Here is a 72,089-nt window from a genome sequence, read left to right on the forward strand (position 1 = left end):
CACTGTGATTCTTCTCATTAATGTTTTATTACCTTTCAGGGCTTTTGTTTAAGCTCACTCCTAAATTTCCCTTCTTTCTTTTAAGTGGAATTGTTCCTTAATCCAGCAACGGTTCATGAAAGAAGATGTCATTTAACTGTTGCAAAAACCAAGGCATTTGTTTCCCTGAAAAAGTGTTTTTGATCTAAGAACAAAGAAGCAAAGTCTGTCTTTTCGTCTTTTTTCTTTGGCCATCATAGCAACTGTAATTAAACCAAACAATGCTTACGTAATCAAAACTACATTATTTTTTCTGGAAGTTTATTTAATAAAATGGTGGAAGTTACAATCATACATTGAGCTGAAGGTCTAGAAAATAATTTAAGAGAGTAATTTCAGTTCTCTCACACTCCTCAATGTGCTTCCTCAGAAAGGCTGGTAGCCTTCTGCCTACACCTCCCAGTGGAGAAGCTTTCTTCACAAAACAATAGGCACTCTGGATAACAAAGCAAAGTCGTTAAAATTTAAAAAATGGTGGGAAGGAGTCAAACCACACAACAGGGTTCATATGGGAGTTTTTTTTGTTAGAGGAAAGAGAAGGGGCAGAAAAGGGGACAAAAAGGGAGTAGAGAGGAGGGCAGAAAGCGGAGCAGAGACTGGCACCTGGGAACAAGAGTGGCGGAGGAGAAAAAGAGGGGTTGGGAAAAGAGAAAGAGATGAGAAGTGGGCAAGACCCACCTCTGAAAAGGGAACACAGCGAACGTGCACAGCCGCTAAGAGCGGCTGCAGCTGAGAACACAAACTGTCAGGACCCCAAAGGCAGAGAGAGCAACAGAGGTGCCTAAATACTAACAAAAGTTCCACTACAAAACAAAGTTTGTTCTCCACCAAAAGCAGCCTATTTATACCAATAAATCTTTACCTCTTTATTTGTTTCTTTGTTTTGAGAAAGGGTTTCTATGTGTAGAGCTTGCTGGCCTTGAACACACTCTGCAGCCCAGGCTGGCCTTGAATTCAGAGATCCACCTGCCTCTGCCTCTTGAGTGCTGGGATTAAAGATGTGTACCACTACTGCCCAGCTACCATAAACTTTTCGTGTAAAATTAGTCCTGTAGATGCTCCGTACTTAAGACACCTGAATTATGCAATGACCAATACACTGCACACCTAATCAGGTTTACCAGTTCCCAGCAAAGCAACAAGCACTTTTAAGTCTTTTCCATAGTTTCTTTCAGTTAACAGATGGTGATTCCAGATTTTATAAGGCACACCTTACCATACCCAGAAATAAACAACAAGAGTCCAGCCAAAGCACACCAACTGCAGAGGACACTATCTCCTGTCCTTTTTGCCAGCTTTCCTCTTCCCAGAGAGTAAGTGCTTGGGCTTCATATCAAACACATGCCTATCTGCTTCCCCTTTCTTCCCCAAGCGGTTCATCTTCTTCTGGGCTTTCTTCATCATAGTCTTGGCTTTCTTCACCATCTACACAGGAGAATACACATTAATGAAAATCACATTTCTATCCTGCATTGCAATTACCTGAGAAATGTTCTAAGGGAACAGACACAAACTATAAAGACCCTGAGTCTTTATGAGTCTCAGTCACCATACTATTTCCAGAAACTCACTGACTATCTGAATACACCGGGGCCTGTTAGATTTAGAAGACTAGAGCATCTGCTCAAACTTCCAGAGTAACACACTGAAACTCAGGAGAATACACTCTGTCACAAAGCCAGCATTAAACCCATGGTTGAGTAGTGCACACTTGTAATTCCTGCTGAAGATGGAAGCTGGAAAAGGAGAACTGTGAGTCTGGTCTCCATTGCAAGCTCCCAGTCAACATGGGAAACACAGCAAAACACTGCCTCAACTAAGCATTCACCTTCTAGACTTTCAGGTGGAGATGGCATGTGACAAAGAAAAATTTAGCCTTTCATTAAGTGGACAGTCTGCCAATTTAATAGGTTTTCTCTTATATTTGAATTTGCAAAATACTAAAATTTGAAAACTGTTTTTTCTCAAAAAGAAATTTCAGTAAAATCTTAAACACCTATATCATACTGACCCAGGCTACCATGAGGGGAAATATTCTAGTATTATAAAGACACACAGGATCACCGGTTAAGGAACCCAGTTTTCTCTGGACCACTTCCTCACAGGGGAAATGGGGGACCCTTCCTCAGGGGTCACATCCTAGTATTTTCCAAACAGCTGGGACCTAAGCTCAGACTGTTTATTCTTTATCCTGTTTCTGTCCATTCTCCAGAGTAAGGATTCCACAATGGATGGCCAGGATCCAACTGCTCCCTGGCCTAAGTTCCTTTCCAAAGGACTCCAGCAACCAGGAGGATGGAAAGAACAGCTAAGTTCTTATCCATAACTCTGCTCCTCCAAACAACTGCCGGTGTTTGCTACAGGCTTTGTAAATAAATACCTGAAGGCTTTCACTTTCTTCTGTCCCACATCAAAGAAACTAACCTTGACATCCCGAAGACCAGAAACGTCGCGTGGAGTTCGAGAGCAACTCCGACTTCTGGCTATAGAAGAAGGTGGAACAGACTCTTCCCGTTTTCTTTTCCTAGCGACACTCCGAGATCTTCTTGCCTGGACTGCATAGTGGGCCTGAAACACACAATCAGCAAACTCGGTAACAACCAAAATTACTCCAACAAGAAGAGAAGACCGTGGGCTTTAAGAACCATTATCACACAAAGGAAAGAATGTGGAATGCTTTTTGAGATGTACTGGCACAGGGTCTGGTTTGAAGCAAAGGGGTAAGGGTCAAACGCAATGCCACACTGCTATTATTGTCCCTCCTGGGGAGGTTTCAGGAATGTTCAGCTTAGCACCCATGCTCTTGGTAAATCAGATGATGCTTCTGAGACATGGCTCTTGCACCTTCCACCTGAGGATGAGCAGGGGATTCACTGTGTGTTAATGTCAATCATGTAAGGTAATGACACTGCTTTGGTTCCACAATTTACACAGTGTACGTCAAGGCTTCTAACTCCCTCCCTCCCCTCACCCCAATAGTCTAGGGAGTAGACATATACACCAGCTAAGTCCATGTACATTATGTGCATGCTGATATTCACATAATAAAAATCACCTAGTGACAGACTTCTCAGAACACGTCCACATTGCTAAGCAGCCCGTGCCTGTATGCAGGGTGTGGTAGCACATGTCTGACTACCAGCACTGGAGAACTAGAGGCAGGGAATACTGAATTTGAAGCTAGGTTGGGCTACATAGCAAGACAATGTCTCAAAACAACAAAAGCACAAATCATATCTGAAACCGCGCTGCCCTCCACGACTTACATTGTCCTTATCATCCATGTCAACTCCAAGACCTCGCATCTCGCTCTCCAAGTCTGCTCGCTGAACCTAAAGTGAGGGGATGATAACCTGTTACTGGTAAAATGTCTGCCTGTACAGGACAGAGAAGGTACTAAGGTTGAGGTAAGACGGACTCAGAGAATCAGACTCTCTCCTCAGAGACAACCAAACAAACATGTCGGCAGCTATCAGCAGTCACTCAACCACATGGAAAGTGTTTTAAAATCAGGGATGTCCACTGTGGCACCTAAAGTGCCAAATTCCATTCCACCCCCTCCTCATTATATTTTAACTTCCCAGAACCTTTTCTCTTTTGGGAACCTGCCACTCACTCCCTTACTCAAACTTTCAGGAAGGCTATGGTCAAAGGGGTTGTCATCAATATGTCATCCAAACAAAAGCAGAGTAGGAGACAATGACATTCCAATAGGAAGCCAAGAAAGCGGAAAGAATTTTGACATCTTCTGATCCATTCACACCTACAGAGTAGTTCTTCCTATCCTCATCAGTATCAGGGACTGATGAACTGCCTTGTGGATTTAGGAATCTTAATCAATAGAGAATTTAAATAATACAAAAATGTCGGCAACAGGCATGGTGGCACACAGTTAAAATCCTGGCACTTATGTACGAGGAATCAGCAAGTTCCTTGGCTACATAGCAAGTTCAAGGTAAGCCTGGACAACATGAAACCCTATTTAGAAATTAAGCTGGGAGTGGTGGCACATGCCTTTAATCCCAGCACTTGGGAGTCAGAGGCAGGTGGATCTCTGTGAGTTCAAAGCTACCCTGGTCTACAAATGAAGTTCCAGGACAACTAGAACTATACAAAGAAACCCTGGGGTGAGAGGTGAGAGAGGTAATGGATAACTAGTATCCTCAAACTTCAACAAGTTTAGTTTTAACTTGCATAACTGCAGCAACGATTCAGTTTGTAACAATTGACCTGGAGTTGCAGTTCATGGAGAAAAGATGCAACAGTCAGAATATCACAGTTCAAAGCAAAGAATATTGTAAGTCAGTATACCTCAGTCCTCAAAGCATGCCACCTGACATCCCCAAATGGTGGCAGCCTGTCTCTAGTGGCGGTTTACGCAGGATCCAGCCTGAGAGCCCAGTCCTGACTTTGCAATGCTCAAAACTGACCTTCTAGTGATGGAACCACAGCCACGTACTGTGGCCGAGCTGCGGAAGTAGGCAGTCAAAGAGAGGGAGGAGGGATAATACGAGCAATGGGATCAAGATCACAACAGAGAAACCTACAGAGACAGCCAATTCGAACTACTGGGGGCTCATAGACTCTGGATCGACAGCTGGAAACCTGCATGGGACCAAACTAGGTCCCCTGCATGTGGGTGCCAGCTGTGTGAATTGTGGGATTCCTGGCAGTGGAACCAGGATTTATCCCTGGTGCATGAACTAGCTTTTTGGAGCCCATTCCCTATGGTGGGATACTTTGCTCAGCTTTGTTGCAGGGAGGAGGGGCATAGTCCTGCCTCAACTTGATGTGCCAGGCAGCTGACTCCCCCAGGCTGTTTCTGAGATGGGGTGGTAGGACAGGAGGGAGGGGGAACTGTGGTTGCTAGATAAAATGAACAAAACAAAACCAAGACTCACCTTCTTAGCAGTTCGGGGCATCCTGGGTCCCTGTGTATTCTTTTCTCTGGACTGTAGAATTTTCAACTTCTTTTTCTCTCTAATTTGTTTTGCCAGCTGTCGGATTTCCATCATTTCCTCATCTTCGCTTTCAGAGTCACTGTCATACTCCCCAGCAGCTGTTCTTAGCTCTTCTTCCTTTTCTAACTCTTCCAATTTCTTTTAAAAAAAAAAAATCATAAAATTTGCAAAGAAAAACTTGCAAAAAAATTAAGTGTAGCAACATTATTTATAGGAATCGTGTTGGGCTCCACTTATACACAGCCAATCTCACAAGAAAGGGGACATATGAAGGCCAGAGACCGCATGGACACTGCATGCCCTATTTTCTATCAATTCTGTTTCATCTTTAAAGATAAAAATGCAGCGACCCATTCCCTCATTCCCCAGCAGATTCACAAAATAAATTTGTACAAACTTGCATTCATCCTTTCAAATGGCATGCTGAACACAGCCATGCTGTTTACAAAAGACAAAATGAAATTGTAAACACGTATGTGGAGCTGGGGATGTAACTATGTGGCAAAGCCCTGGCCTAACAAGCACAAGACCCTGGGTTGACCCCCAGCAACAAACACACACATACAATCAATCAATAATGATAAGATCATGTGTAAACACTGACATGCAGTGAAAAAGCAAGTAAGGTACCAAGGTAGAAAGGTCAGTGATGGGACAACTCTCTGGGGAGAATGTGCCTAAGAAAAGGCAGGACCGCTGAAGGCAAACCCCTTTCAGATCCTACACATAACGGGGATAGTGAAAAAGAATCTGGAAACGAGAGTTCACACACAGGGTCTATATTTTCTTGGGAAAGCAAGGTCAAATGCTGGACTAGCAAAAGGAACTAGCAGGAGGAGGTCTGAGAATACTCAGAAAATGTCTACAACAGTTACAGAGAGAAGGCTGAGCCAGTGACAGCATCTCCGCTCTACAGGACCAATCCAAGCCAAAATGACGCAGCACATTACAAACTAGTGTGAAAGGCCTGGCATCACCAGGATTACACAGGGCAAAGGAAGAAGTGTCATCTAAATGGAAGAGTGATGTCTCCAAGTAATCAGAAACAGGGTGGAAGGATGCCTCAGGGCACAAAACAAAAAGAAGACAAAAGGGTAACGTTGAAGCTGTGTTTGAATCTTCTAGTCATGTTGGGGTGGAGGGTGTAGATGTAATTAAAATGTGATGCAGACCTTCATGATAGCAGGATCGATATAATCAGCAACGTTATGGCCTTCCCAGATCTCCGGTATCTTATCATATTTCTCGGATGAATTCATTAAGTCCCAGTATTCTAACGTTGAAAAAAAAAGTTATGTTTACAACAGTTTCTAGTATCTTCAAGTACTATGCCCCCACAAGGAATACTCTAGATGCCAAGAAAAAACACTTTAGAGGGTAAACAGAAGAACTGTGTCTAACACTGCCTAAGTTACTACTGACAAGATCAACACTGACACACATGTCCTACCTTCAACTACAAAAATAACCCCACCATACGAAACAACAGAAAATAGCACGGAAGATGTTTTACACAGCTCTGTAAATCTGTAACTTCTAATCTTCAAAAATTAAAGCTACAGAGAAACCCTGCCTCAAAAAACTCAAAAATAAATTAATTAATTAATAAAAAACTTATAAGCCAACAAATTCACTGGAAGACTTTCATTCTCTGAACTCCTTTTTTTCTGAAACACTTTTCATACAACTGGCATTTCAAAACACCTTACTTACTCTGAAGATCCAAAATATAATCATCTCCCATTTCCAGCTCAAGATCTCGTTCCTGGAAAAAAAAAAAAAAAAAAAAAAAAACCCAAAAGTTTATTTTAGTTTGTATGCCCCTAAATATTTTGCTATACGTTCTTGCCAATAAACAGCCTGTAGCCCCTTCTGTATCTACGTCAAAGAGGAGGGCTGCTTTTGTCCTCCTGGTGGACATATGTGCGTATGTGTCCTATGCACTTTGTTCACTGTGATGACATCGGCTGAGGAGCTTTATGACATTAAAGAGTGTTAAGGATTCGCCACTCTGTCCTTGAACCTTACAGGACCAAACCCTGAGTCTACTGTACCAAGCCACCTTCATGTGACTAAAGCCCTTAGCTTCTGTTACACAGTTACCCAACACCCAATGCTGCTTTCTCTGCTGCACAGGCAAGTCTTCTGTCACAAGCCATAAAAACCCAGACAAAGAGTTACAGTAACTCACCCTCTTCTTCCTGGGCTCTGCAATCTCCATTCTTTTCCTTCGAGCCACCACCCCTTCTGGGATGAAAGGAGGTCTCTCCTAAGAACACATTATTGATAGTATGTGAAATGCCTTCCAGAATATGACAGAAACTTAAGAGAAACCAAAACTAAAAACAAAGGCAGTCTACAAGGAAAGCACAAAACCACCAAAACAACTGAAACAAAGTCCATTCTTGGGAGTGAGTTTCAGGGACAGAATGGGCCTGAAAGGAGATGGGGCGACCATCAAAACTGATTCCATAGTTCATTTGTCAAAACTAAAAAGTATCCAGAAAATTATATAAGACAGAAGAATAGATCAATGAACAAGAAACAGACATAAACCCAAGTATGTTTAGAATTCAATGGCATTAAATTTACTGATTAGCTGAGTCCAATGATTTCCACATGAAACCAGGCCAAGTTGTAAACCTCCCTCAAAACAAAATAAATTCAGCACACACAAATCTTTGATCCAGAAGAGGAATCAAAGCAAAAAACAAAACCATGAAAACATAGAGGAAAATGATACAGTATTTTAGGAATGAACATGGCCTGTTCTCTGCAGGACTCAAAACCCAACAACTATGAAAGAAGTCAAATGGGTAGCTTTTTTGAGATGTTTACAAAAAATGGGGGGGGGGGGGGGCTGGGGGGGGGGTTTAGCAGTTAAAAACACTTGTTGCTCCCACAGAGCTGAGTTCAGTTCCCAACACTCATGTGACAGTTCCAGCGGATCCACAGACACTAGGGCACACGGTGTACATACTTACAAAGTAGAAAAGACACTCATACACATAACAGAAAAATAAAACCATAAAAAAGTGACAAAGATTTGAAAAAAAAAAACTTTAGAAACTTATATCCTAAAATAGATTTATTTGTAGCAACATATGTGTATAAAGATGTATACTGCTTATAATGTCAATAAAATAAAAATGCAAAAAATATACTTCCATTGGCCCAATTTAAAAGGGGGGGTATAGTTACTTCCAAGCCACTTCTAAGGGATAAACAAGATGGGTTACTAGTAACAGCGTCTGACAGGAAGAAGCAGGGTACACAGAGCTCTTCATTACTTTGGCTCTTTCCTTCATGCACCTGTGACTTTACCATCAGTGAGAAACTGACATCTCTATGTGAAGTCCACTTGTATCCACGTTTAACAATCTGCAACCCCAGGAAAAGACATGTGGAGCCCAATGATCAAGTACAGCAACACAGCCACTGAACCGCAAAGGCCCTGCAAAGGGCCACCTTACCTTATCATCTCTCTTGTTTGGCAGAGCTAAATGCAATCTGTTCAGAACCTCATTCACTTTATTTCCTTTCATTTTCGTTTCTACTCGATGAGCCAAAAGCCTATCACAAGCCTAAGGAAGAGCAAAACCAAGGCAGGGTCACAAGCCATTCTACTCCAGTCCGTCACACAGTACGAGGAAGAACCATGGGCGCCAGTCACTGACAACTGGGCATGAACTCCCTCCACACTGCCCTTCAGCAGGTACCTAAGGCGGGCAGACACATTCTGATAGGAAAAACGCCAACCCTTTCTGGGCTGAAGGCCAACCCAAGACTGAATCCTGAAGCACTCAGTGTCCTTACCCCACTGTTCCTCACAAAAAATAAAATGTCCCCCCATAGGTCTCTAGTAATTTGAACAAATAATGCTATTCAACGAAAATGGAAACAAAACAAAACAAAAAACCCACCAAAATTCTTTTCAGGGTGTAATTCTTTTTTTTTTTTTTCTTTTTTCTTTTTTTGGTTTTTCGAGACAGGGTTTCTCTGCAGCTTTTTTAGAGCCTGTCCTGGAACTAGCTCTTGTAGACCAGGCTGGCCTCGAACTCACAGAGATCCGCCTGCCTCTGCCTCCCGAGTGCTGGGATCAGGGTGTAATTCTTAAAAAGAAAACAGCTTCCCACCATACTGACTTTTCCAAAACAAAAGCACCAACCTCCGTTTTAACCTGGATGACACCTTCCTCAGTCAGGGTACTGGTCTCGATGACAGGGAACCCTTCAGTCTGCAAGTCCGTAAATATTTTCTGGGCATGGGAAAGAAAAGAAGTGATACATGCACCGCTGTCCTCCAGTTTCCCAGACAACAAACTGCACTGCTTCGCAAATGGAAGTGTATTTGCAAACATATTTGTTCAACAGCCATGGTTCGTTTTTAATCTCTGAAGAATAAACAGCTGTAAGCTAATTTTTCCAATATTCTTCTACAACTAAAAATAAATAGATAGATAGATAAGCTCCTCCAGGATCAAAGCTACATAAATCTGAAGTTCTACAGAACACTCTGTAAGCTCGTTCCTCCCATCCACTCCTAGTACAAAAGATTGAACTCAGCTGCGGGCTACCACTGACCGATATCCCCAGCCCCGAGATGTAATTTTCAGGAGGAAAAAAATGCAAGAAACAGAAAGACCAAGCTGGGCAGTGGTGGCGCACACATTTAATCCCAGCACTCAGGAGGCAGAAGCAGGTGCATCTCTGTGAGTTCGAGGCCAACCTGGTCTACAAGAGCTAGTTCCAGGACAGGCTCCAAAGCTACAGAGAAACCCTGTCTGGGGGAGAGGGTGATGGACAACAGAAAGACCAAATTTTGTTGTGTTTTAAAAAGGCAGAGACTTGATTTGTAGCCCAGACTGCCTAGAATACAGTATGCAGTAAAAAGGTGGTCTCTGCCCAGCCTCCATTTGCTGGAACTAATGTATAATCTCTATATGTAGAAAAGATAAAGTTTTCCAAAAGATGTTTTCAATGCTATTTCTTAAAGTTTCTGCCAAAACAGTCCAATAGAACGCCTAAGAAAATATATAAATTGGTTATTTATCTATCATTTTATGGCTAAGACTGTAGAGAAGGGACTTGGTATGTCCTCCATCAAATATGTTTATACCTACAAACACTCCCTAGTTCAGAGGCAGGTGACCAACTCTCAATAGACATTAAACCTTCCCATGAACAAGGTCAACTTCTATTATCAAGGGACTAAAGCACGGTTTCAGAGAAAGCCAGAGTCTGAGCACAAATTCTGTCATTAAGCAACAAATGACCTGGTGTGGTGAGCCTCTCCGTACATGTGATAAATGTCAACTGTCACTATCATATGATAATAACAATGCTGTTGAAGGACTGTAAAACTACAGTGTTAAACAAGTTGTAGATTCTTAACATCCATTTCCCAATTCATGTAGTACCAGCAACTAAAAATGTAGGCATTGCTTACTAGAGAGAGAAGCCAGGGACCAGAAAGATGCCCTAGGGTGATGTCAGTTCTCTATTACACAGCTGGCAAATAACCAGTTATCCAGACACTGCTGTCACCAGACAGACAACCGGGCCTCAGAAGGGCGACTCACTTTCCTACCACACTGCTGGTGAGTAGTGAAGCTGGGCCTGCGCTGACCCCAGAGCCTAAGCACCTGACCAGCCTGTTTCACTTCTCAAGCCTTCCTTTGCTACCCACTCTTCTCCTTCCGCCTTCAGACTGACAATGTGAAATTACTTAAAAGATATAAGGACTGATTTTTGTTTTTAAAGACAAACTGATTCTGACACCAGTGGAAGATAATTAGTAACTTAAAGAATACAGAGCCCTGATAGCTAATCTTACCACTTGAAATGTACAGATGGGAGGATCAAGACTTCAAGGCCATCCTGACTTACATTTAGACCGCATCTTTTTAAATAAATAAATAGCCAAACAAAACAAAAAAATAAACAAACAAACAAAAAAAAAACCACAAAAAAACTGTTGTGTTCTGCCCTAAGTAGACAACTTAAGCCAATTCTTACCATCTATAAAAATCCCCACAGAAGAAAGCAGGAAACAGCATGCTCTCAGGAAACAAAAGGTCCTTCCTACCTCAGGAGCTTTCTACCTTAATTTAATTATAAAAGATATAGCCAGATAGCAATTCTACTCTAGTGCATTGGTTTTCAAAAAACCAGTGTGCACCATACTGCTGCCATATCACAGGAGTTTGGACCAGGGGGTCTGTGTGCCCAAGAATATTAATTTTTGACCAGCCTCTAGGTAAATGAAGATATCTTCTAGTCAGGGGATGGCGAGAACACTGCAACAGTACATGTCTCTCTGAGCATTTATCCTGAAAACTGCCTACTAAAAGGATTCAATCATTTGAAAAATCGTGCCTACCAACACTGCCTGCCTCATGGACAATGCTGGCACACATTGCAGCATGCTCACAGCTCTGAACAGGCCATCTGCTGAGAGCTCACAGAGTCCTGCTCTCTCTCACTCACTTGTCAAACTTATTTAAGCACAGACTGCTCCACAGAACAAAGTAGAATAAAGTAAGCCATATTCACACCATTCTAAAGAGAAACTTCTAGGAAGTACTTCCCTAAACCACCTGACAGCCTAAAGCCTGGAAAAGATAAAAGTACACCTCAAGGCACCTGGCTTCCTCTTGGGTACCAATTTAAAAGCAGTCCTTCCCCAGGTAACCACACTAGCCAATGGTTCAGTGTCGCAACCTCCCAAAACACAAGCGTTTCCACAGACTGAAGACAAAGCAGGAATCAGGGAACTGTTACTTCAGGTTTAATGTCCTGCCACTAAACCACTGAGGACCAGCTTAGTTTCTAGACTAAAAAACTGGTCTAGAAGCACTAAAATTCCTCCTAAATGAACATCTGATTGGTCTTTAAAAAGTGTACATATATATTAATATGCCAAGTGGTTTACCTGATCTTCTTCAGAAAGCTCGGCTATTCTCTTCACATCACATTTGTTTGCCACAACAATAAGAGGCTAGCAAGAAGAAACAAATTATTACTTTCACACTACAGATGTAGCCCCTCCTTGTCCATGCCTTTGCTTTTTGCAACTTCATTTACCCAAGCTGAGACCAACTACTAGTGGAATATAGAAAGTGGAAAATTCTACAAATAAACAACATAAATTTAAATTGTGACCCATCCTAAGCAGTGCAATGAAGCCTCCTGTCTTAGTGCTGCATTTCACCCAGGACACAAATCATCCTTTTGTTTGGCGCATTCACTGTGCATGCTACCAGGCAACCAGCCACTGGGCTTACGTCAGTTATCACATCAACTGTCAGAGTACCGCATGTAGTATCATCTATCATCTCAGATGTCCACAGTGGTCTTCTTAGAACCCATTGATTACAAGTAAGAAGGTACCAGTGTGTAAATTAAAGTATTAGTTACCACACTTACCTTGTTGATAAACAGAGGCCTGATATTCTGGAAGAGTTCTAGTTGCTCCTTCAACCCATGTCCACACTGCTCAGACAAATCCATCACATACAGAACTGCAGCTCGGAGATGGGCCAGGGCTGTGATAGCCTGCATTTCAATGGTGTTCCGATCCTCCAAAGGATGATCCAAAATCCCTGGGGTATCTACGACCTAACAACCAGACTTCATTACTCAAAGTATACTCACTCAAAAATGTCTTGGCTGGTCCCAGAGTCATTCTCTTATATCCAAACCAGTTCTAGCAAACTAGTAAGTAAAATATGACACCAGAAACTGACAATGATAAAATAAACAAAAAAACAAGAAAAGAGTACACAATTCTTTATAAAGCGGAAACAAAATCCAGGAGCCTAGTATGGTGACTCACACCTGTAAGCGTAGCACCAAGGAAGCAAAAATAGGATGCCATGCGTTTAAGGCTAAATGACCTACACAGTGGGCTTAAAGCCAGCCTGGCTAGTGAGACCCTGTCTCAAAAGAACAGATAGAGGGATCTAAAGAAACCTGCAGAGCCCATTAAAGAGATACTGGCTTTGGGAGAAATGAGTCTTTTTTCATACAGCTATCAAAATTCAGAAAAACTAAAAAACGACAACGCTCCCAACTCCCAAGGCTTCTTCATCACTTATAAGTTAGATTTGGTTGTAAACTAGACTATTTCATGCTTTTCAATAGTAAATACCATTTCTAGTGACAGATCTTAAAATAACACAGAGAATATTTTATTCATTAGAGGCATCATTAAGGAAATGAAATCATCCCTGCAGAAGTAAAGCAGAAATCTATACGGCAGCTGCCAGCTTCTTCTCAGTTACATAAATATGATCAGTCATTACACATCTCCAAAGCTCGGGCCAGTTCTCTTTTCATGACAGAGAGCTCTCAAGTTCTTGATAAGACCAGAGAAACAATTTCCCACCTCAGAATTGTCCCTGAAGGACGCTGCTCACCACTGGCTGAATATTAAGTGCACTACGGGATGCAGATATACTATAGCTCCTTAGATATCATCAAAACCCAGGATGTTCTGTTTGCAGACGAGACTCACCTGCCAGCGCAGATACTTATAGTCCATGTGCCCAACAAACAGAGATTTGGTGGTAAATGCATAGGGCTGAACATCTACATCTGCTCTTGTCACCTAGAAGACGACAAAAACAATGCTTTCACAGTCACAAGAGTCCAGATCACAATTTCCCCCTAACAATCTAAGCATGGCACCCACACTTTATCAAGACTAATTTTAGCTAAACACAACACTGCTCAATTTTCAGCTACATAGGCTACCGATGCAGGAAAATAACAGGCTAAGAATCAGTCTGGGCAACTTGGAAAGATGGTCTCAAAATTAAAAGGCTGGGGATAGTGAGGTCCTGAGTTCAAAACACACACACACACACACACACACACACACACACACACACACACACACACAGAGAGAGAGAGAGAGAGAGAGCTTCAAAGCAAAATTGTTCCGGCACTGAGTGAGTATGTCCGGAAGTAGCAAATCACTTGTTCTTAAATGTCACACAAGAGCTTAATAATTCTATTCAGGCCGGGCGGTGGTGGCGCACGCCTTTAATCCCAGCACTCGGATCTCTGTGAGTTCGAGACCAGCCTGGTCTACAAGAGCTAGTTCCAGGACAGGCTCTAAAGCTGCAGAGAAACCCTGTCTCGAAAAACCAAAAAAAAAAAAAAAAAAAAAAAAAAAAAAAAAAAAAAAAAAAAAAAAAAAAAAAAAAAATTTCTATTCAGGTAAAGAGGGACACAGGCCAGGCATGGAGCCCATACCTCATAATGCCTGCATTCTGGAGACAGAGGCAAGATGGCAGGTTCAAGGTCAGCCTGGACTATATACAACCTCTATTACAGTGGACACATAGTTCACATGAAAGTTGACACAATCACCAAGGTAACAAATCACCAAAGTAGCTTTAGGCTGGGAAACTCTAGCCCAGTGAGTGCTACCAGGCATAAGAGTATTCCCAGACTGAGCTGACACAAAACTGTCATGAAAACCTCTCAGTTAACAAAACTTAACTGAGATGCCTCATACTCCTGAGAAATTGTAGGGCACACAAGAATCAAAATGAATGGTCCAGGCAATCACTACATAAATCTAGGTTCAAACAATGAGTTAAACCTCCTGAAAGGAACTCAGATGTGCTTATACATCAGGACCTAAAGAAGACAAGGGCAATCTTTACTAATGACTAGTTAGAATAATCCCAAGCCCATCCTAAATCCAACAAGGAGAATGAAGCAGTACTTTGACCTAAGTTAATTAGCTGCTTTATAATAAAATCACACCTACCTTATTGATGAAGCTGGATTTCCCAACATTTGGATACCCACACAAAAGCAGAGTCCTTGTATTTGGATCAATGGTTGGCAAGCGGGATAAATGTTGACGTACTATAAAGAATTTAAGTTAGAAATTTAGAATTTAAGATTGACTTGAAACTTTATTTCTACTGAGTCATACTCCAGCCTCATAATTACCTGCACTCCTACCTCAGCCTTCTGAGTAGCTGGGATTATACTTTTATAATTGCAAAACTGGCGGAGAAAGTGAGGGAGGTAAGGAATAACTATAGAAGCTAACAGCATATACACGTAACACACAAGAGTACTTTCCAAATAGGGCTACACCACAAATCAAGTGCTTAATCTACCAATCTGTGGTTTTGGTTGCTTTAGGTCGAAGTGAGACTAAGAACCATGTTGGGAGGAGGATTACTGGTACTTGGTCTACAGCATGCTCTGACGCATGCATGCTGGACGGGAACTATTTCCGCTCAGTTACCTCACCTGTAACACCAGCACAGCTCTAGCATGGCACCCACTGGGCTATCATGAGAATCCCACAGATCTGCAGGAGACACTTTCAAAGAACCTTGATGAACCATTTCAGGGAAAGAGAACAATGCCAATCAGAAAGATTGTAGGGCTAGGGGTGTTGCACAAGGTTCGATTTCAAGCTCTAACTCAGAAACTATCCTATTAAATAAAGTGTTTTTAGGTTTATGTTTTACTTACTAAATACTAAAAACATGCATTTCACACATCTCCAAAAATATTAAAATTAAAATAAGTCCCAAACATAAAAGAACATCACAAACCCCATTTCTGCTTATGTGTAGCAAGTACCTTGTTCCAAATACTCCAAACTCTGCCTCTGTCTCTTGATAATAGTACACATGCGCCCCAGGGCAGCGCGCTTCAGCTGCTTGCAGCGGTACAGAGAGTCACCATATTTCATAAGCCGCACATAATCTTTGGCAACACTTCGAAAAAGAGAAAATATCTAAGGCTTTTTTGTTATTTTTTAATAATAACTTACAAGATACTTTAGTAAGAAAATACCTTACTTGTCCACCAAATTTTTGGCAATATTTATTTGACCTAGAGCCAACTTGTAATGATCCTTGTCATAGAGGATATTCATCAAGTCAGCATAAAATGGATGTATATCCTATAACGAAAAAGTGAAATATACAATGTCACTGTGGTGCAACAGTTTCTTAGCCTTATGCAACAAACACGAGAATAATCTCCCTTTCCTGTCAGCTCTGCTCCCCAGACCCCTCGCCTTGCCAATAACCCTGTCAAATTACTCCTCTAAGGAACCAGAAGCAATCCCCAGGGAAGGAGCTGCAGCAATCACTTGTAGTCACCCCAATCTCCATCCAGTGACGGTGTCAGAACTACTCAGGACAGCACACAAACACCTAAAGAACTGTTAGTGCAGCCAGTACGGGAGGCATCTCACCTTTTCTTTCTGCTTGAGCACGCTGCACAAGAATTTTATGAACTCAAGTTCACTAATAACTTTCCAGCTGCCGATTATCACTTCTTGTAGCTGATGCTCACTCTGCCTACAGCATTTACTCTCTTCAATTCTCTCGGGCTCCCTGCAGATGCCTTCTTTCCTAGTTCAGCTTTCTTTCTTTGATATGACATGCTATATATTTTTATGTTATGAGCTCCATCCACTAGAATGGGGCCATTAATTTTCTATTTTTGCTGGATCTGAGACAATGTCTTTATTAGCCTTGGCTGGCCTGGAATTCACTATGTAGACCAGACTGACCTCAAACTCATAGAGATCTGAAACCTCTATCTCTAAGCACTAATAATTTTTTTAACTTGCTTTTCAAAAATAGTGTTTTGTACCAGGCACTGTGGTGCAGGCCTTTAGACTCAGCACTAGAGAGAGAAGCAGTAGATTCTGTGAGCACAATCCAGCCTGGTCTACAAAGTGAGTTCCAGGTCAGGCCAGGGCTATAACTATATAGACTCACAGGAAAAACAAAGAAAAAATGCTTTATTCTGTATTTTATGTTTGTTTTTGACGGTAACATTATGCATCCCTGGCTGGTGAAGAACTTAAGATCTTCTACCTCCTGCGACACCACGCTCAGCTGAGGAGAGTGCCTTTTACTGTTCTAGCCCTACTGCTTGGAACTGTGCTTGCCATGTGTCTTCAGTGTTTTACAATTCTGAAAACTGTATCCACCTGAGAACAATTTCAGAGTAGTAGGTAGGATTGTTACTAGGCAGTAGTAAGAGAACAGGCAAGCAGTTAAATTCTCCCACCTCTCATATATAAAAACTAATAAAAAAGAAATGCAAAAATAACCACGAAAATTTGACTAACTACTTTAAAATACACTGTCTACTAAAGTGGAGTACTTCCTAATATCAAGTCACTTTAGATCATTACATTCTTTTTTTGTAACCCTCAGGTTCTTTCCCGTACTTGACCCTTCCCAAGAAATGGAACGGTGTCTGCCCTTCCGTTTGTGAGCCGAGCAAACAAGTGACAGCCGTCAATTGCAAAGGAGGCTGCCAGTGCTGACCTAACCATCACCTGCAAAGTAACAAGCTCACAAACCGGGGCATCTCTGGCCACTAACTCTGCTGAACCTAGAGGAAGGGAGGCCTCAGAACAGGGAAGGGTGAAGTTTGGACAAGCCACAGGCCACCCAAGAATCCTGGGCGTCAGAATATGCAATCAACAGCTAAGCTACTGGCAAGCCCAGACACTCACTACAAAGAATGCCTGAGAAGACAGCGTTGGGACTACTGAGATGGGGTTTGGGAAGAACACTAAAGATTCAAAAAACCTGGATTCCAAAACTAGCTTTGTCCCTGAATTACCACATAACTGACAAATCAATTATTTCTTCTCTGACAAATGAATACATCAAACTAGCTAAGCACTGATTCTCTGAAGGCTTATATTTATATAACAATACATGTCACTTACATCCAATTTGGGGAAATCTGTCAAAATCTGTGACAGTCTGTCATGGTAATTCTGTTGAGTAAATTTGACTTTTCTCATATAAAAATGTCGAATTCGATGAATTTGATAATGCTTATGAATAACTGTTGGAGTCTTTCGTTGAGTCTTGGATAATGTCAGGTCAATAAAGTCCTATGATTAAAGAAAATAATATACAATTCAAATATGTACTTTCTATGCATTTGCTTATTACTGTCTTAAAACACTAATCTGGCACTACATGTTTTAAACTACAAATTTTACTTTTTCTAATTCAATTGTTTTATATACAACTTGGCTCATCTTCACAGTTTCAGGCCTTTAAGAGAACCTGTTAGCTGCCACCAAAACCAAGATGGTTGAGAGAATCTCCATATTCCTCAAGAATGCCTGAGTATTTAAACAAACAAACAAAACACTTATGTAAATAAAACACATTTTGATAATTAAAAAACACTTATGTAAATAAAATACATTTTGGTTATTAAAAAAAAAATGCCTGAGGCCGGGTGGTGGTGGCGCACGCCTTTAATCCCAGCATTCAGGAGGCAGAGGCAGGAGGATCTTTTTGAGTTCGAGGTCAGCCTGGTCCACAAGAGCTAGTTCTAGGACTGGCTCCAAAGCTTCAGAGAAACCCTGTCTCCAAAAAAACAAAAACAAAAACAAAAACAAAAAACCAAAAACCAAACAAAACAAGCGAAAGAGTCAGTGTGGGTGGTGTCCATTGGTGTCAGAATCCTTGTTTTAATTATGCCCTCACTCAGTCCCTACACCAGGTATGCCACCATGATCAACAAGGTCACACCTGACAACTCCTGCACCTGTTCCGGATAATGGGAACACACTTGACGTGCCTAGTCACTCCCAGGACCCTCACTTGGAATGGCTAGAGATCCTGGGAATACTCCTAACTGATGGAAGAGGCCTCTCCCCTGTTGCCCCTCTAATAAAAATGGAAAGGGAGCCAATTTGCTAAATGATTACTGAGATATTTTACTCCATGCTTTTTTAAAAATGTTATTTTAACTTTCAAATTCCTAAGAAAACTCATATATAAGAATAAATCATAAAAATTATTGAAAAAAGTCAATTTCAAGGACTTTGTGACTTTAATTTTAAGGGGATATAAAATAAAAAATTAAAGCCCATCATGTAAAATTTCCTATGTATATAAGGAAACTACTTGAGAATTTGAGATTTTTGTATTTATTCCTTAGTAGGAGTAGGAGGAGAGCCGGCTTCTCTGTCCTCACGGCTCCTGTCACTTAGATAAATATGAAGCTCTCTTACTTTCCCTTGAACACTTCCATTAATTCTGCAATACTGACCATGACCTGTAAAAAGGATAAAATGAATACAAGGTTGAAGATAAAATAGTGAACAAAACACCAGGATCCAGTGATAGAAAACACAAGCAAACAGGTAATCATAACACAGCCTGTCAAAGAGGAACATGGATGCCCAGACCTGCCGCTCCTCTACTCTGCTCCCTTCCATGCACCTCACAGCCTTAAGGAGACAAAAGATGCCTACTGAAACGATTCCCCAGGCTGGCCCATTATCACTACATCTTTATACTACCCTAAATCCTTATGGGGAGTTTGCATTCAGGGTTCCTCCCCCATCTCCAACAAAACAGACATTTGAGTTCATTATAGAAAATGGCAGAGTTCTTGTGTAGAAGAATCCATATACAGCTGTCATATACTTCACATAGCTGTGACACTGTATGTACAGAATGTTTTTAAAAGTCTGTGCACCAGGCCTTGGCATGTTGGCTCATGCCTTGAATCCCAACACTCTGGAGGCAGAAGGTGGCAGATTTCTCTAAATTCCAGGCCAGGCAGGGTAGCATAGATAGTAAGACCACATCTCAAAAGGGGAGAGGGGGGAGAGGGAGGAAGGAGGAAGGGAAGGAGGGAGGGAAGAGAAAGAGAAGAGAGAAGAGAGACGGAGAGAGAAAAAGAAAAGAGGAACAAAGTCTGTGTACATTAAACATAGATACAATTTTCAAATAGTGTTTTTGATCTGTAGTTGGTTGAATATGGATTTGGAACTCACAAACACAGAATGCCAATTGAATTATGTCACACATTTCTCCATCATACTGTGGGTATAAATGCATTTATCTATTCCTTCAGAAAATGATTCTTAAGCATATTATTTTATCTTAGGTATACCTATGCAGACAGCACCCAGCACATACTGTATACAAAAAATGCCCCATACTCTTCAGACTGAATTTGTATTTCCACCCACCAAAGGACTACCGTCATTCATCTACACATATGCAGACTCAGTTGTTTTCAAGAAACAGACCTCACTTAGGGCAACAATGATACATGCTGTACTAAAATGTTAAAAAAAATTGTCACTCAGTCAATTATACTAATAAAGTTCATCTGATCCAATGACCTCTATTTCAAGTGAGACAAAAAGTGTACAAACTCCTTCAACATGCACTCGAGAAGTGACGGGGCAATCATGAAAGCTAAAACACAGATGTGATTCCGACATATGGTTTCATCTCGAATATTAAAAACTAGTGAGATGTGTAGCAGAATGATTATTCCAGAAAGGGAGAAATAACAGAGACATGTAATGAAAACAACTCTGTATGTCACTAATGAAAAACATGGTTTTTGTCTTCTTGATACTGGGTCTCCTTAAATCCACCTGCCTCTGCTTCCCTAGTGCTGGGATTAAAGGTATGCACCACCACGAAGGCACTACTTCATTACAAAACTTTTCAAAACACGCTCATTCATTCAGAAAGGGGGACACTGAAAATACCCACACAGCTGTAAATGTGATGACAACGACAGCAGTTCCTTCTCTGAATCGATCCTGCAACTCAATGCCCGGAGCTTTCAAGGATTTCTTTAGCCTAGCTTAATGTTCAACACTTTAAGCCTTTAAGGGATGTATATTGCTAAGTTACACAAATTTGGCCTGGCTAAGTTTACCTTGAGATGCTTAAAACCACCCGCATTTTCCAAGCCCAAAGACAAATGACAACTGTCTACAAACTTGTGGACTGTGACAGCAATGAATGAAGTTTTGCTTAAAGCGGAAGATGCTACGTTGAACTTACGTTCCTAAAGCAGGGGTCGATCGACGCTCACCAGTAACACCTCAGGCTTCCTGCCTTGTCCCTCCCTGTGGCCACCACCCAGGCACTTTGTCAAATCGGCAAGGCCATACAAGGAAGGGTCCTGGGGTCTTGAAGGGACTCTAGGTTTGGGGGACCAACGATAAGGAGAAGAGGGATTTGAATTCAGAGACTGGGCCTCATCTCGAGGAACGCCAAGACAAAGTCTAGCAAGTGGAAACCGGCACTGTGTCCTCCTCTCCCAGCCTCGGGGATACAGGCCTGGACCGTTCCTGGCCATTTATCGGGGAAGAGGGAGAGAAGCGGGAACGAGCTCTGTCACCCCTACCTTGGCAGACGGCACCACCGTAATCTTCTTGAAGTTATAGTGCGCCATGCCGGCGGTGGAAAGCACGAGGAAACGTGGAGACTCGGCGAACCGGACTTCCGTTGTCGGCGGTGGGCGGGACTTCCGACATTATGAGCGGCGAGTTTAGCTACCGGGCTCAAACGTGCGTCACTTCCTGAATATGGAGGAGCGGCGTGCATTCTCCAAGGCGCGCTCCTCGTCCCGACACTGCCCCCGCTCGGCTGGGAGGCTCATCGCCCAGAGAGGACGGGGCCAGGTGAGCCGCGGAAGAGGTCTGTCGGATTTGAGAAATGCGGGGGAGCTAAATCCTTGCAGGGTTAAGGAGGGCCTTCAGGCCCCCTTGGAGGTCTTTGGAAACACTTTCGGGGCTCCAAAAGCTGTTCGCTGCCTCAGGGGACGCCGCGGTCAGAGCGAGTGACAGTAGCGGAAAGACGCGGCGCTGGGCACCTGCATTACATGGTGGCCCCTCAGCAACACTTTCTGTCTCCTGGGTCTGTAGAAAGTTATTTATTTGAGTAGATAATGTTGACACGGGCCTCTTGGTGGTAGAAACTGTATCCTTCCGGGTGGCCCGAGCTCCCCCTCCTGACCTTGCAGCCTCGCGGCGGTTTGCAAACGTGCGGCCTTTACCTGGCCTGGGCCAGTGAAGAAACCCTGCCCGACACTGCTGCCCTGAGCGAGACCAGGCTCAAAACAGACAGAGTCGAACCCGTAGAGACCCACAGTGGATTGGAGCCAGCCTTCCCTCCTTCGCTTTCCCTGTCAGTTTAATTTAAGCCACCTATTTCTTTGGATCCTTGGAATCCTCCTTGGCTCAATCCATCTAATTCTTGCCCCCTGAATGTCTTAACTATATGACCCTTTCTCAGGTATCACCATCTCCTTCAAACCCTCCCCTCTATTCCTGAGGCATCCATCATTCCCGTACTTAGTGTCTAGAATCTACTGTGCTTTGCTAACTTGCCTTCCTGTTGTCTCTCCCTAACTCCTCAAGGTTCTTCCTCTTGGGTGTCTCATCCTTAATGGTGGCTTTACAGTCCCCTGTGGACTACTGTGATGATAGGGGTTTCCTTCAACCTGGTGTCTTTTTCAGTTCTAATCTGACACTTCAGTCAGAAGTGGAATTTCTACACTACATGATTGCAGATCTGTCAAATTAAGCATATCTGAAAATCGAGAGCGTTTACTTTCCGCTTTTCTACGTAAGCGTAAGCGCATCTCTGTGCTGCTGAAAAGAAGAGCCTCACAGCCTGGGTCCCACCAGGGTCCAAACAAGATTGAATACAGAACTTGGACAGTTAATATAATTTCCACTCTCGCAGTTTAACTCAAGCGTCCCATGTGGTGTTAAATCTTGCATAGGGCTGACCGTAAGTCAAACATAGAGCTCAAAGCTCAAAATTAACTCGTTCAGTGCCTACAAAAACCTTCAGATGTTGGTGGGGAAACAGAAGCATAGCAAGGCCAGAAGCCAGCATGTGGCTGCACAGCTCACAGACAGCAGAATAGACCCTGATTCAGAGTGGCTTGGCTCCGACAAAACCTGCTTTGAATACTGCTTCTAAGTCTGTGTTCGCACCCTCTCACTTTTCCAATCTCTTAACAAGTCCTGTTCCTCTTACGTGAAAATGTCTTTCCTATAGTCCCAAGATTCCAGTGTTAAAGATCACTTTGAAACATGATTTTTGCCGTTTACTATCTTAATATTGCTGCCCGTTTTTGTGTCGGCAGGTTAGACAACCATGCCCATGTCTTTGATGTACTGGCTGGAGTCATGTGACACTCAGAAACGCCCTGTCTGTCGTAGCTGGAGTGAGCAAAGCTGTTTCCCTATTGCCCCCCCCCCCCCCCCTTTTTGTTTTGTTTCTTTGTCGCTTTCTCAAGACGCATTTTCTCGATGTGACAACTCTGACTGTCCTGGAACTGGATTTGGAGACCAGGCTGGCCTCGAACTCAGAGATCCCTTGCCTCTGCCTCCCAAGTGCTAGGATTAAAGGTGTGTGCCACCACCACCGGGTGCCCTCTTGCCCCTTTATTCAGGTCCTGTGTTTTTCTTAAACTCCCCAGTTTTTCTAAGCTCTCATAGGACTAGTTTTTTTCTTTTCTGTTGTTGTTTGCCTGGTTGATTGGTTGATTTTTTTTTTTAATGAAGTCTTGCTCTGTAGTTCTGACTAGTCTGAGTCTCTGGTTAGCCCAGGTTTGTCTGGAACTCGCTATGTAGCCTAGGGTGGTCTAGAATTCACTATATAGTAGTTCAGACTTGCCTGAAATCTGTGGTGATTTTCCTGTCTCCACCTCCTGAGTGACAGGTTTATAGGTACGAGATACCACACTTAGCTAAATTATTTTTTTTTCTTTTGGAATGCTGGGGGGTTGAACTCAGGCCTTCCATGTACTGGATAAGCACTCTGCCACTAAGTTCCACCCCCAACCCTCTTTCTTTTACCATCATTCAGATAATACTTCATTTGCTTCTAATGGGAAGTCATTCTTTCTTCAGCACTGATGTGAAGGAAGTAATTAGAAATTTTCTTACTTTTATATGACCTTAATATTCAATTTTTAGTATTTAAAAATTTAGTATTTAAAAAATTCCAACCAATGGCCAGGCATGATTGTGACTGCCTTTAATACCAGCACTCAAGAGACAGAGCCAAGTGGATCCCCTGAGTTCAAGGGCAGCCTAGTCTACAGATCAAGTTCAGGACATCCAAGGCTACAACAGAGAAACTCTGTCTTTAAAAAAAAGAAAGGAAGTTGGATGGTGGTGGTGCACAGCACTTGGGAGGCAGAGGCAGGTGGATCTCTGTGAGCTCGAGACTAGCCTGGTCTGCAAAGCTCCAGGAAGGTCAGGGTTACACAGAGAAACCCTGTCTTGAAAAAGAAGAAAGAGAGAAAGAAAGAAAGAAAGAAAGAAAGAAAGAAAGAAAGAAAGAAAGAAAGAAACAAGGAAGGAAGGAAAGAAAGGTGGAAAGGTGTCCTCTGCAACCTTCTGACCTGCTGCTAAGATTAGAAACTCCTTATCCAAGGTCACACAGGTGTGAGTGACAGACAGGACAGATCCTGCTAAGGCCTGCCACTCACTTTCAACTATCTTGTAAACAGTCATTATATATATACAACACACTAAGGGACAGAAGTTTTTGCATAATATGACATGTCAATATACATGATCGTCCTGATTTACTCGGTACAGTTTAAGGTAACTTTTCATTCAGAAAAGGAATCAGTCTTTAAAAGAAACAAGGATGCTGGGCATTGGTGGCACACACAGAGGCAGGTGGATCCCTGTGAGTTCAAGGCCATCCTTGTCTACAGAATTCCTGGACAGTCAGAAACCCTGTCCTGAAAAACCAAAAGATAAGTAAATTAAACCAAGATTATCTTTGATAAAGAGAAAGCGGGCATTGATGTCAGAAAATAAACTGGAAAGAGTTTTATAAACCAACAAAAAGCTAACATCTCAATTTTTTTTTTTACTTTTTCCTAAGAATTTGAAATTACAAATTTATTTATTTATTTGTTTTGGATTTTTTGTTTGTTTGTTTGAGGCAGGGTTTCTACATAGCCCTGGATGTCCTGGAATTCACTGTGTAGATCAGGCTGGCCTCACAGAGCTGCCTGCCTCTGCCTTGTGAGTTTTGGCATTAAAGGCATCACCACCTGACTGATATTATATTTACTTGAACAAGTGAGGTAGAGTCAAAAGCTTTAAGTTAAGGCTTCAACTCCAGTTTACGAGCTGTGTGAGCCAGAGCATACTGCTTCATTCCCTTAATCTCTAGTTTCCTCATTTGTAATATGGGGGGGGGGCAACTAATACCTACCCTCAAAGGATTACTGATGGCAGCTAAGAAATATGGACACAAAAGCAAAGCATGAATTGAGAGACAATGAAGTTACTATTAGTCATAAATTTTAATTCTAAAATTCCTCTTGGTCATAATGTATATAATGCCAAATTTCATTTAAGAATTCTTCCTTCCTACAAATGCCAATAAAATAATCTCCTAAACTGCTTGTAAAATATGGGTGAATAAACGTAGTCCTGTTTGCTATTAGTTACTTGGTTTTAGCTGACTTTGAGAGGTCGTAGGGCTGAGCACTGTATCATTACTCTCCCACTGGCTTCGCCTTAGCCAGCCCTCAGTGAGAACGGCCCTGATGATGGTGCCTATCTAGGTTACTTTTGTTAAATTCTGTACCTTCTTTTTGTTTGGTTGTTGTTGTTGCTGCTGGGTTTTTTGTTTTGTTTTGTTTTTTGTCAAGACAGGGTTCTTTGTGTAGACCTGGCTGTCCTGAACTCACTCTTTAGACCAGACTGACCTCAAACTCAGAAATCCACCTGCCTCTGCCTCCCAAGTGCTGGGATTAAAGGTGTGCACCCACCACTGCCTGATGAATTCAGTAACTCTTTACTTAGGCCTGCACCAATGTCCAGTGGTTGACTTTTTGAGGTTAGGAGGCCAAAACTCTACCCTCAGATCATGCTAACACTGTAATTTTCTGAATATGTGCCATAAAGATTAATTATACATGGTTGCTTTACCTCCAATCAACTTTTCCCATGCCTTAAATTATCCCCCTTATCCCACAAATACCGACAAACCCTATTGTCAGTTATGTAGATTTGAGACTTGGGTCTGTCTTCTTAACCTTGACATCTTAGAATAATCCTTCATGCTTGGGGAAATCCTCATGATTCAGTCATTTCCATAGAGATCTGGTTCAATAACACAGTCATAGAGAACTTGGATTATTTGTTAACTTCTGGGGATAAGAACTACTAGAGAAAAAGAAGAAACAAAATATTTTCTCTTTGTTCAACTGTGAATATGAAGTTGGAAAATCAGGTCTGGAAACTAAAGCCCTTCTTCAGCAGCTGTCTGCTCTGAAACTGCCCACTTGTAGAGGATGCCTAGAAAGGCACAAACATCCTGAGCCAGAGTTAGACCTGCAGTGATGAGGTGCCAAGCACCTCACCACCTGCCTAATACTGAGAACCCCATTCCTCCCACTCCTCTCATGGCTTGCCTGCTTCGGTGCAGCTTCTTACAGACAGACGTGCATCTCATATGCTTGAGAACATGTTTTGTCATGAAGCATACTGATTTCCCTCATCCAAGGTGAGCACACCACTGTTCTCCAGCAAAAACCAAACTGTTAAAAGCCTTTAAAAAGGGCAGAGATCCACCACCACAGCAGTTCAATAGCCAATCCTCTATCTCATCACAGAAATTCAGATACCAGAGCTAAGAGAGTGTACCTTAACACAGAGGAGGGCAGCTTTGGCTATAGTGAAAGGTCATTTTCAACGGCACTCTGCCAAACTTCTGCCTGAAAAGGGTGTAATGGTTTTAAAAAAAAGAGACTCATCTTTCAGGCCTCTTTAGTTTGTAGGCGTAGTCTCTTCTGTTTTCTATCCATAATTCTGATTGATGAAAAGTACATCTTGCAATAGATGCTGTGCCAGGGGAAATGTGACCAAACTTCTTACCTAAAAGGAGCCTTTGTGTTGGGATTAGCCATAGGCAGTTGTTCTGTCCGAGGTATTAAGAGTAACCTGAGGTGCAGGTAGTTTATTTCCATGATATCCTTAGAAGCTGTTCTGACAACTTTTTGTGAATCACACGCTACTTGGTGAAGTCTAGAATGCATCCTCATCTCTAAGAACAACGGGCAGTCTTCAAGGGCAGCGACTGTATTGTTTGCCACTCCTCAAAGCAAGCAGCACGACTCTGAGCAGTGACTGGTACTCTCCTGGCTGCAAACTTGCATAAGGTCCTCGTACACTTGGGGAGCAAACATTTGGGGTCTGTGGCCTCTATTCGTCAGGCTATTTTACTGAATCACAAGGCTGTTGAAATCCCTGTGCATAGCCCTAAGGTAGGTCAGCACTCCAAACTCAGGGGACAAACCACGCTGGCCTTCCAGCCTAATGACTGGGACTTGTTCCAGACCAGAAACATGTTGATCTCTGGTCCTTTGAAGTGAGGGAAGTTATGCAGGACCTCAAATTCAGGGACTGCAGCTTGAATCCTAGTGGTCATACACTCCTTGGATGAGGCCAGTGCTCAGAATACTAACTTCTGATCCAGTGATACTACACGAAGCAAACATACAGAAGCCCGTGGAGCAGGCAGGCGACTCCTCATTAACCTAAAGGTGTGTCCATCCCCCTTTCTACTCACGGCCGCCCTCTGACTCCTGACCTTCTAGCATAACTTGATGCCTCAGTTGATCAACAAGGGCTGTAAGCTGAGTCCATGCAATGTAGGTCTGTCTATCAGTGTCAAAGTGTTTGGTTAGGAAGAGAACTCACTGAAAAATGAGTGGTTAAAATATACCCATAGTTTTTCTTTATTATAATAATGGAAACAACAGACAGGAGTTATATTCAAATCAATAGGTTTGGGGATTTGTTTGTTGTTTTGAGACAGGGTCTCATCCTGATGGCCTGGAACTGGCCATGTAGACTAGGGTGGTCTCTGGTTCACAGAGGTGCTTCTGTTTCCACCTCCCGCGTGCTAAATTAAAGGCATCTGTCACCATATGTGGCTTGATTTTTTTCTTTAAACTAACACAGTGCATGACAAGTTGCACATGGAGTATGTGTGCAAGCAATCCCATTTTCTGTGTGTTTCACGAAAGCACTGTGTGGACATGCATTGTTTGCTGTTTTGTGAGAATGTTGTTTCTGCCCTTAGTGTGTGACACACAGGAGGAGTAGTTGCCATCGTGCTCAGCTTCTCTGCCCTGCTACCAGCAGCTGTTGATAGACATGTTTCCATATGTTAATTGCAGCACCGATATGTGACTATATTTACAGTGTTAAAAACATTCTTTCCACTTTGCAGTTTCCCAAAAGATGCTTGGGGTGTATAAAAATCTTTCAACTTTCTTTCTTTCAAACTTTTTAAACTGTTCTAGACTCATGATAATGAGAGTTTGGAATTTGTCTATGTTTGAATGATCAGTTCACAAGTGATTCCAAAATTTCTTAAGATCAGCAAGCTCTGCCATACCTCAAAGACAAGTTTCACTTTGATATTTGTGAAGACTGGTTAAGCAGCTAGCTGTGCTGTCTACCCCTCAGGATAAAAATGGAAAATAAGAAATTACTCTGAAGATGTAATATCATTGTCACAAGTTTAAAAATTGATTGTGAAATGAAAGTCTGTACAAGAAGAGAGTGATAGTCTTAGCAGTTTCAATTTCCCATAAAGAAGAGACTGCGCGTTTTAAGGATTTACTTATTTATTCATTAATTATTTTAATTAAATTTAATTTTTGCTTTATGTTATGTGAATAGGTGTTTTGATTATATACATGTCTGTCTGCCACATGTGTGCCTAATGCCAGCAGAGGCCAGAAGAGGGGAGGTTGTCAGATCCCCTGAAACTAGAGTTACAGATGGTTGTGAGCTGCCCTGTGAGTGCTGGGAAGTGAACCTAGGTCCTCTGGAAGAGCAGCCAGTGCTGTTTCCCTCTCAGCTGTGTCTCCTACCCCAAGGCTTGAGGTGTTAATCTCACCTCTATCTTTTACTCTACACTTTTAGAGTACCTATAAACTAAGCTTCAATATATTTCAATATTCAATATTCTTTTTTATTAAAAACATAATATTCTTTGCGATGATGAAATGTAGTCTAATCTCAATTACTTCAAATATCGAAATCTATGGATTGAAAGAAACAGCAGAGCCTAGATAGCTTTGATAGCACATATGCTAAATGAAGGTTTACTGCACTGTCGAAGAGATTCTGGCTACTTCAGTCATTCTTTTGCCACTCACAATAACGATTTTTTTAAAAGTGTGTGTGTGTGTGTGTGTGTGTGTGTAACATGAGTTCAGGTTCCCATGGAGACCAGAAGAAGACTTTGAGACTCTGGATTCCCAGGAGCTGGAGTAGTTGTGAGTTGCCCAACATAAGTACAGGGAACTGAACTCAGGTTCTCTGGAAGAGCAGCAAACGCTCTTAACTGCTGAGCCATCCCTCTAGGCCTACAATAGCAAATTTTAAAATAAAGTTTCATTTCTTTCACATGGTCAGCTAGGAATCCAAAACAGTCTCATATTAAAAACAATAGAGTTATCTAAAACTTTTTTTTTCAAGAATCTTTTGAAATTGTCTAAAATTTTTCAGGGCCAAAGAAATGACTTGGTAGATAAAGGCGCTAGCCATCAAGCCTGATAGCCTTAGTTCAATCCAGGACAAACATACACACATGGTGGAAAGGACTGATTATGGAAAGTTTGTCTCTGACGTCCACACTCACATTGTGGGATGCATACATTTATATATGTACACACACACACACGGACTAAATGTAATTTAAAAGTTTTTCAGGCAGAAATTTCACTACACAAACGGAGGGAAGAAGATGTGAGATATACAGGAAAATGTCAGCACTGTGACTGATATATGTCATCTATAACTTTGACATATATCGAAGTCAAGGATTACCAGGGATTACAGGCAAACAGAAGATGGGGAAGAAGTGGAAGAGGGTACTCTTCCTGGAGCCTTAAGAGGGCTCACTGATGATATTAGGCATCCAGCCCCCTAAACTGGGAAGAAAGTTTCTGATGTTTATACTTTGACAATATGGAACTTCATTACACAAGCCCTAGGGAACTAATTCACAACATATCAAAGTGCTAGGGATCCTCTTTGCTCAAATACTTCATACTGCTTATCATGACACTGCTCAAGCACCATCTCCCGCCATTTAATGAGCAAATAAAATAAGTCCAGAATGAAATGAGCCATGTTTTAAATTTTTATTGATTAGTAACCACAAAAATGAAAACATCAAAACAACAAAAAAAAAAAAAAAAACGCCAGGCGGTGGTGGCGCACGCCTTTAATCCGAGCACTCGGGAGGCAGAGGCAGGCGGATCTCTGAGTTCGAGGCCAGCCTGGTCTACAAGAGCTAGCTCCAGGACAGGCTCTAGAAACTACAGGGAAACCCTGTCTCGAAAAACCAAAAAACAAAACAAAACAAAAAAAAAATGAAAACATTAGCTACACACATAAAACAGTATTTGTCTTCTTTAAATATGAGATGCACCTGTGACCCTAGGATTTGGGTAGTTGAGGCAAGAAGACCATGAGTTTCAGAGTAACATGGACTAAAAAGCATGTCTGTAAATATACACATAAATATGAAATGCATCCCCAGGTTTTAATGATGAGCTACCAATTAGCATTGGCAGCTGTAATGTGCAGAAATACACCACATGTAAAACATCAAGTGAAATTTAATATGTAACACCTGATTCAGTTCTGGGACTTTGAGTTTTAACAATTAGACATGAATTGAATGACAAGCAATCTAAGTTAGTGCCCTCTGTTTTAATACAGGCACACCTCCACTGGTACCCCCATTCCTTCCGTCTGTCCTGATTTTCTCCCTGTTAGAGACTCCCACATTCCCTCAATGAAGACTGTTTTCTCTTCCTAAATTCCTCATTCACAAAAGTGCACACATATGCTCATGGGGACACACACACACACACACACACAACTTTGTTCTCTTCAGTGTCTGTCCAGTACTGTAAGGGTTCTTAAGTTCTGCCACGCAGTATATGAAGGCGCTCTTGTACTGTAGTGTAGTTGTATCCTTAGCAGAATGTTGGTGTGAGCTAACACCTAGCTAATTTTTACTACACTGACTATGAGGAAATTTTTTAGGCAAAAAAAAAAAAAAAAGGAACTGAAAGCTTAACCTGAGAGCTGTCTTGACATAATCCCACGAGAACCACCTATTTACTGCAGATCAGACTAGAAATATCAACTGGAGGTTCTCCAGCTCCAAGCTGTGACACTGTGAGAGTTGTTACAAGTGATTTGTTACTAATTGTAAAGTCCTCAATTTCATTAGAGTTATTTTCTTTTTTGAAGACTCCCTGGGATGCCACCCACTGATTTATCTTCCTGACTAGGAGTGGGGAAGAGTTACTACACCCACACCCAGTTAGTTTAGTCATCCCATCTCTTCTGGGTGCCCACGGCTGTGTATGGAAAGCGTGAGTGTAGTCTCCTGCTAGAGAAAACTGAGAAAGCCTGGTGGACATGCTCTGTTAAACTCATGGAGTCTCCGGTGAAGTCAGGAAGGTTTCACTGAAGAGGCAGGATTCCATCCACACCTTGAAACATAACTGGAGTTCAAACAGTGAAGGGGGCATATCAAGTGAGAGGAGATGACATGGCCAATTGTAAGTTATAGATTAGGGGTGTTTGGAAAGCAGGTTGGGGCTGCTGGAGACTATGCAACACTGAGGTTTGATTTTTAATTTTTTTTTTTAAATCTCTGCTTTGCAGTTAATGGTTAAAGCACATGGTGCCTGTGAGGGAGATGATAAGATATCTACTTGCACATTTGTGTATTTCTGTGTGTGTGTGTGTGTGTGGTATATGCACATGTCGGGAGGCACGTGTGCCCATACGCAGAGGCCAGAGGAAAATGTTGGGTGTCTGGCTGGATCACCCTCCACATTATTCATGTGAGACAGGGTCTCTCCCTGAACCTGGAGCGAGTCTGTGAGCCAGCAAGCCCCAGTGATCCTTGCTGTGGAATAATGCTTCTGTACATTGTGATAATGTGTTGCTTTCATTGTTTATAAAAAGCTGATTGGCTGAAAGCTGGGCAGGATTTTCAGGACAGAGAATGCTGGGCAGAATCTAAGGAGAGTCCATGAGATACAAAGGGAGTAGGACGGGAAGTATGGACATGACGTAAGCAAGCCTCGGGGCAGCACATAGATTAATTAAAAAAAAAGAGGGGGTTTAATTTAAGTTATAAGAGCTAGATAAAAATGAGCCTAAGCTATTGGCCAAGCATTTATAATCAATAATAAGTCTCTGAGTGGTTATTTGTGAGCAACTGCCTGGACACAGAGACACTCCGCCTACAAATCCTCTCCTCTTTACCACCCCCACATCCCTAGGGAACAAGCACACCTGGCTTTTCACGTGCACCTAGGTTTTGAGCTCAGGTTGACATGCTTTTGCAGCAGTTGCTCTTCGTGCATGCTGAGCCATCTCCCTAGTCCCAAGCATTGTTTGTCTCACACTGTATCAGGGAAACAAACCTCCCACTCACTGAACACTTGGTAAGCAGCAATGCTCCTGTGTTGCTTCTCTCTGTTCTCACAGTTATTGTAAGGAGACTCAGTAACCTGAGAAGGGGCATAGTCATTACTCTCTTTCTCTGGCGTGCAGATGAAGAATTCTGTGGTGAGCCTCCATGTCTCCTGCCCAAGTCAGACTGTTAGACTCCAGCGCTCAGAACCACCTCTACAGTCTTTCAGACTCCTGGGCTGAGAGATGCAGGCCCATTGAGGTGTAAAAGTTCTGGAGAAAAGTGAGCACTGCATTGGAGATGACGACACAAATCATTTTTATTTTACTTAATCAATGGCAGTTTTGTTCCTGTAGCTTCTACCAACAGAGTGTTGACAATTTATCATATTCAACTGGGCAATTCTGTGGATGAGTGGGGCTCTATAACCCTTACAAATACTCTCTGAGTTAGCATTTCCCCAAAGGAGACAGCCACTCATTGCTGCCAAGGACACACCTTGAGAACAGCACAGTTCTGTGGGAGACAAGGAGGACTTCTGAGGATTCAATCAGCTCATTTCTTCCTGTTCTTTAATAATTATGAAATTTGGGTGTCAGAAAGGAGTCTGTTTGAAGACTGACTTCTTATTTTGCTTTTAGACCAGCAGTTCTCAACCTGTGGGTTGCCACCACTTTGGGAGTAAAATGTCCCTTTCAGGGGTTATCTGAGACCATGGGAAAGCACAAATGTCTGCATTATGATTCATAACAGCAACACAATTACAGTTATGAAGTAACATCAAAATATTTTTTTTGTTTGGGGGGGTCACCACAATATGAGGAACTGTATTAAAGGGTCATAGCATTAGGAAGGTTGAGAACCACTGTTCTACACCAAGCTGTGCTAGGCTCAGGGTAGGTGTAAACATTTAACAAACAGTGCTGGGGCAACTAGAATTCTAAATAAAAAAGATAGAAATTAGATTCGTATTTCTCTCTGTGCACAAAAATCAGTTAAAATAAACCAAATGAATGCAAGACCTGAAGCTTTGAAACTGCTGGGGTAAACGAGTTAAATACTTCAATACTTAAGCAAAGGCAAGGATGAGTCCTGAACAGGATTCCAAAAGCACAGGAAATAACCCTAAGATTGACAAATGAGATTACATAAAATTAAAAAGCTTTTTCACCGTAAAGGAAACAATTACCAGAGTGATGAATCAGCCTCCAGAACAGGAAAGACTTCTTTTCCTATTGCACATCAAGCAAAGGATAATGTCTAGGATATATAAGGAGCAGCAAACTTAAAGATAAAGCTTAAACCAAATTATCCAGTCAAAAATGGGCAATTAACTGAGTAGTCAGTTCTCAAAGAAGGACTAAAAATGACTCATAAATACTTGAAAAGTGTCCTTAGCCATCAGGGATATGCAAAGTTAAACTGCTTTAAGATTCCATCTCCCTGCAGTAAGAATGTGCATCATCAGGAAGCATGTGTAGGTGAGGCTGTGGAAAAAGAACATTTACCACTGCTGGTGGGAGTGTAGATTAGGGTAGCCACTATAGGACTCAATGTGGATGCTTCTCAAGGGACTAAAATAGAACTACCATATGACCCAGCTGTACCAACCGCTCTCAGGTCTGTATCTGAAAGCTTGGAAATCAACATGTCACAGACATGCTTGTATCTGTGCTGTGTTGTTCATGGTAGGCAGGAAATGAAAACAGCCTAGGTGTCCATCACCTGATGAATGTGTATATACACAGTGGACTTCTCTATGCAGCCACAAGGAAAAGTGAGATCATGATAGTTGCAGGGAACAGGATGCAACTGGAAATCATGTTGAGTAAAGTAAGCCAGACTCACAAAGACAAATACCTCACATTCTCTTTTATATAGAGAACCTAGATTTAAATTTTTATATATATATATATATGAGTATATGTATATAGATCACAAAACCAGAAAGGGAATGAGAGGAGAGGAAGAGATCTTAAGGGAGGGGAAAATAGAAAGGTTAATGGAATACGTATTATGTAATAAGAAAGCAGGAAGTGTGAATAACTAGGTGAAAGAAGGGAACCAACGAGGAAAAGGACATAGAGTATGGAGGAAGAGAACAGTGAAGGAGAACAGCAAGTGAGAACAAAGTATAAGGACGTGTGGATATGGAATTGTCATAATGAAATCCATTATGTGATGGTAATAATAAGGAAATTAGTCTGGGGGCTGAGTAGATAGCTCAGCCATTAAGAGCATGCACTGTTCTTGCAGGGGACTCAGGTTCAGTTCCCAGCACCCACATGGCAGCTTAAAAGTATCTGTAGCTTCAGTTCCAAGGTATCCTCCCCATCATATCCAGCTACTCCTTCCAGCTAGTTGTTTGCATCTGTTCTAATTGCATATGGCTTCAGGAAGGGGCTAGAGTATAGAGGTGGGAAAGGACCAGGACTGGGGAGAGGGCTCCATTTTTGAGCCTATGGGAAGGCCATCATTTCTACTGGGTAAAAACTTGCCAGTGGGGCCTTTTGGGAGATGACCCACATCCCTGAAAGTAACCCCTCATCTATGTTCTGTACATAGCCCAATAAACTCAGTAGTTCCCCAAAGCAAACCTCAGTGGATTTGTACCTTGGTTCATTGTTGGACTTTAGGAGGAAGTATATATCTCTCCCAAGGAAAAAATATTTAGTAACATCTTATAAGACTCAATGCTTTGAATATTATAATCCAAATGAGAGGACTGATCTTTGCATTTGTCTGTCTTTAAACAAAATAAATCTGAACCTTGAAAGTATTGGGAAATAATTAAGGCAGTTAAAATACAGCTCATTATGAATCAGATAGTGTACTCTGAACTGCTGGTAGTGTAATGTAAGTTTTGGCAAGAAGAAAAGCAAGCTACGCTAATATCATCATTGGTCCTGTCACAATAGGCTACCAAAGATGGGGCAAGAAGGACAAGTACTACTTGAAGAATATGGCAAGGGTGGAGCACAGCAATGATGAAGTCTGATTTCACATAAAGTCAAATAATCCTGGCAGAGTAGCATGTCTCTGAGAATACTCCAGAATCTACAATATTTCATTTTAGATTGCTAAAAATATAGGTGGATGCTGAAATCTACCTGCATATATGTAAATCTCTTTGTAGATATATATATGAGTGTGTTGTGTATGTATGTATATATTATACACACACACACACACACACACACACACACATGATTATTTGTCTATCCATCTAGCAACTGATAGGTTTGGCAGTTAAGAGCACAGGTTACTCTCCTAAAAGACCCAGGTTTAGTTTCTAGCACCCTCATGGAAGCTTACAGCTATCTGTAATTCCAGTTCCAGGGGAACCTAATGACATCTCTGGCCTCCGATAGCACTAGGGATTCATGTGATGCACATACATTTATGCAGACAAAACACAAGCATAAAATAAAAATAAATCTCTTCGTAGAAAGATTGATAAAATGAAGCTGTTTTTCCCTCTTGTTTTAGATTTCTAAGGAATTATCTTGACATATAAATACCAAATATTAGGTCTTACTCTACTGGGTCAACTTGCTGAATATCATAAAAGTGTTAAGAACCGAGCTGGAGATGTAGCTCAGTCAGTTTATGAGCATTTGCGTGGCATGTATGAAGCCCTGGCTGTGATGGAACATGCCTGTAATGCAAGCACTCAGGAGGTGGAGACAGGAAGATGAGGAGTTTAAGGTCATCTTTGGATGCATAGCAAATGTGAGTCCAGCCTGGGATACATGGGAGTAACATTGACCTATTAGTGTTAGATGAATAGACAAATAATCATGTGTGTGTGTGTGTGTGTGTGTGTGTGTATCCAAATGTAGATACCCTGTAGAATATTAGCTTAAAGATGATCATAATGCTTCAAAAGAGTAAAGGCATTTTTAAAAATATTTATTTATTATTATGTATACAATATTCTGTCTGTGTGTATGCCTGCAGGCCAGAGAGGGCACCAGACCTCATTACAGATGGTTGTGAGCCACCATGTGGTTGCTAGGAATTGAACTCAGAACCTTTGGAAGAACAGGCAATGCTCTTAACCATGGAGCCATCTCTCCAGCCACAGAGTAAAGACATTTTAAAAACACCCAGTGCCATTAGATGCAGCCTGAAGGTGTAGAAGGGAGAACTCACTATTTGGAGGTCCTCTCTGTCATGAGAAAAGTGGGAAAAGGCAGCAGGTGTTGAGACATGTGGTTCACACTCTTCTGTGCCAGAAAACCAGCTTAGATTAGGTTTCTGGTCAGTCAGGATTTCTGAAGAAATGGAAGCATTAGCTACTCCTAAGTTTTAGAGAAATGTTCTTTCATGGACTTATGATCTTTTAATTTAATAGTATCTCTTAAGCAATTGTTATTTTTCTAGTCATATAAGACTTTAAGAAATCACAGGGCAGTGATGACTCATGCTTTTAATTTTAATTCCAGCACTTGAGAGGCAGAGGCAGGCAGATCTCTGTGAGTTTGAGGCCAGCCTGGTCTACAGAGCAAGTTCCAGGACAGCCAGGGCTATACAGAATAACCCTGTCTTGAAAAACAAAAACAGAAAAAAAATTCAATGCTGCTCAAATTCCAAACCATTGGTCCATGAATATAATTCCATTAGACATTCCTCTGCATGCTTGGCTGCAATAGACCTCTTTCATGTGTCTCAGGTCTGTTCCTCAAGAACCTCATTTCAGAGCTGGATGGTACACTCCTGTCGTCCTTGTATTCAGGAGGCCAAGTTCAAGCCTAGCCTGGGGTATATACTGTGACTCTCATTTCAAAAACCTTCACATTTTACAGATTTGCGAGTGACTCCTACCCAGGTGGTGGTGGCACATGCCTTTAATCCCAGCACTCTAGAGGCCGAGGCAGGCGGATCTCTGTGAGTTCAAGGCCAGCCTGGTCTACAAAGCAATTTCTAGAACAGCCAGGGCTACATGGAGAAACCCTGTCTCAAAACCACCCCCTGAAAGACTTCTGAAAATTAAATGATGGGTCTGATTCTCCTAACATTGTCTGAGTTTCTGTTTATTTTCTATCTTGTGCTTCACTGTGGTGCCTTGATTTTTATCACATCCACTCTGACAGCTATGATGTGTGCACATCCAAACTCTCTGACACTCAGTGAGATCCCTGAATGCTGTCCCTTTTTATTATTGTCTCTAAGGAAACAATATTTATTTCATTTCTTCAAAGTCTATGTGGAAGTGTACCCCCAACCTTGCTCCACTGGCTGGGACAAAGTATGTGAAATTCTCATATACCTCTTGAGAATTTAGTAGAAGAGTCAGGCATTAGCATAACAACAGCAACAACAGCAGCCAGCTAATAAATGTTAAATTACAACTGTGCCATTTGACATTGTTCTGAGCACTTGAAAGATAGGAGGAAATAAGAATTATTCTTGCCTTCAGAGCATTTGAACTAATGGGATATTATAGGTAGAAATTAATAGTTCCGTTTAGTTAGGAAAATAAATTTGAACAAACCTCTCTCTGTTAGTAACTATTGTAATCCCAACCACAATACCAGGGCCTTGCTATGTACCCCAAGCTGACTTAGTGTATACACACACACACACACACACACACACACACACACACACACATATTTACTAAGTAATACATATATTACTTAGGGTGACCTTGAACTGGTCTCTTGAGATCTGGGAATATAGGCATAAACCAACACACTCCACTTGGTAATTTATTCCTAATTGAAGAATTTTTCAGTTTCTCCTATGTACTGGGAATCTCTAAAAAGAATTTGTATTTATTTTAAATTTAAATGTTAATTGTTCTCTACATATGCTTTCATCTAGCACATTGACATTTTTATGTGCCGTGCATATCAGCTTGTGACTGAGACCACTAGGCAAAGAAAGAAACCGACATCAGGTGTCAAGAAGGTACACCCCCACATTTCTAGACAAAGAACAACTCTAGATTCTGGCTCCTGGCTTTGCCCCACCTCCCACTGCTATTTTCCAGTTGTTGTGACATATCAAACCTGTTCCCAAACCTTTTAATGATGGGGTAGGAGGGTCAAGTATTTGCATAACAGCAGCAGCAATAATAGCTAACATTTGTTGACAGTATGTTGAATACCTAGATGGGTTCCAAACATTTTATGTGCATTAATTGTCTCAGGTATCACACTAGTCCTTAAGGTATATATCAATATGATATTTCATAAGTATTGGTATTTTGTAAACACCAACAGTTTACAGTGATGACTAGAGACCCTGCATTACGCTAGTGTTCTGAGATCAAAAGGCTGTGGGTAACAAGGATTACTTATATTTAGTATTGTATGTGTGGGTGCTTTGCTTCACATAAATTATTACTAATCCTCACAGCAATCCTTCAAGAGATTTTGTTATTCTCAATTTATAGGTAAGGAAACTGAGCTCATAAAAATGAAGTAACCTATCTGAAATCACACAGCTAGGAAAGGAGCTGAGGTCACAGACACTCAGCAGTGATGATGAAAACAGACACACTTTCCTCCAGTGATGTCCCCCAGTGTGAGAACACAGACTCTCCAGGTCCTTTCTCTGCCCCCAGATATCAGGCCACATCCCCTGCAACTGTTTTGCTGAAGCAGGGAATTGATAGGGAGCTTTGTGGTGTGGCTTTGCAGTTCCCCTTCTTAGCAACTACAAGGTAAGTGTATAGGTTCAGTCTAGGGCCCGCCTCCCTCCCATTGGCAGTTATGCCAGGCCAGGCTGGTATGAAGCTTGCCCACCAGCTCAGAAAACGAGAGTCAGAACTTCTCTTTGTTATTCAGACCTGAAGGAAAGCTTCTCTTTCTGTTCTTAAGGTCCCATGTGCTTGTCTATCTATGGCCATGCATGTCAGAGCTATACTGTATTTCAGGAACCATAGGGCATGCCTCTCCCTCTGCCTTGCTACAATGGTGGTCTCTCCTAAAGCAGGTTCTTTCTGGACCTGAAGGCCAGCTGTCCTGCTTCAAGATCCCCTCTCCTAGTGAAGCCCCTCTGCAGAGTAGTCTTGTGCCAGCTCCTTTTCATGAACCTTCCTTTGAAGTCATTACTCCCAGGAAGGTTTATTTCAGAAGCTCCATACAGTCTAGACAAACAGTCAACAGAGAAAGCAGTAATGAGCAATACACTTGTAGTTGGTGCTGGATCTTGTTGCAAGGACTGTGCTTCAAATGTGAGAGAGCTGCTTGGTCATGTGGAGTTGTGCTGAGTCACCCCTCATGGGACCTTGACCAGGCTGCTCCCAGTGTTTACCTCCGCTGCTTTGTTTGGTGAAAGAATGTCAGTGTTTGCTGTTGCTAACCAGTTCTCGCAGACCTTCACAGGAAAGGTGTTCTGTCTGACTAGCTGAGGGGAACCACTTTCTTTTCCCTTCTCCTCTGAAATGGTAGACAGCTCTTCGTCTCTCACTGTCTGTTTCACTGTCCGTTTAAATACAAAGCATTAGCTATTGGAAATGCTGGAAATTTGTTTGATATGTGTGTCATGTTAGGTTTATCTTTTAGAATTTTGGAAGTCATGATAGCACCAATGGCTACCAGGAGCCCAGGTTTATCCCATTTACCCAAAGACTGGAATATTCACCTCTGCTGAAGTTGAACTACACCTAATTTCAGTTATAGATCAGATTTAGGGAGGGGAGAATTATTCCATTTTACTGTAATATGAATAAGAGGATACAAATCTAGGACTTTTTTAATATATGCAGTACCCACAGAGACCAAAAGGGAGCATCAGATCCCCTGGGACTTGATTACAGACAGTCGTGAGCCACCTTATGGGTGCTGGGAGTCAGCTGGGTCCTCTGGAAGACCAGCAGTGTTCCTAATCGCTGAGCCTTCTCTCCATGTATGTGCATGCATGTGGAGTCCTAATCGCGGAGCCATCTCTCCATGTGTATGTATGCATGTGGAGTCCTAATCGCCGAGCCTTCTCTCCATGTGTGTGTATGCATGTGGAGTCCTAATCGCCGAGCCTTCTCTCCATGTGTGTGTATGCATGTGGAGTCGGAAGTTGACTTCAAGAGCTCCCCTCAGTCTCCCTCTACCTTATTCACCGAGGCAGGGTCTACCAGAGGAGATCAGAACTCACCTATACAGCTCCTCTAGGTAGCCAGCTTGTTCTGGGGATCCCTCGTCTCTGCCGCTGAGCACTGAAATTACAGGTAGGCATCCACACCTACCCAGCATCTATATGGGTTCTGAGGGGCCAAATGCAGGTCCTCATACTTACATGGCAAGTACTTTGTTTTATCTACTGAGCCATCTTCCTAGCATGGATGACTCTATTTTTCTAAGTCCCACAGTGTGACTACTTCCTTGAGGCACTGAAAGATTTTGTGTTACTTATAAGCACTAAGTTCTGCATGACTTCTGAAAGCTCTTAACTATAATGTGCAAATAGCAATACCATTTGATTTAAAACTAAACTAATGAAAGACAACGTTTCTATGGATAGAGCACGGGGTATTGGGTTAAAAGTGAGGCAGATTCTCAGATGTAGCAGTGAAGTCTGCCTTGCCCAGAGCAAGGAATGTACTGTATGTTCCCTGCCTGTATATAATCTGGCTCCAGGAAGTCTGCTGGAATCTCAACCAGTTACTGTATGCATTATTGCCCCACACTTTCAAGACTCTGTGCCTTTCCTATTAAAGCTCTCCCAAAGACATACTTGGTGGTATAAGATGATAATCCCACCTATTTGGGAGCTTGAGGCAAGAAGATTGCAAGTTCAGTCTCTTTGTGGGCTGCAGGATGAGTTCAAGGCTAGCCTTCCCCTCTTCTGCCCTACCCCAAAACTCCGTGTAATCCTGGACATCCTGGAACTCACTGTGTAGTCTGGGCTGGCCTAGAATTTACAGAGATTAAAGGTATGTGCCACCACTACTTGTTCTCTCTCAGGAGCGTGCACTCTCTCTCTCTCAAATGAAATATGATCTCTCATTAACTTGAAACTTTCCAAAGAGGCTAGGCTGATGGGTCAGAAAGCCCAAGGATTACCTTGCCATCATGTCCCTAGCACTGGGATTACCAGCACACACCACCATGTACAGCATTTTTTAAATAGGTTCTGGGAAGCAAACTCAGTCCCTAAATTTTTTTAAATCCCTAAAAAGATTTCTTTAATAATATATTTCATTATGGTATTGCCATAATGTATATTATCGTATCTTCACCCATATTTGTAGCCCACTCTTGTTTATCTTATTTTGCCCCTCCTGCTGATCTCTTTCCTACCATCATTCTGTTTTTATGTCATACATAGATCTAGGTATAGATGTATACTTAGATACGTATATGTACACTGAAGCCCAGGACCTTCTCCTGACATCTGTGAGAAAGAAGAGGCCCTCAGTGGAGTAAATGAATGATCAATCCACCAGGCATTTGCCCTTTGACTTCCACCCATGGAGCTCCTGCTGTTGTCAGTGGTGAACAACCTCCTTGTGTAACGTGAGCACCACAGTGGGTGGTTACTGACAGCTCAGGAGCAAATCTGACAGCAACAACAGAGAAGCTCTCAGTGGCCCACTTGACAATCTCTACAGAAAATGCTCTCTATGGCAGAGAAGTGATTCCCTGAAACAAAATATCAGAAAGAGGCTATGTCTGATGCCAAGGACATTGCTCTTAACCATGGAGGGAAATGAAGAAAGGACTGCCAGTGTCTGTGTCCTTGTTTTATCCAGCCATTTCTGTCTGCCTTTGACACTTAGGTGTTTATTGATATGCATTGTGGACTCAAGAGTATTTAGTAGTCTCAACAACTAGGGCTTGAAGAGGCTTAAAGAGAAAAAGACCGACTCATGAAGTTACTAAGGATCTCTTTCTCAGTCTGCTAACTGATGCCATGACTAGTTGGAGTTGTCTCTCCTTGACTTTTTTGACTTTTGACTTGTTTTTTTTTTTTTTTTTTACTATCTCCCGGTTTTTCTTTTCTTTTTTCCTTTAACTGGGGCTTTGCTATGCTGTTGCCTAAGCTAGCTTCCAACTTCTGGTTCAATCAATCCTCCTGCTTCAACATCCCAAATATCTAGGACTAAAAGGCGTATCACTACATCCAGGTCTTTCTTTGGATCTTATATATGCTAATCAATCTCTGTCTCTGTCTGTCTCATTGCCTCTGCCTATCTCTGGGTCTCTGCCTCCACGGTGTATATGTGTGACCAGGTTTGCATACCTGTGTACAAGTACAGAGGCCAGAGGACCCATGGTGCCCTACTTTATTTCTTTCTTCTTCCTTCTCTGGAGAACAGGTTCTCTCACTGAATCCAGAGCTTGCCATTTCAGATAGACTGGCTGGCCATCAAGACCCAGTGATCCTCTTGTCTCAGCCCCCACAGCACTGGGCATACAGGTACGCATGGCCACATCTTGTCTTTTACATCAGTCCTGAAGGTCTGAACTCAGGTCCTCATGCTTGTGCAGTACGAGTTATTGCCTGCTGAGCCATCTTCCCTGCCCCTGGATGTTACTACCTTCTGAATCACTGACCCCTTTGGGAAAATAACAAAAGCAGCAGACTATGTCTGACAAGAGGACAAACTTATTCCTTCACATCTTTTCCAGCCCCTTGGCCACATAAATATCTGCACAGATATTTATTTGTAGCAACCTGGCTGTTGTGTGACTTACTCCTGCTGAACTTCAGTTTTCTCATATTTAGATTGCCTTCCTCATTTTAGACTTGTGTTGCTGTTGTTGATATTACAATAATAAACCATATGACGCACTCACATAGTTCCTTGATGCACAAAATTATTTCATAAACATCAGATCACAGCATTACAGCTCAGTTCTGATCTCTCATTTTCCTCCTTCATATTACAATTTTCAAGGCCTGTGCCAAATGTCACCTATTCTTTTCCTGGAGCAGGGGCTTTTAGACAGCTCTTACTGTACTATGGAAAAGACTCTCGGGACAATGGTTTAGAACACATTTCAGCTGTAGGTTGTATTAACAGAGCTTCCGAGCAGCTTCTTGTCCTTCCAATAAGAATTACAAAGTACTAATGCCTTATTACAGAAAGCAATCTCACCTTTCTCCACATGTATTTTGTCCAGATTTCTCTAATGCAAGCACTTAAAAATCCCATAATCTGCATTCTGTTCATGGTGTAGCAATATGTTTTATAATTTACTTCTTCCAGGAGCAAGAACAATTTCTAGACCCAGGCTTTATTTAAAGCAGCATACCCAGGCTGCTGCTTCCTTTGAGTGTTGTGATCTCTGCCACTCACCTTTTGCTTTAACTGACTCAGTTTTAGCTCAGTTTCCAAGTTGGGAACATCCTCAAAAGGATTCAGACACCAGTGGAAGCCGACATGAGCATCCTAGGCCAAACTCTGGCTCCTGACATCAAGATATTCCTTATGTCTGCATGTGGTGGCACACACCTTTAATCCCTGCTATTGGTAGGCAGAGGCAGATAGATTTTTACTAAGTTGGAAGCCATCTTCGTCTACATAGCAATACAAGACAGCCAGGGCTGCACAGTGAGACCATGGGTGTGTGTGTGTGTGTGTGTGTGTGTGTGTGTGTGTGTGTGTGTGTGTGTGTACGTGCATGTACATGTATTCTCTCTGCTTGTTGAAGTACCATGTTAAAAACTTTTTTTGGACACAAGGTCCCATGGAGCTAGACCAGCCTCAAGCTATATATCCTTAAATATACTATGTAACTGCGGATGATTTTGCATTTCTATCTCTAGAGTGCTGAGATTACAGGTGAGCCTCCACATAGAGTTTATCTGGATCTGTGAATTGATCTCAGGGCCTTCTCTGTGTTAGACAAGAATTCTACCAATTAAGTTATATCCCCAGTCACCACTATTTATCTAAGGAAAAACTATTTAATAATAAATTCTATACACATATGCAGGCTTTTGTATGTTGTCTGAGAAATATGGAAGGGTTAAACACAAGAGGAAAATGAGCAGAAGACACTGTCTGAGGGAGATTCTTATAATGAAAGCTGTTAGGTATCAACTGGTTTTTATGAAGTTCTTAGGAATTGAGTGGTTACTGCGACTGGCTGGCAGCCCACCTCTGCTTGACTGACCCTGCGGTAGGGCAGACTGCAGAGTTCTTGTTCCTGGATTGGGGAGAGGGGGACTTTTAATTTTCACCAACAATTAAAGCAAGAGGAGTTTTTATTGCCAATGCCATGTGCCCTCTGAGCAATAAGTGCAACTAGTTAATGGAGGAAGGTAGGAGACAAGCCATGACAGGTAATTCTGTGAAGCTCAAATCTCCTGCTGGGTGTGCCAGTAAGGAGCCATTCATCCTAGGTTTGGCAGCTGCTGTTAGGACTATGGAAATCTACCTCTTTTCTACATTCTTCAGTGCTTGATAATCTGCTAGATTAGGCAATTCCAAGATGGAGTATTGCTGAAAACATTAAAACTGTCACCATGGGAATGCACCTTACATATTTGCAGTTTTTGAAAACATCAGAGAAGGTAGGAAGACCCTTCTTCAGATTCAGAAAAAAAATGCTCATATATGTCTTATGCTAGTCAGTTGTCCAGCTGGTCATCGGTACTTCCAAGTTCTACTTTGTTGGGAGCACAAAGATCCCTTTCACCCACAGATCTCCAGGGAAACCGGGAATATTAAGCACACAGGATTTTCCTCTCAACGGATTGGACATATAACCTGCTTTTCCATCCAGAAAGCTGGGAATTGGAAGTGATTAATAGCCTGGTGATCTGTGTTATCTGTTGGGCCAGGCCGTATCAAGCTTCTACAACCAGGACTAGCGGTAGCTAATAATCTAAATGACCCTCACATTACCTGTACAGCCAGAGGCTTCACGAGCTCCCACAACCAGGACCAAGGATGGCCAATAGCCCAAATGACCTCTGCACTATATGTATGATCAAGACCATGCCAGATCCTTCCCAGGGCCCTTAAGCTAATTCAGGTGGCCTATCTCCAGAACCCATCTTTTTGGAAAAACTGACATATTCTTGAGTTGAATTTTAATATAGTTGTGCTTTCTTGTATACCAGAGATTATGTAGCACTGTGAATTTTTTTCCAGATTATACTGGGTTTAAATATGCTGGCAGTAAACCACCTTGCATCAGACTCCCCTAAGTTTGATCCAGGTTGACAAAGTCAATTTGAACCGAGTTTTTGTTTTCACCTTTTCATAATTCATGTCCCTTCTTGCTATCCCTGCAGGGAGCCCCCTCACTATATGGTGTCTTGAATTTTTTGTCAGAGCCTCACTGGTCACCTAGAATTCTAGCTGAGAGAGTTCTTAAGTATCACTGGACTGTTCTAGAACATTCTGTCTGTGAGGTACTAGTGTGTCACCTTTGCATGTTAGCATTACTCTGCCAGAAAGCCCAACTATTAAAGTACCCATCACCTGAGAAACTTTCATATGTCTGACAAGTACCAGGAATTTCTATGGTTTTATTCGTTGTTAATGCTGAGAAATCCAGACCCTGAGACTAGCAGCTTTCCCAGAGCAGTAGGACGCCGGTGTTTGAGTAGACTCTCAAAGCTTTCTATGCTGTCCCTGCAGCCTAGTTATCCATGCCACATCAGGATGCTTCTCACCCCTTCCTGCCACTTACAGGGCCTAGAATGTTCTGTTCCCTGGTCCTCATCTTCCTCTGAGTGGGGCTTACTAGCAGAAGCACAAGTAACAGCTCTAATGGTGGTGCACCAGGTTACTGAAGAGAAGGACCTTGCTGGTTTCTAACCAGAGTGACTCCAATAAGTGGCAAGGAATTCTGCCACATCAGGCACAAATGCCTTTCTATGTAGTGAAGTGGGTGGGGGACCTTAGACAAGCCGGAAACTCCCGCCTCCAACAGAAATGTCGCTGACCTTTCCTGCTTGTGGATTTACCAGCCTAGCCAGTTAGTGAATAGTTTCTGAGAATCCAGAGTTCCTAGCCTAACTAAGACAACTGGGTATTTAGTAAGTTCCTACCATGTACGCATACTAACATTTTCTACATTAAAATATCCCTTGTAAGATTATATTTGGGGCTCAGAATGAAGACCCTCCACCCAAAGCTCTACCCTTTCCCACATCTGGACCCTACATACTAAACTAAGATTATGGTATATTTGCTGATACCTAAATATCTAATATGTTAATATCTATTCAGTAAAAGTAATATGTACTTATAGTAGATTTATATATCTATCTCTCTATATATACATACAAGTTTTGTGTGTGTGTGTATACATTCAACATAAAAATAATTTGTAGGATGTTTTATTTTCTCTCCACTAATGTTCCAGTGTGAGAAACATACACATACATATATGTACATGTATGTTTGCCAGATCTTTTAAGATTCTGGCCTGAGTTTCATTTTGATGGCACAGTGCTGTTCTAAGACACTTATTATTTCTAACCAGGATTTAACCTTCCCCTAATCTGGTTCCCACTCTCTCTTCCCACCCAGAATTTACTCATAACAAATATGGTTGTCTCTCTCTCTGACCCTTTCACAGTGCACATCACCGATAAGTTAAAGTCTTATCACACACCACAGCCATGATACAACCCCTGTTACTCTCTTTCTTCATGACTTCTACTGGGTGCAGCCTGTTCTGTACAGTTAGCACCTGCCCTTCCCACACCCTGCTTAGAATGTGCAAAGGAAGTTCCCTATCTGTCAGTGAGAAGTCTGAGTCATCTCTCAACACTTCCTCCTCTCCCCACAATCAAGGAAAAATGCTGTTCTCTTTACTCTGCTCCTCTCATGCTAGGATATATCTTATATTTTATGCCCTGCCTTGTGCTGACCATATGCAGATAGCAGTCGCTGTGTGGCACCTTCCCTGCTTTAGTTTCACTCCCTGAAGGCAAGGAGGCAGTTGAACCACAGTGTTTGTAACAACAGAAAGATGATGGTGGCTAGGGAAAAGCTATAAAGGAATGATACAAAGTGAACAAGCTAGGGTGATTTTACTGCTACCTATTTCTGGTGTGTTTATTAACCTTACTCATCATAACTAGACACGTTTGCATACTTGGTACATAATCTCATATAATTTATTCTATGCCTTATTTTTCCAGTGGCCACCACTCATATATCACCCAGTCATCCTTCACCAAGAGACAAAGTTATAATCCTGGTGTGGTGGTATACACTTTTAATACCAGCAGTCTGGAGGCCGAGGTAGGAGGCTCTCTTAGTGATCAAGGCAAGCCTGTTCTACCTAGCAAGTTCCAGGACAGTCAGGAAAACTGAGAGAGACCCTGCCACCACCCCCCAAAAGAGGACAAAGTCATAGATAAGGTTCCCCATTACTATGGGCTCCTTGCCCTGGTGTCAGTGTCTTGACAGAATTTGGGAGCAGGAACTTTGGAAGATGACCCTGTGGGCCACATAGGCTTCCTCAGGATGAAAAGAAAGGTAGGGATTTTACTGTCGCTGTTACATAGTAAGGAGCAAGAGCCAAAAGTACAGAAAGAAGCTGTCCTCTATTAACACGCAATCACTCCTAAAATTCATGCCCTAAAGCTGGCAGGAAGTCTATCCTTAAGGTCAGCCTTACGCCATCACTTCCCAACACTTCTCCATAAGCCTCCAAGACTGTGATTCTAACTATACCATTAAAGTACCTGCCAGGAATATGTTTCCTCGAAGGATATCATAGAACCCAGGAGTTTTGAAAATGGAAGAGGTACAGGATGCCATCAGGCACCATCAAAGCAGAAGAGGCAGTCAAGGGGATGGAGACACTAAGGACAAAGATGAAAGCATTTCATAAATCACTCATCTTCTCTCTTGGACCCCCTACCTTAGGCTGGTTGGCTGCTTCAGAGTGAGGATTTCTACCCAGGAGCTACTCCAGAAGATTCTAGGCTCACAGATATTCTTCTTTGCTTATCTTCCTTTCATTCAGCTGACATTTTAGCTTAGTGACCAGGAGCCCTGGTGGAGCCTACAGTACTGGGTTTGGAACCCCCCCACACACACACCCCTAACATCTGTGCAGAAGTGGATGAATTATTTATTTCGATGTACCTTCAATTTCTCAGTATAAAATTGAAGGTAACAATGATCCCTACAAAGTTAAAAATAACTCCTAATACATCCCAGTCCTCAAGACCTGTGACTGTGTCATCTTCCATGGCAAAAGTGGAACTTTGTATATGCAATTAAAATTGAAGGGCTTTGAGATGAAAAAATCATTCTAGATTATTTAGTCTTAATTTAATAACATGCCTTTCTGTATGTGAAAAATATTTTTCACCTATAGTTAGAAAAAGTGACCAGGGAAGAAAGGACCAAGAGATTTAATGTTGCTGACTTTTAAGATTGAGGAAGTGGTAATAAGCCAATGAGTACAGAAACATCACCATCTAGCAGCTGGAAAGATTAGATGATGAGAATTTTACCCTATTGCCATCAAAATCAACCAGCCATGTTGACACCTAAAATTTTAGCCTAATGAGACCTGCTTCTTCCTGGACTTCTAACTTACAAGACTATAAGATAAAACATTTGTGTTCTCTCAAGTCACTACTTTTGTAATAATTTGTATAGCGGTAACAGGAAATTCATCTACACCTCATAGGGTTGTTAATTAGCTGAGATCATATGTCAAACTGCTTGGAATAGTGCTTGATAAATAGTGTTTTAGAAATGTATGTAAATGATCCACACAGCAACACATGCACACTCATGGGACTACATTCTTTGGGAAGTTGTTCTGAGCATTCTTTTTTCTTTTAATACATTTTAAATTTAAGTGTGTGTGTGTGTGTGTGTGTGTGTGTGTGTGTGTGTGTGTGTAGGAATGTATATGTCTTGACACTTGAGTGGAAGTCAGAGGACAACTCGAGGGAGCTGGTTTTCTCCGGTCACCGTGTGGGTCACGTGGCTTGGCAGCAAGTGCCTTTACTGATTGTCTCTCCAGCCCCTGTTCCGTGTGTTCCGAGGTGCTCAGCGGTATCTGTCCTGTATTCACTAGATGTCTCCTCCCTGCCATGCTTGCTTCAGAGTGAATATTGGAGACTTTGAAGGCCATCCTGGATATCCGTCATGCTGAGAGGGCTGCGTAAGTTACACTAATGGCTTCCAAGGCCTGGGTTGCTTGGGCTCTACCTGTGTTCATTGTCCTGTACCATCAAATTGAGAGTACTGGCCTATGATGGAATGTGGAAGTGTTGTCATGCATAGGTGGAATACAGATGGGGAGCATCTCCAAGGAAAACTCATTCTGTCATCCTTCTGGTTGTGGAGGACAAGAGGGCTGGTGCTGCACTAACTATGCATGATAGGGTCAATGACAGGACTCTTGACTCCTGTTTTTCCTCGATGCCTGAATCAGATTGCCATCTTAGAGACAGGAAATGCATGTCAGCACATGAAGACATAACACTACTCAAGGAGCTCCCTGGTTGCCACCGGTGCAAACTCCTGAGCTAGCGTTGCTCTCTATTGCCAGAGATTGTGAAGTGGATGAACCCTTAGAGATGGTGATTACACTTCATGAGAGTCGAGAGGAACAAAGTAGAAGTGTCTCTTTTAAAGAAATCTGCCCTTTCCAAGTTCAAATATCCATTTCCCTAAGGAAAATATTGTAACAATGAAAGACAAAGGTTTATATAGGATTAGGCACTTAGCATTAGCTTGCCCAGAAGTTCTAAAGAAGTTAGGGTCAATCTAGACAACAAAATGTTTTTAGTATCATTGGACTGAACCCACCTTGAACTGGCAGAGCTCCCTTCTTTCCAGTCAGCCCATGGTTATCAAGAAGACAATAGGAAGCCATGTACAGTGCCACCTCCTTTGGCAATCATGAACAAACAGGTCTATGATCACCTCATTTTGGAACATCATTATCCAAAGTTATTCTTCTCTGTCAATGCCATTTCTTCCTTATTTTGTATACTGGTGTCAGATCTCAACTTGCAATCCAAAACCAACACACCAATCACTGAGAAACACTCATGCTTTGTTCATGGAAAAATGTCAGCCTCCTGTCCATGGTCAGCAACAATGAACCCAGTGAGTTATAAGAACCCACTGACCGTGTGAGAGAAAGAAAATGGTTGCTGGCATTTTTTTTCCCTTCAAAATCTCAGTAAAACAAGGAAGACAAAATAATCCAAAAATGAAGCCTTTCTTTGCATGAGTCAGAATGTTCATGATATTTACCCAAGCACTGGTGATACCTCTGGGGACATCATGGGGCTCATATGTCAGCTCCTTTGAATTGCTGTGACCAAGACACCTGAAAGAAAAACTTCAGGGAAGAAAGGCTTAGTTTACTGTGTGGTAACAAAGATTTCCATCTGTAGTCCTTGGCTCCACTGACATCCAGGCTTGTGGTGAGGCAGAATGTTATGGTGGTGGGAGAGTGTGGAAATGACCAGTCATCTCATGACAGGCAGGAAGCAGATAGAGAGGAACTGGGGCTGAAACCCAGGTATAAGCTCCAGTGTTACATTCCACTGTTCATCCAGCTAGACACACCTTCTGAGGTTTCCAGCACCTCCCAAATAGAAACAAGTGTCCAACCCATAAGCCTGTGGAGAACAATTTATATGCAAGTAACTCATGTGAGAATCATCTGTGGAGCGTTACTTTGGGGCCCTCTAGCCCTAGTAGTGGTCTCTAGCCTGACATACAGAAAAATGGAACCCTTACGTATGTCACCCATACATTCTAAATACACTAGGTCTGGTTCTTGCCTCTTCTATACCTCAGGCACTTTCTTGGCTTATGCTTTCTTTCTTTCTCTCTCTCTCTCTCTCTCTCTCTCTCTCTCTCTCTCTCTCTCTCTCTCTCTTCCTTCCTTTCTTTCCTTTCTTTCTTCCTTCCTTTTTATTTTTTCGAGGCAGGGTATCTGTGTAATAGCCCTGGCTGTTCTGAAACTCGCTGTATAGACTAGGCTGGCCTCGAACTCAAAGAGATCATCCTGCCTCTGCCTCTTGAGCATCGGGATTAAAGGTATGCACTTCCATGTCCAGCTGATATTTTACTTTTAATTGTTCATATATATGTGTGTTAAATATGTGCATGTCATACCACAGGCTCCAAAGAGGGCATCAGATATGCAGGGGTTGGACTTTTAGGCAGTTATGAATCACCTAATGTGGTTGCTGGGAATTGAACTCAGTCATCTGCAAAAGTGGTGTGTGCTCTTACCTAATGAGTTATCTCTCCAGCCACCTACTCTTTTTTGTTTTGTTTTATTTTTCAAGACAGGGTTTCTCTGTAGCTTTGGAGTCTGTCCTGGAACAAGCTCTTGTAGACCTGCCTCTGCCTCTCGAGTGCTGGGATAAAGGCGTGTACCATCACCACCTGGCTTTCAGTCACCTACTCTTAAAATGACAGAAATGTGAGATATTCACAAAGAGTCCTGGTAACTTCAGCCCCCTGTTACCGTTGTTCACACAGCACTATAAGAATCACGGGTTAACAGCAAGGCTGAATTTAGTCTCGGGAGATGACTTGCATATAACCATTAACTAAGTGGCTATCCAATGTCACCTGAACATTGACTCCTGTTTCAGTAGGGTAAGTATGTTACAAATACTTTAGTCTCTTACTTTTTCACTCAAAAGCATCAGCTCCAGGCACATTTGACATTGTTGTTCTATGCATGGACCGCTTGGTTTGCTCTTTACTACAGAAGTCTGTAAGACCGGAAGGAGGATGGTGATGGTGACGACCACTGCCGCTATTGTTCTATTATCACCTCCTAGAGGAACCATGGACTGTTTCTGTATGTTTTGATTTTCCTCTCTCCAAAAGCAAGGAATTAAATCACTATTCCTGGAAGTCTCCAGCTTTCAGCATTTCTAGAGCACTGAAAGACTTGCTGTCAAGTTGGGCAAGAAGAGTGATTTTTAAATGTGGTCCATGGTTGCTTGTCCCATATCACTTGCATCATCTAATAAACTCATTTATTACATAAGAATTCTGGGCCTGGTGAGATAGCACAGAAGTTGAGTGCTTACTCCAAGCACCCATGTGAAAAGCTAGATGTGGTCCCATGCATGCCGGTAACCCACTGAGAGGGGAAAAGACATGATTGCTGGGGTTCATCAGCTGCCATCCTCACTAAAATTGTGAGCTCCAGGTTCAGAAAGAGATCCTACTGTCAGAGGTCACTGGATCCCTTCCTCTGACCTCTTTACCCATGTATGTACACATATATGTGCATACACACACATACACACTTCTGCACACACATTTACTGCTTCACTGAACAGTGAGGATAAAGAATAAATTCTTGCTTCATAGTTTAGTGTTTTTTAACTTTAAATTAACCACCCCTCAACTCAGCTTGGCAGATAGCTGTCTATTGGCTGTGCTATATTCCTAATTTCATGATGACTTCTAGGACCACTTTCTTAAACATCTGTCCTGCTCCAGTCTGTTCATGGCATGGAAGGGTCTGTATCCCCGTCAAATGCCATTCACTGTGTGAAGCTACACAAGCTGTCATAACAAAATAACTATGGGCTTGGCATAATAACAATTTCCCCAAAAATCTAAATCTGGAAATAAAAGATCAAAGTGTAGGTGGCTTTGGTTACTTGTGATGCTCCTTCCTGGCTCCTACCTATTTCCACATGGCTTTCCTCTGTGTGTGTGAGCATCTGAATCACCATTAGTGTTCTTCTTTCCTTTTCTTAAAGGATAAAGCATATTTATAGCTATTTAACTCTCTTGCTCCATTTTACAAAACCCTCAAAGATTTAAGAGTTTGTGATGGATAATCTTGCTCATCGACTTGGCACGCCTGGGAAGAAGGAACCTCAATTGAGGGATTACCTCTATCAGATTGATCTGTTGGCATGCCTAGGGGGCATTTTAAAAAACCAATAATTCATGTAGGAGGGTCCAGCCCACTGTGGGTGGTACCATCTCTGGGCAAGTGGGCATATGCTGTAAGAAAAGCTAGCTGAGCAAACCAGAAGGAGCCAGCCTGTGAACAACATTCCTTCATGGCTTCTGTTTCAAGCTCTTGCACTGAGTTTCTGCCGTGCCTTCCCAGATGACAGGCTGTAACCTGTGAGCTGTAATAGCCCTTTCCCTCTCTGAGCTGCTTTTGGTCACCGTGTTTAATATAGCAGCAGAAAAAGAAAACTAGAACACAGTTCTGCTCTCTTTAGTCCAAATGGCAGGCAGCAGAGTACATGCTTACTGTCGTTTAGTCATGCCCCTCACAGCCAAGTTTTTAGTTTGGGAAAGAATATGGTGTGATGGTTAATTTTGGTTACCAGCTTAACTGGATTGAGAGTCATCTTGAAATTAGTACAGCACAGCTCTGAGTGTATCAGTGATGGTTAAAATTTGTCCTCTAATATAGGCAATATGATAGTCTGGGGCCTGAGCTGAATAAGTGGGAAGAGAGGTCAGATCCCATTGGCATAGCCATTTTCTCTATGCTTCCTGACCACCACTGTGGACACAATTAATCTGTCTCTCTCTCTCTCTCTCTCTCTCTCTCTCTCTCTCTCTCTCTCTCTCTCTCTCTCTCTCTCTCTCTCTCTTCAAGACAGAGTTTCTCTGTAACTTTGGAACCCATCCTGGAACTAGCTCTGGTAGGCCAGGCTGGCCTCGAACTCAGGGATACTCCTGCCTCTGCCTCCCAAGTGCTGGGATTAAAGGCGTGCGCCATCACTCCCCAGTTAATCTCTTTTTCTTAAGTCACGTGTGTGAGAAATTTTATCACAGTGATGAAAAGTTTGACCAATCAAGGAATAGGTGAAGAATTTCCAAATCTTCAAATTCCTTAACAATTCATTCTGTAAGGTATCTTCTCCTCGTACATTTTGCAACAGTCATTAAGGAGAAACAAAGCCATACCTTCAACCTAATTGATGAACTAACATTTGCCTTCTGCAAGGCTTGAGAATTATAGCTGGGATGTGGTATTCATGTCTGTAATTACATCACTAAGGAGGCTGAGGCAGGAAGGCTAACCTGGGTCCCAGGCCAGCCAGAACTCTATTGTGAGAACCTGTCTCAAAAAAGCCAAATAAACCACAAAGACTCTAGAATATAATTCAGACAAGTTCCTTCCCACCTTATGCTCAATTTTCTAATAGTGTGCTGCTTATTTCTGAGACCTCATCGGATTTACCTGTAACACCCATATTCCTACTACCAGTTTCTTCAGGACGCTCTAGGGCACCGGTTCTCAATCTGTGAGTCACCAACCCTTTGGGGCCAACTGACCCTCTTACAGGGTCACATATCAGATATCCTGCTTTTCAGATGTTTAGATTATAATTCACAACAGTAGAAAAATTACAGTTATGAAGTAGCAACCAAAACTATGTTAAAGGATCACAGCATTAGGAAGGTTAAGAACTATTGCTCTAGAGATTTGCTAGAAGGAACTCAAAAACTTTTCTAGCCTCTACCCATGATCCAGATCCAAAGCCTTTTATACCTCAGAGTACTGGTTAAACCAGTACCCCACCTTTTGGTTCCAAAGTCTGTAATTATCCAGGATTCTTCAGTAAAACAGAACAAATAAGTTATGTATAATGTGTGTGCATCAGAGAGGGAGACATAAAGAGAGAGACGTAAGTAGAATGTTTGTTTGTTTGCTTGAGTAACTTATTGATTATCTAGGCTGGACAAGTGCTGTGTGACTGTTCCTGAGATGTGAACAAATGTCCCCCCCCACCACAGATAGGGAACCGACAACAGAAGAGAAAAGTAATGATACCACCGAAGTCCAACTTGGGGAACCCATTAATTTACTGGGGTTACCTACAGAAGCAGAATTATCTCAAAGGCAGCTATATCCCTGAAAGGCCACCCCTACATGGGTCATGGATCATGAAAGGTGGACTCTTTTTTTTTTCGAGATAGGGTTTCTCTGTAGCTTTGGAACTTGTCCTGGAACTATCTTTTGTAGACCAGGCTCGCCTTGAACTCACAGAAATCCGCCTGCCTCTGCCCCCCGAGTTCTGGGATTAAAGGCGTGCACCACCACGGCCAAGTTGGGCTCTTCTGAACAAGTCTTTACTGCCCATATACCCTTGGGGAGGGGCTCTTGTGTATCTGGTCATTTTCCAAAGATTTCCTGAGACTCCTGGGTTATTTACTTCCTGAATCTGAAGGAGTTGCCTACCTTTAAAATGTCCCAAGTCTCTGTAAGCCTTCTTTAGAACTTCCTGGATCCTAGGTGCTTAGAAGAAAATTGCTACAGAATAGCAGATCCAAAACCTGCAGTTCAAGTTCAAAGGGCATCTGCCAGCTGTATTCCTTATCTATAGAGGAATCTATTTTTTCCAGTTCCAGCTCTTCAGCTCATCCAAGGAGACTAGCTCGGTTATGGAAATCAGTCTGCTTTATTCATCCAATAATCTAAATTTCATCCCAAAGACCTTCATAGAAGCTTTCAGAATGTTTGACCTTCAGTTTGGGCCAAATTGACACTAAAACTAATGTTTTTGTCGACCACGCCTCCCTTTCATGTCTTTAGCTTTCTTATCATCATTATCACTCTGTTTTCTCATTGACCCAAAAGAGGAGTAGAAAGCCAGCCCAAGGGACTGGCAGTACCTGCTTCACATAAGGAAACTCGACTGCAAAGACAGACAGCAGGACAATTACCAAGAAAACATGTCGTTCCCTCTCCTTTCAATTGAACATTTCTCTTCTCAGAACTGAAGATTTGGATTAAGGCAGTCGGCAGAGCCACATCTACTATTGTGATTTTAAAGGTAGTAACAAACAATTGCCCGAAACTATTGCCATTCATTCACTTAGGATCTTTTGGGTAAATCGGGCAGTGGAGCCATCAGAGAATCAAAGTATATTTGAGGCAAATGAAGTAATTAAACACTCAGCACTCAGGAGGCAGGGGCAGGAGGATCTCTGTGAGTTCAAGGTCAGCCTGGTCTACAGAGGGAGTTCCAGGACAGCCAGGGACACCCTGTCTTGAAAAAAGGAAAGTCAGAGAGAGACTAGCTTAGGTTTGCAGAGCTACCACTCAAACACCCTGCCCCCGGCCTGGCAAACCAGGCCTTTGGAATTTATGGAATATCCTAAACTTTTCAGGATGTGAAGAGGAGTATTAACCATTGATTTATGGGTGCTTACTTACTTCATTTGCCTCAAATATACAGTTACTGTAACTGTTGATTTGGTTTTTAGGCAGCAACATCTTGCACGTGACCTGGCCCAGCATACATGATTGATTGGTACCCATGGAATAAATGAGTGTTTGTAACCACATTTACATAACAATTGATATATGCTTCACAAATTACTAGAAATTTAATCCTCATAACAACCTTACACATAGGTGCAATTATTAGCTCCTTTTTACAAACGAAGAAACTGAGGTACAGAGATGCAGGTAAAACTTAGCTAACACCATCAGAAACTGAGCTGAATCTAAATCTATCTCACTTCAAAGTCCACTCTCCTAAGGGCTATGGATGAATGAATAGTACTGGAAACAGACTGCCTACAAAATGACTTGAAAGCCATTAGTGGCCTCTCTACCACCCTGGTAGCTTTCTAGAGGTTACTGGACAAAAACTTTGGTACCTGACTTAGGGTTTCTTTTGCTGTGAAGAGACACCATGACCATGGCAAATCTTACAGAGAAAAACATTTAATTGGCGTGGCTCACTTAAAGTTTCAGAGGTTTAGTCCATTACCATCATGGTGGGACATGGCAGCATGCTGCCAGACATAATGTTAGAGAAGGAGCTGATAATTCTACATCTTGAACTGCAGGCAAGAAGAACATTGAGCATTGCTTGAGCATAGGAGATCTCAATGCCTGTCCCCATGGTGACGCACTTCCTCCAAGGCCACACCTACTCCAACAAAATCACACCTGCTAATAGTGCCACTCCCTATGAACTTATGGGGATAAAATAACAATCATACTACCATAGTACCCTAGAAAACGAGCTGGATTTTGATATGGACTGTTGTTTTGGTCAAGCTGCTCTCAAATGACTAATCTACCCAGAGCCAGGTATAGCATAGCCTTCTGGCATGAGCAGACTCATAACCACAGCAACAATTTACTGTAGGATTGCAATGGACAGAGATGCAGAATGAACCCAGAGCATCCAATATAGCCATGCTTACCTTTAGATGGAAACCTTGGGTCATCATGGAGAAGAGGCCGCTGTGGCTGTTACTCAGCATTCCTACAGAAACAGGGATCATATTTGACAAACTAATGACAGTAAGTCTCAGAGATAGTGTCTATAAATAATTCCCACCAGGACAGGCTCTAAAAAAAAAGCTTCAGAAAAACCCTGTCTCGAAAAACCAAATATATATATATATATATATATATATATATTTCTCAACCAAATAGTATCTTGAATCAGAACAATGTTCTCTGCTCAACCTCCTATTCTCTGGGTGAAAATCCACAAGGAAATAGTAGAAATATGAATAGAGAACCTTTCTTAGGCCATACCACGATTACACATAGATCTACTCCATGCATACATACACTCAAGAGACAGGTGAGGAAGACCCACAGGGGACTCTCAAAAGAGCAAAAAGAACTTCACCTTCTCTGAGATTGTATGTGATGATAGGAATCTTCCAGAGCCAGAAAAGGAAAGTAGCCACCATGGGAAACCAACTAACTACTCATTTGTTTAGTAGAGCTCTTCTCTGGAGCCCTCCAATTTAAATCCCTAATACCTTGGACTTTAGAGTTATCCACCTTCTGATCTGGGTCTGACTCTTGTCCGGAGTCAGGGGCAGGACCCAGGGAACTAGTCAGTGTCCCTGAAAGCTGGCCCTTGGAAAAGGCAAGGCAATACCACCAGGGACCAATCCTAGACCTGGTCTCCTATGCTTCCAGCTCGCAGTGTGCTCCCAACTGAAATCCCTAGCATCCAGGTGGTTCCTTTAAGCACCACATTTTGAAAGTGGTATGAAAACTCTGTGATCATTTAAAATAGGCTATTTTTTTTTTTTTTTTGGTTTTTCGAGACAGGGTTTCTCTGCAGCTTTTAGAGCCTGTCCTGGAGCTAGCTCTTGTAGACCAGGCTGGTCTCGAACTCACAGAGATCCGCCTGCCTCTGCCTCCCGAGTGCTGGGATTAAAGGTGTGCGCCACCACCACCTGGCTAAAATAGGCTATTTTAATACTTTCCACTATTAGAAGAATGTTATTTTTTCACATTTATTATGTTATGTGTGTGTTTGAGCACACGTGTGTATGCAAGTGTGCATGCACATGTGAAGATTGGAGAACAACTTTCAAGAATTGATTCTCTTTTTTTACCAGATGGGTTCTAAGGAATGAGTTTGGGTCATCAGGTTTGGTTGCAAGTACTCTTAACCAACACAACATCTCCTCATATCCCAATTTTAACTTTCTTGGAGTATATATAAATCTGTGTTTTCTTTGCACATAAAAGGCTCTTTTAAATGACTTTAGAGACCTTTATTCTATTCTTAGCATTTTAAAACCTCTTAGCCACCTGTCCTTCCAGTAACAACAAACAAGACCATGAGAAGAATTTAACCCAGAAAATATGACCATGCCAATTTCTATTATTTTTTTTTCTTTTTAAATATTTATTTATTTTATTATGTAAAGAATATTCTGTCTGTGTGTATGCCTGCAGGCCAGAAGAGGGCACCAGACCCCTTTACAGATGGTTGTGAGCCACCATGTGGTTGCTGGGAATTGAACTCAGGACCTTTGGAAGAACAGGCAATGCTCTTAACCTCTGAGCCATCTCTCCAGCCCCCGCCAATTTCTATTATTAAATGAAGAATTGTGTGGTGAAGAGAGGCTAATTGGTATGAATATCTCCATTTTCACACTTGGACACTTTCTGGGCTATCTGGTGAACTCTGGAAAAGGATGTAGGCTCTGGGTCTTGGTTTAAGTAGCTCAAAGAAGAGAGTGGTCCCAGTATGGAGGGAGATGCTGGAACTCTGGCTACTGCTGAAAACTGTACTGGGGTGTCTATGAAACAAGGAGTCTGGATTCCCTGTGATTTGGGCTGGAAGAAAGTGATGCGGTAGCTCAGATGGTGAGAATGATGGCAAGCGTGTGGAACTCAGCATTGGCTGTGACAGAGAAGCTTGAGAGGCATTCCAGTGAGCAGGAGGTTGAATGTGTAAGTTAGACAAAAATGTGTTAACACCAATCTTTGGGGCCAGCTAAGATAACCACAAAGGTGAATGAAGAGGTGGGAGGAGGGAAGAAGATCAGAGAAAGAAAGGAGATGGGGAAGGTACACCCTGAACCCCAGGTTCTCCGTGCTCCACTGGCCTCTGTTGTTTTTATTGCCTAAGTTCTCTGACCCCTGCTTAGGGCTGGCATATGACCTGACCCCTAACATGCTTGTCTAGAGTCCTATGACTGTTTTTATCCATCCTTGCCCTCAGGGTTTTTGTGTCTGGCTGCTTCCTCTCTGAGTAGACAGCTGTCTGCCTGATGCTAAGCAGTTTCTGCCTTCCTCCATGCTGGGCATCTGTACCACATGGCAACTGCTGTAGGACCACCCTGACTTCTCAGATCCTAGTGGTCCTTCCTCACTGGATTTGATGATAGTGCCTCTCTCATGAGTGACTTCAGCGCACAAAGATGATTCTCAGGGCCCAGGAGTCACCTAATGCCATAACATGACGACATAAGTTGTGCACATTCCAGTGTCATCTGATGTCTCCAAGTGTAATATTTGATTTTGGCTTCAGATCTAAGAATGAATGTAAATATTGTCATGGGTGGAAGAAGAGAATGGAATTAGTATGGCTGAGTATCTCATAAACTCCAGTTCTTGGCTAATGATTTTTATGATGTCATATAATTACATTTCAAAAACTCCTATAAAAAAGCCTTTATTCCTTAATACTTAGTAGCTGTATTAGTTGATTTTCTTGTTGCTGTGACAAAATATTTTTTAAAAGCCCAAATCAACGAAGTAAAGGTTTGTTTGGAGGACACAGTCTGTCTTGGTAGGGAAAGTAGGGATGCAGGAGATGAGGCAGGTGGTCACATTGCTGGCCACATTGCACATGTAGTCATAAATCTAGTAAAAATGAAAACTGGTTCTCGACGCACTTTTTTCTTTTTATTCAGTCCAGCCCCCAGTACATGGAACACCACTGTCAATTGAGGGTGGGTCCTCCCACCTAATGTAGCCCAGTCTAGAAACTCCTAACAGACACACTGGGATTGTCTGCTAAGGGATTCTTGGTACTGTCATATTGACAATGTCAACCATCTTAAGAGATGAGAAAATGTAGATTCATCAAGGCTGAGGAGCTTTTACAGACACCTTGACAAGTGGCTGAAGTTACAGTGAAATCCAGGCCCGACAAGCTCAAGAGTCCATATTGACGCTGACAAGCAATAGTATATTCTTTGTGCATCCTTAATCCTACTGGGCACTGTGTAAAGACCTCACCTCTGCTCTCTCGTGTTCATCTCCACTTCAGTCCTCTGATGATATCAAACCATTTGTTCCATTTAATCCTACCAACCCTATTCCTGTTGTGCTTTCACAGATGAGGAGTTTAGCAAGTGCCCAAGCAAGAGTCTGAATTCAGAAGGTCTCCCTTAAGCCCAATCAGCATAATTTAGTGTTCTCAACTCTATATTTATAGCGTTCCATTCCAAAAACAATATTATGAAAATTTATTCCACAGTAAACTAAGTAATATATAAAACATTTTAAAATCAGCACAAAGGTAAAACAAAGAATTTGAGGCAAAAACAAAACAACAAAAAACTCCAAAAAATAAAAACAGAAATTGAAGCAAGATAAAGAAGACTTTATTCAGGACATTCCTGATAGGTACAGGGATACCGCTCCCTGCTGCAGAGTGGTCTCACAGTAGGGGAGAGACTTGGCCCAGTTCTAAACATAGCACAAGCTAGTAGTGGACACGTTTATCCAGAAAGCAGGGTCCGTGCCGGTGAATAGAAAAGTACCTAGTATAGGATAGGGAGGCTGTAGATAAACGGACCTAGCTAAGGTTTCTATTGCTGTGAAGAGACACCACGACCAAGGCAACTCTTATAAAGGAGAACTTTTCACTGAGGATTCAGCTTACAATTCCAGAGGTTGCAGTCTCAGAGTCCATTATCATCATGGCGGGGAGCACGGTGGCTGGGAGTATGGCAGCATGCAGGCAGAGGTGTGCTGGAGAATTGTACATCTTGATACAAGGCAACAAGAAGTGAACTGAGGCACTAGGTGTGACTTGAGCATACATGAGACCTCAAAGCCTGCCTCTACAGTGACACACTTCCTCCAACAGGACCTCACCTATTCCAACAAAGCCATACTTCCTAATAGTGAATTGCATTCAAACTACCCTGGCCCCTATAAGCTTGTAACAATATCATAATGCAAAATGCATTTAGTCCAAGTTCAAAAGTCCCTATACTCTATCACAGTCTCAACAATGCTTAAAAGACCAAAGTTCAAAATCTCTTCAGAGATTCATACAATCTTAACTGTAATCCCCTATAAAATCAAGACCAAAAAAACAGGTCACATACTTCCAACATATAATGGCATATGATATAAATTATCATTCCAAAATTCAGGGAAGGAACACAGCAAGGAAATCCTGGACCAATGCAAGACCAAAACCATCTTGGCAAACTCCAAACTCTGTATCTCATCTGATGCCAAAGCCTTTCAGTTCTCCAACTCCATTCAACTTTGTTGACTGAAGCACACTTCTTTCTCTTGGGCTGGTTCCACTCCCTGTTAGCAGCTCTCCTCAGCAGGAATACCATGACTCTGGCTTCTCCAACATCTTAGGTCTCCAAGGCAATCCAGGCTTCACCTTCACAGCTTCATGCAATGGCCTCTTTAGGCCTCCATGCAGAGGCATCCCTGGTACACTTCTGACCTCAGCAGCTTTCCTTAGTTGTAGAGGAAGGTTTCATACGTCCTTTCTTCTATCCTTGACTCTAAAGCCAGAACCACATGGCCAAAGTTGCCAACTTCTAATGCTTTCTGGGGCTGAAGCATGGCCCTTTTGTTCAATTACATCTTCACCAACTTTCTGGTTTTCAGTGGTTTCCTTCACTGCCTAAGCTTGGCTGTCCTGGAACTTTATATACTAGGCTGGCCTCAAACTCAGGGATCTGTCAGTCTCTGCCTTTGGAGCTGGATTAAAGGTGTGCCCCACCACACCTGTCTCTAAGCTTTTCTTTAGTTCTTTTCCACAAGTTGGAAATCTAGCTGGGTGGGATCTTGTATGAGGGCACCACTCCCTTTATTCCATTTCTTAATCTGTTTATCTCCTTGAATACAGGATTTAGCTCCATTCCACTTCCTGGTGCTCCTTTTCTTCTCAAAGTTTACATTTTGTAACTTACTCTGCTGGGCTTGCTCCTTCCCATTATAAGTCTTCATTAGAGTTACCACTAATAACCACAGGACAGTTTATACTAGGTTGTACTGAGATTTCTTCACTTTAGTCTGAGGCATATTTTTTTTTCCCTCATGGTTTATTTTTTTTATATTTAAAAATTTCCATCTCCTTCCCTCCTCCTCCCCCTTCCCTCCCCTCCTCCTCCCCCTTCCCTCCCCTCCTTCTCCCCCTTCCCTCCCCTCCCCTCCACCCATACCTCCCCTCCCTCCCTCTCAAGGCCAAGGAGCCATCAGGGTTCCCCACTCTATGCTAAGACCAAGGTCCTCCCAACTCCCCCCAGGTCCAGGAAGGTGATCGACCAAGCTGAGAAGGCTCCCACAGAGCCCGTCCATGCAGAAGAATCAGAGCCCAGAGCCATTGTCCTTTGCTTCTCAGTCAGCCCCCGCTGTTGGCCACATTCAGAGAGACGGGTTTGGTCGCATGATCCATCAGTCCCATTCCAACTGGAGTTGGTGATCTCCCATTAGTTCTGTCCCACCGTCTCCATGAGTGAACGCACCCCTCTCGTTCCTGACTTTCTCCCTCATGTTCTCGCTCATTCTGCTCCTCATCAGGACCTTGGCAGCTCAGTCCAGTGCTCCATTGTGGGGCTCAGTCACCTTCCCCATCTGTTGCCAGATGGTTGTTCCCTCACGGTCCTGACTTTCTTTCTCATGTTCTCTCTCCTTCTGCTCCTGAGGCATATTTTTTGGACAAGGACAAAAGGCAGCCACATTCTTCAATAAACGTATCACAAGAATGAAATCTAGGTCACATATTACTATTCTTCTACTCTGAAATCTCTTGAGCCAGGCTCCCACAGTTCAAATAACTCTGAGCACCATTGTCTTCCATGCTTCTACTAGTATGGCCCATTGGCAGCGCTTAAATCATTCCACTGCTTTCCTAACCCAAATTCCTAAAGTCCACATTATTAAAAAAAAAATGGTCAGGCCTATTACTGAAATGGATTAGTAAAAATGCTACAGGATCCCTGGCGGCAGCTGCAGGCAGCAGAAATGCTGCAGGTCCCCAAGCAGTGGCAGCAGGCCAAATGGCAGCAGGCAGCAGGTCCTGAGAGCAACGCTGCAGGCCCTCGAGTGGTGGCTGGTCCAGGGAAAAGACACACAGCAGTGGGCAAGAGACAAAGACATCAATAGGCACACGATGCAGAGTAAGGTTGGATATTTATTAAGTGGGTTATGGAAAGGAAGAGTGAGAAGGAGAGAATAGCAGAGGGGGAGAGAGAGAGAGAAGAGAGAGTGAGGGGGAAAGAAAAGGGAGAGACAGAAGGGGGGAAGAGAAGTAGGGAGAGGCAGAAGCTGCCTCTTCGAGAGGGAGCCAGAAAAGAGAAGGAAACTCAGGCTGGAAGCTGAAGATCAGCCTGTCTCAGCAGAGAGGGGTGGGGGGTAGGGGGGGTGGCTTATCTCTTTAAGAGACAGAACAGATCATTACTATCACAATACCCCAGTCCCTGTGGCCAACTTCTGTCTTAGTTAGGGTTTCTATTGCTAAGAAGAAATACCATGACTATGGCAACTCTTATAAAGGAAAACATTTACTTGAGGTGGCAGCTTACAGTTTCAGAGGTTTAGTCCCTTTTCATTGTGGTAGGGAGCATAGCAGCTGGAAGTATGGTGGCATGCAGGCAGGCTGGAAAATTCTACACCCTGATCCAAAGACAGCAGGAAGTGAACACTGCAGTGTGGTTTAAGCATATATGGGAGCTCAAAGCCCATCTCCACAATGACACATTTTCTCCAGCAAAAGGCCACATCTACTCCAACAAAGCCACACCTCCTAATAGTGCCACTCCCTATGATCTTATGGGGGCCAATTACATTAAAACTACCACACCGACCTTGAAGAATTCTTGCTGAAGACAGGCAAGGGGGCATAGACATTGCTTAGGAGTGGTGGGTGTAAGGATCCTTGGCAGGTATCATTGATAGTCAGATCCAGAATAGGAGGTTTTTAATAAATTGACTTAATAGAGTTTTTGTTTTGTTTTGTTTTTTGTCAATGGTAGTAGTTACAAGTGAATACACAGAGGTGCCAACAGGAGTTTCAGGATCCCGATTAACATTTGGGTAAGCAAAGAGTCTTTCTTGGATCACAGGAAAGTTAATTCCACAAACATGCTGAGAAGTATTATTTACATACTAAAGGATGGTCATGCACAGTTAAAACCATGTCAAAGGAATTCACTCAACTCAAACACTTTCCAGTCTGGCTCCAATCAAAAACTATACTTTAAAAACTGGCTAAGCAGCTCGGTGGTGGTGCACACCTTTAATCCCAGCACTCAGGAGGCAGAGGCAGGTGGATCTCTGGGTTCAGAGGCAGCCTTGTCTACAAGAACTAGTTCCAGGACAGACTCCAACGCTACAGAGAAACCCAGTCACGAAAAAAAAATCAACCAACCAACCAACCAAACAAAGAAAAAACGGTTAAGCAAATGAATTAACCAAATCTCTCTTCATCTTACCAAGCATCACAATCAAAGACCTGAACACAGGGAAGGGTGGAGACTCTGCTTCTCTAAAACCAGCAATGCTCCAGAATCTAAGACAAGGCGATGAGCGACTGAGCCTTTTGGCATAGGGTCAAACTGCAGCCTAAGGTCCAGAACGTAGGCTAAGGATGTGAAAAGGCTCATTTCATAACCCATCCTTTGTCTAACAAGAGGTGGGAGATAGACTAGTTTCCTATACTGTTATCCAGAGTTGCTGTAAATGTCCAGTATTTCAACTATACACATACAGTATGTGCCACCATGCATGTGTGGCGGTCATAGGGCCTCCTTCCAGGTACAGCCCGTCCTCTCCTTCCATCACATGGATCCTAGGGATGAAACTCAAGTTGCCAGACTTGGCAACAAAAGCTTTTACCCACTGAGCCCCCTTGCCAGCCCCTGCTCTGAAAATTTTGCCCAAATCATTCTTTTCTAAAGCTCTGTCTGGGTTTGACAAACTGCCAAAGGTACTGAGCAAGAAACACTGCTTGGCCTGCTCAAGGTGTGTGTGCTAATGCCACTTTAATTGGTTTTTGCAAATACTGACAATTGCATCTGATACAGCAGAGCAAGCCTGGGTCAAGGGAGCCAAGTCCAACCCTTGGCGACTAACATGTCCTGTCATAAAACTTTCAGCTGGGCTTCAGAGTGATGTTTGAAATGTTTCCACTCTTTCTGCGCCATTCCTGCTTCCCCTTTCCTTTTGCCTGTAATCCCTCCAGTGGTGCTAAAAATGTCTTCTCTTGATGCTTCATCTTGTAGTTACCACAAAAACACAAGAAAACACATTCCTTTGGCATCAGAGGGGGAAACAAAAGCCATACTTTCAGCTCTGAGAACAATCAAAGCTGCACAGCTGCCTTCTCCCCCTCTTTGAAAAAGAGTTGTGTTGCCTCCTCTAGGAGCCAGAGAAAAACAAACACTTCAGTTGTTATCCAGAGAGAAGTGTGATGACACGCCCGGCAGACTGAATGTTTCCTGAGGGCCCCGGTGGCACTATTTACTAGTTACTTGGATAGGCCATCCCATTGCCACTGTATTCAACTATTTAGAAAATCACAGAACCCAGCAATGAAGGGGTGGAAGAGATCGATCTCATTTGTGCCACCTATCACCAGATTTTCCTTAACATATTTCTGAAGGGCTTATGTATCAAATTTCTGCCTTGTGACAGGAGCTCATTCCTCTTAAACCCAACTGAATCAATTGCTGCTCAGGTTCAACAGAAACTTATTTCTTGTGTTAAGTAAAATACTCTTTCTATAACCTTTTAAATATCGATTGCTTTATCTTGGAGCTATACATGTGTACTAGTCCAGAAATTATCATGTCATTAAATCGGCTTATACTCCAATTAAAGAGCCCTTTCCCAGCAGTGATGATAGAGTACTTACTTCCTCTGGGTCATTACTGGAGTCCCAGCCACTTCCCTGTAGCCTCATGTGAATGAGAAAGTCCCAGAAGCCCATGCAGAGCCAGATATTCAGTGTGTCCCTGGTCTTTTGTCAATCAGTCCGTGTTTGTTACACTGAAATGTTCATAACTCCCTGCCCTTCTAGATCCCACTGCGAAAGCTGTGAGAGTACAAACCGCTGATGCCCACAGGCATGGAGTTCCGAGGTCCTCCCAGGGTACTGTTTTCCCTTTAGTCCAAAAAGTAGCCCTGTTCAAACCAGGAGATGCCCCATGGGTAAAGTACCAAGCCTGACAACCTAAATTTAGTCCCTTGGACAGACAGAGTGATCTGACTTTTGCAAATAATTTATGACTTACACACATACACACACACACACACACACACACACACACACACACACACACACAGTAAAAAAAATTAAATTAGCACTTTTCTCTATAGCCCACTACTTGAAATCATTTCTTCTAAGGCTTTTTAAAAGGCAGAAGAAGGCTTTGCCACCACACTTCTCCAAATCCACCCCCAGCAATTGGATTGTCTGATCTTAGTTGGTTGAAATGGGCTTGGGTAGAAGGGAAGACAAGAATGGGGAATGCAGGAAGACCAAGCCCAAGTACTCACCACCACACCTAGTTGTCCTGGTTTGAATCTGAAATGTGCCTCACAGATCAATGAGTTTGCCTCCCTGGTCTCCAACTGATGGAGCTCTTTTGTCAGTCCCTGAGGTATGGCTGGCTGAGGTGGGTCATTGGTGAGCCCTTAAGAGGTATACTCTGGCCTCAATTCCTGTCTGTGGTAGTCATGGTTCTCTAGAGGCACAGAACTTCAGACAGACAGACAGACAGACAGACAGACAGACAGATAGATAGATAGAGCCATACACACACAGATATACACATACACACACATATAGTGAGATTTATTAGAATGGCTTACAGACTGAGGTCTAACTAATCCAACAATGGTTGTCTATGTACAAAAGGCCCAAGAATCCAGTTGTTCAGTCAACGAGGCTGCATGTCTGAGCTGGTCTTCAGTATACACTGGATTCCCAAAGAAGCAGGCTCTAATGCCAGTGAAGAAATGGAATTGTTAGTGAGAGGAAGCAAGCAAAGAAAGAGAGCTTCTTTCTTCAATGTTCTTCACATAGGCTACCAGGAGAAGGTGTGGTCCAGATTAAAGGTGGATCTTTCCATCTCAAAAGATCTTGATTAAAAGTAGGCTTTCCTACTTCAAATGATTTAACTAGGATTTTAAAAAAATCATCACAGATGTGCCCAGTCGTTTGGGTTTTAGTTAATTCCAGATGTAGTCAAGTTAACAACCAAGAACAGCCATCACATTGTCTGTGTCTGCTTCCTAGCTGGCACCCTGTGAGAAGACACTGCAAACTCCTGCTGCCACTGGCTGACCCATTCCAGACTCTATACCCTCACGGACAGAGCCTTTGGAATTCCAAACCCAAACAAATTCCTCTCCTTTTGCTTCTCTTGGGCATTTGGCGACACTGGTGAGACTAGGTTTGTTTGGGAGCTTGTTTGTTGGTTTGTTTGGTTGGTTTTTAAGACAGACTTTCTCTGTGTAAAAACCCTAGTTGTCCTGGAACTTACTTTATAGACCAGACTGGCCTCGAACTCATGGAGATCCTCCTGCCTCTGCCTCCCGAGTGCTGGGATTAAAGGCATGCACCACTATGCCTGGCAGAAATCATTTTAATTTTAAATATTTCAGAATATAATGTTTGTCTGAAATCATTTCCAAAATTCAGAAGTTATTCTCAGCCTTCAATTATACTTCTTAAAGCATAGTTTCCAGAGTTTTCTTTTTATTCCCATCTCAACCTGTTACTGTTTACACAAAGTCTCTCTTAAAAATATGGAACTAAGATTAAAAATATAGTCATATCTAGACAAAGACAGGTCGCAGATTGGAGTTATGATGTAGCCATTGTTCTGTGAAGCAGGTAAACTGAAGACAGTATTCATTTTCTCTCCAGACATTAGACAGTTAACACACAATGAATTTTCATCTAAACTAGATTAAGTTCTTAGACTTAGTCTTTCTCTATAACTTTTCCCTAATGCCTCTTCCTGTTACCACATGACTCATTTCCACTGCTATCACATAATCCAAGAAAAAAAAGTCACTCTTGTCCAGTGTTCTGTCACTTCATTCTATCAGCCATCTTTGTAGCCAAAGGGATTTCACCTTTTGGAGAGGTGAAACCAAGCACAATGGTCCATTCTGAGCATGTGAGACTTGAGCATCTGACTAGCTAGGCCAGGTCTCTGTCCTCAGCATCTGACTTGCTTGACCATCTCAGGGACTTGTATTAGTGTTCTTTGGGTTAGAAGGAACATCATTAAAATCAGCTTTCTATATCTATCTTTTTAAATGGCTGCTGTCTTAGTTAGGGTTTTTATTGCTACGAAGATACTCCATAACTATGGCAACTTTTATAAATGCAAACATTTAATTGATGGGGCTTGCTTACTGTTTCAGAGGTTCAGTCAATTATCATCATGACAGGGAGCATGGCGGCATGCAGACATGGTGCTGGAACAGCTGAGAGTCCTACATTTTGTAGGCAATAGGAAGTTGATTGACACACTGGGCAGTATCCTGAGCATAGTAAACCTCAAGGCCAGCCCCCACGGTGACACACTTTCTCTACCAAGGCCATACCCAGGCCAACAAAGCCACATCTCCTAATAGTGCCACTTTCTATGAGATTATGGAGACCAGTTATATTAAAACTACCACAGCTGCACATGATAGAACCCTACCAATTTAGACTACTTGGTGGAAAGGCTAATGGAATTAGTGAAGTCAAGCAGATTTAGTTTCAAAAGTATGCTAAGATGGAGTTGCTAACTAAAGAATAGAGTTGAAAATGATCTCTAAGAAAATACTTAATTGTTGTACAAATTATGTGCATGTTACATCAGTAATCTTTGACCTCAATTTGATCTTCAGGAGTATTTCTTGCCTAGAAAGCCTTTTTATTAGCTCAAAAGCACACCACAACTTGATCCCAGTGTGATTATTACAAACTACAAATTACCAGGTTTCAAGTTAATGAGGTTTTCATGCCATTAGGATTAGACGGTCTCAGAAACAGAAGGAATCTTAGTGGGTATTGACTTCAATTTTCTACTCATTTTTAGAGTACTTTCTGAGTCAGAAATGTGTATAGGAAGACACAATATAGTACATTGAAAATTTGCTCCAGAAAAATAGAAAAATGCATATCAAAGGGGAAAATTCAGATGATGAATTTTATAAACTCCATACTCCGAAAGTACACACAAGTCATAAAATGAATAAAAGTGAATATTTCATTCGGTAAAACAAGTTTAAAACAAGTGTTCGCCTAGTATGTGAGCTGATAGACCCCTCACATATGAAGAAAGTAAGCTATGAACAGTGTTGTACTTCTCACTCCCAGAGACCTGTCAGTGACTCACACCATCTATAACAGAAAGCAATTTAACTCCTGCTTACAAAATGGGTATTATCACCCGAAAGAGTGAAGGAAAGAATACTGTCTTGACACATAGCATTTCACACACACACACACACACACACACACACACACACACACACACACACCTTGTCATCAGAAGAAAAATAAAGCAAAAGCAGTCACACAGAATTTTCTGGAAGCATCCCAACAGAAGGTTACCTATTATTGTCTGAGGCAGCATCTGACTGATCTTGTCCTTAGGGAAGGCCCAGGTACATGAATACACTAGCATGCCTGTCTACCAGTAGACCCTAGCTAGCACGAGGAAGCCATACCTAAACATTATAGGGGCCATGAGAAGGAAAAGCAAAGGGGACAAGGAAAAAGACAGCAGGGAGTAGACACAAGAAGAGAGGCGATGGGCACAATGTGACTAGCTCTGAATAAATATACTTTAGTTCTTTTTCTTTTGGATACTATCCATTTCATAAAATGGAGTGCTAATTATCCATTACTGGCTGCTTCTCTGAACCAAATGTACATATGCATTCACACAGACACCCTCACAGGTGCATGCATCCCTGTCACCCTGTGATACCATAAATATTTGGTTGTTCAGTTTGTATTCATGTAAGCATTATGTGGCAGATTATGATTTTTTTCTTCTACATTCTGTTCTTCTGAAAGAGAAATACCACTTGTATCCCTTGATTGCCTTTCTGTGAGCCTAATAGGAATCGATTCCTAAATCCTACCAGGAATGTCAGTGTCCTTTTTAACATGTACAGACTCTTCAGGGACTCGGCCCAATCCGTCTCCTTGGTTTTGGTCTCCTGACCCTGTATTCTGGTTTCAATCTGGACTAGGTTCCAGGTTCATCCTAGTAACCCTGAGCGTTGTTCTCTCCTTTTCCCCATGCTAGATTGATTCATTCCTTTCTGAGCCCGGTATACTTACCCCACTTGTTCACTAAGAACATATTCTTGGCAAACTTCCCATGAAATGGTACATAACAGGTAAACACTTTAAGACTGCTCAACCTTACTAGGTAATTTGGCTGAGTAATAAATTTTGGGTAGTTTGGGGCATAATGACACACACTTGTAATCTCAGTAATTAGGGGGCTGAGGCAGGAGGATTGTGAGTTCAAGCCAGCATAGGCTACATCATAAGATCCTGCCTCATAAAAATATATAATGGAGAAGAAACAAGAGGAGGACACTAGGGCACTGTATGGAGTATCCTAGAGAATCATGGAAGAGGAGGAGTGTGGGTAACCTGTGTAAGGTTCTCAGAACTTCATGAGGCAGAAAGGTAGAGAGCAGCAGAATGTGAGGTCAGAGAGAAAGCAGAGTTAAGAGAAGAACTTGGCCTTTCTTTCTTTTTTTTTTTTTTTGAGACAGGGTTTCTCTGCAGCTTTTTTAGAGCCTGGCCTGGAACTAGCTCTTGTAGACCAGGCTGGCCTCGAACTCACAGAGATGCGCCTGCCTCTGCCTCCCGAGTGCTGGGATTAAATGTGTGCGCCACCACCGCCCAGCAGAACTTGGCCTTTCACTGGGCCACAGAAATGAATAAGTTCCACTGTCTTCTGTCTTTGGGACACACCACTGAACCAATGTAGCAACAGGAGAAACTCACAGCTGAGTTTGGATTTCCTGGCTTGGCCCTATGTCAGAGTCTTCTAGGCATGCTCACCACAAGAAGGCATGAAGAGGAGGACACATTCTGTAAAGGAAGAAAAATATGCAAGAAAGGAGACAAATGGACATGGAGCACTAAGTATTGTATCTCTGCTTCTGGATTGAAATATTCCCTTCAGGGGTATCAAGGAGGCTCATGAGACTCAAAAGAAACAAGACCCATGAGGTCCCTTCCCAAGGTTATAGGAGTAGGAAAGTGGTTGGGGACAGACTCTTGGTGTTACAACTGCATGCAAGCCGCACAGAGGCTGCAATGATGCAACCACCCAAGCTGGACTAGTGTGGAGTCGTTTCTATGGGCTGTCTTTTGCACATTATTATGAGTGGACCCAAAGA

The 72,089-nt window shown here is 42.4% G+C and overlaps 2 protein-coding genes across 2 annotated transcripts; one reads left to right on the forward strand and one right to left on the reverse strand.

Moving 5' to 3' along the window:
• Nucleotides 1-279: 279 nt before the first annotated feature.
• Gtpbp4 (GTP binding protein 4) lies at nucleotides 280-21,312 on the reverse strand. Its single transcript, XM_038334870.2, has 17 exons — nucleotides 21,200-21,312; nucleotides 17,742-17,912; nucleotides 15,841-15,944; nucleotides 15,620-15,756; nucleotides 14,784-14,884; nucleotides 13,518-13,610; nucleotides 12,428-12,619; nucleotides 11,934-11,999; nucleotides 9,169-9,258; nucleotides 8,474-8,584; nucleotides 7,192-7,269; nucleotides 6,714-6,765; nucleotides 6,173-6,273; nucleotides 4,941-5,138; nucleotides 3,306-3,371; nucleotides 2,464-2,607; nucleotides 280-1,464 (listed from the first exon to the last, which is right to left on the reverse strand). Exons 1-17 carry the CDS (start codon nucleotides 21,245-21,247, stop codon nucleotides 1,312-1,314), a joined length of 1,905 nt encoding a protein of 634 aa, XP_038190798.1. The 5' UTR covers nucleotides 21,248-21,312; the 3' UTR covers nucleotides 280-1,311.
• LOC119816292 (NADH dehydrogenase [ubiquinone] 1 alpha subcomplex subunit 3-like) lies at nucleotides 18,115-18,735 on the forward strand. Its single transcript, XM_038332857.1, is given in 3 exon segments — nucleotides 18,115-18,149; nucleotides 18,452-18,571; nucleotides 18,573-18,735. Coding segments are annotated over 3 exon segments (318 nt in total).
• Nucleotides 21,313-72,089: the final 50,777 nt, after the last annotated feature.

The sequence above is a fragment of the Arvicola amphibius genome, chromosome 6 (assembly GCF_903992535.2).
Source record: "Arvicola amphibius chromosome 6, mArvAmp1.2, whole genome shotgun sequence".
In the NCBI taxonomy this organism is placed as follows: domain Eukaryota; kingdom Metazoa; phylum Chordata; class Mammalia; order Rodentia; family Cricetidae; genus Arvicola; species Arvicola amphibius.

Bases quoted from the DNA above. Each gene is read 5' to 3' on its own strand.
- Gtpbp4 (XM_038334870.2), bottom strand. From the start codon at position 21,247: ATGGCGCACTATAACTTCAAGAAGATTACGGTGGTGCCGTCTGCCAAG. The intron at 14,885-15,619 runs GTACTTGCTACA...AATTCTTTATAG, and splicing joins TTTGGAGTATTTGGAACAAG to TACGTCAACATTTATCCCGC. The intron at 3,372-4,940 runs GTGAGTCTTGGT...CCCTCACTTTAG, and splicing joins TGCCCCGAACTGCTAAGAAG to GTTCAGCGAGCAGACTTGGA.